This window comes from Henckelia pumila, chromosome 4 (assembly GCF_033568475.1).
Source record: "Henckelia pumila isolate YLH828 chromosome 4, ASM3356847v2, whole genome shotgun sequence".
NCBI classification, from domain to species: Eukaryota; Viridiplantae; Streptophyta; class Magnoliopsida; order Lamiales; family Gesneriaceae; genus Henckelia; species Henckelia pumila.
Genome location: NC_133123.1, coordinates 135,856,722 through 135,928,810, shown reverse-complemented (window position 1 = coordinate 135,928,810; position 72,089 = coordinate 135,856,722). Strand labels below are relative to the sequence as shown.

At 38.1% G+C, this 72,089-nt stretch overlaps 5 protein-coding genes and 1 long non-coding RNA gene across 10 annotated transcripts; 1 reads left to right on the top strand and 5 right to left on the bottom strand.

The window, feature by feature from the left end:
* Positions 1 to 5,172: 5,172 nt before the first annotated feature.
* LOC140865868 (uncharacterized) lies at positions 5,173 to 10,945 on the bottom strand. Of its 5 annotated transcripts, XR_012144737.1 has the most exons (9): positions 9,622 to 9,717; positions 8,907 to 8,980; positions 8,427 to 8,787; positions 7,968 to 8,055; positions 7,309 to 7,424; positions 7,096 to 7,176; positions 6,667 to 6,734; positions 5,640 to 5,721; positions 5,173 to 5,423 (listed from the first exon to the last, which is right to left on the bottom strand). It is a non-coding gene; the product is annotated as an uncharacterized lncRNA (long non-coding RNA). The 5 variants fall into 5 exon arrangements; XR_012144736.1 differs by lacking the exon at positions 9,622 to 9,717 and adding an exon at positions 10,751 to 10,945 and having other exon boundaries at positions 5,640 to 6,734; XR_012144735.1 differs by having other exon boundaries at positions 5,640 to 6,734.
* Positions 10,946 to 23,374: 12,429 nt separating this feature from the next.
* Positions 23,375 to 27,312, top strand: LOC140861822 (uncharacterized). The gene is made up of 4 exons (XM_073264826.1): positions 23,375 to 23,501; positions 23,574 to 26,443; positions 26,549 to 26,797; positions 27,013 to 27,312. Exons 1-4 carry the CDS (start codon positions 23,375 to 23,377, stop codon positions 27,310 to 27,312), a joined length of 3,546 nt encoding a protein of 1,181 aa, XP_073120927.1.
* A 5,227-nt stretch (positions 27,313 to 32,539) lies between these two features.
* Positions 32,540 to 33,683, bottom strand: LOC140861821 (uncharacterized). The gene is made up of 3 exons (XM_073264825.1): positions 33,608 to 33,683; positions 33,289 to 33,522; positions 32,540 to 33,198 (listed from the first exon to the last, which is right to left on the bottom strand). Exons 1-3 carry the CDS (start codon positions 33,681 to 33,683, stop codon positions 32,540 to 32,542), a joined length of 969 nt encoding a protein of 322 aa, XP_073120926.1.
* Positions 33,684 to 41,902: 8,219 nt separating this feature from the next.
* On the bottom strand, positions 41,903 to 46,024 carry LOC140865620 (pentatricopeptide repeat-containing protein At3g24000, mitochondrial). The gene is made up of 3 exons (XM_073270306.1): positions 45,953 to 46,024; positions 45,074 to 45,259; positions 41,903 to 44,895 (listed from the first exon to the last, which is right to left on the bottom strand). The coding sequence occupies exon 3, from the start codon at positions 44,329 to 44,331 to the stop codon at positions 42,388 to 42,390; it is 1,944 nt and encodes a 647-aa protein (XP_073126407.1). The 5' UTR covers positions 44,332 to 44,895; positions 45,074 to 45,259; positions 45,953 to 46,024; the 3' UTR covers positions 41,903 to 42,387.
* A 1,085-nt stretch (positions 46,025 to 47,109) lies between these two features.
* LOC140867318 (low temperature-induced protein lt101.2) lies at positions 47,110 to 47,563 on the bottom strand. Its single transcript, XM_073272396.1, has 2 exons — positions 47,432 to 47,563; positions 47,110 to 47,268 (listed from the first exon to the last, which is right to left on the bottom strand). The coding sequence occupies exons 1-2, from the start codon at positions 47,510 to 47,512 to the stop codon at positions 47,185 to 47,187; spliced, it is 165 nt and encodes a 54-aa protein (XP_073128497.1). The 5' UTR covers positions 47,513 to 47,563; the 3' UTR covers positions 47,110 to 47,184.
* A 1,858-nt stretch (positions 47,564 to 49,421) lies between these two features.
* On the bottom strand, positions 49,422 to 52,625 carry LOC140863914 (nuclear transcription factor Y subunit B-1-like). The gene is made up of 6 exons (XM_073267705.1): positions 52,504 to 52,625; positions 52,047 to 52,287; positions 50,301 to 50,430; positions 50,032 to 50,037; positions 49,871 to 49,951; positions 49,422 to 49,679 (listed from the first exon to the last, which is right to left on the bottom strand). The coding sequence occupies exons 2-6, from the start codon at positions 52,271 to 52,273 to the stop codon at positions 49,617 to 49,619; spliced, it is 507 nt and encodes a 168-aa protein (XP_073123806.1). The 5' UTR covers positions 52,274 to 52,287; positions 52,504 to 52,625; the 3' UTR covers positions 49,422 to 49,616.
* Between the last annotated feature and the right edge of the window lie 19,464 nt (positions 52,626 to 72,089).

The window sequence follows — 72,089 nt, the reverse complement described above, 5'->3', positions numbered from 1 at the left end:
GCTCCTTATAAATCATAAGAAAACAATTTAAAACTTACAGACCGGTAGTAGGATTTCTGAGCTTTACGTGGCAGTAGGACACCCTCCAAGGACCGCTCTCTGATACCAAATGAAACGCCTACTACTAGTAAATGCGGAATTTTTTTTTTAAAATAATCTATAAATAATACTATACATATACGCCCATACATATATGTATAAACATAAAAGAAATAATTTTACTACATAAAAAAATAACTTAATTAATTGCTAAAAATATCCTTATGCAAGAACTAAAAATACTAAGTTTGATAATTCATCATTCCCATAATTAAAATAATAAAAAGAAGAACTTGTTTAAAAACTCAGCATAATAAAATAAATATTTCTTAAACATCAACTAAAATCTGCGACGGTCACGGGGTCCACTGCTCCGTGAGCTCATAAGTCCTCACCACCGGTAGGAGCTACATAAACATCATCATGCTCACCTGCACCATATAAGCGTAGTGAGCCTAGAGGCTCAACATGTCTAATCCTTTATAACAAGGTTAAAAATAATGCATCACATAATTACTAATACATATACATGTACATGAGCATGCATGGAAATATTTTCATCACATAATAAAACTGCTGAATCATAAACTAAATCATAACCATAATCATAAACATATTATTTCTTTATCATATATAACATAATTGAGCAATGCTTTTGAAACCTGAAGATGGTCCTATCCATAAGTGTGACGCTCATGTGTCGACTGATCAGTTTCATAAACCAACGTACGATGGCGGTGATAAATCACCTCCTATGGTAGTAAACTACCGAATCATATGGTGGATAACCACCCTTATGGTAGTAAAACTACCGGATCATATGGTGAAAAACCACCCCTATGTCACACATACTTCAATTTCCACCAAAGATATTTTATTGCTCATCATTTACATTATTATATACATAAAAAATTTCATGAATGCATGCACTGAAAATTTGTCCGTAATATATATTTAATTAATTTTTTCATAATAAATATACTTATACTTAAAATATAAACTTCATGCATAAAAATAATTAAATATATATTCCGGACTTAGTTATTTTTCATGGGTTGGTCCAGACTGCTGGTCTCTCTACTAAACCCCTTAACTGACTTAAAGCCCATTAACTAACTTAAAGCCCATAATTAAATAAATAATTTTAAAAATTATAATTTTTACTAAAATAAAGTACTTAAATGTTATTGGGCTTAAATAAAAATATTTGGGCTCAATAACTAATTAATTCATAAAAATTCCTGGACTGGCCCAATAAAATCACTGACTGGCCTAAAAATTTCTATGGGCTCCCAAGCCCGTAAAAATCATTGGGCTAACTTAAATAAATTATTTAAGGCCCAAATAAAATTATTTGGAAGCCCAAATAATTTTCTAACTATTTAATTGGCCTAAAAACATCATAAATCATTAAATACTTAAAAATAAAAATACCCGAGCCCGGCCCAACTAACCCGAACCCGGACCAACCTGACATGACCCATGACTCGAATAACATCAAACCCGACCCGGGAAGACCCTACCCAAGTACGTGCCCAGCTGCCCGAACCCCCAAACCTAGCTCCTCTCTCATGCAAATTCTGGCAGCCCCCGTTCCTCTCCTTCTTACTCCCTGCTCCGGCCGCCACCGGCCGGAGCGCTGCCACCTGGACCTCCCCAGGGTCCAGGAGGTCAACCCTGACTAGGCCCTGCCCTGAGTCAAGCCCTACATGGCACGTTCATGACAGCTGAATCCAACCAAACCCCCAGCTCGCGAGCCTACTGTAGCAGGTCCCATTCTTTCGATCATCCCGCCTACTCCGGCCACCCTTGGTCGGAGCCACGCCTACCTAACTTGGGCAACATCTGGGCGAATCGAACCTGCCCAGACTCAGCCCAAGCCGTGCCCCACAGGTGCAGAACGACATGTTCTTCCATGAAACCCTAACCTGTGCGCCACAAGCCACTCCAGCTAGCCCAGCTTCGTTTCTGCCTCTTCTTGGTTCGAACCACTCAGCCTACCAAACCCTAGAGACCCTCACACATGCCCCTACATGCCTGACCACCGGCTGGACCCTCCCATGGCAAGAAAAATGTGAATATGTCATGAGCCAAGCCAAGAAACAAGGGCAGTGAAATAAACTCCACAAGTTCTCGCATAAAATCAATCAAAGGCATATAAAAACATGATGATCTGACATAAAATCATGTAAATAGCTTATAAGGTGAGAAAAGAAAAGATTAAACATGCCTTGTATTTAATTTACGAAGACTAATGCGTATTCGGACACCGGGATGATGAGACGGTGAAGAACTCTAATAAATCTTGAATGCACGGCTATGGAGGTTTCTGGAGGATGAAGAAGAATCTGATGGAGGAAGATGTTGAACAGGATGAAAGTGACGGCTTGGTAGTGGGTTGTGGGGTTGGGTAGGTTAGATAATAGGTTAAAAAATATATTATTAAATAATATAACATTATTCTATAAAAATAATATTTAAAAACCCTTAATAAATAATAATAATCTGATGGAAAATGCTAAATCCCGAAATTAAAACTTAAGGGATTTTTAAATATTAATAAAAGTCATTAAAATGACTTATTTTGGCTAAAATTCAACCCTTAAATAAATATATAATTAAATACTAAAATTTTCTTGACAAAATACCTTAAAATATTATTTTAAGGCTCATAAAACTCATAAAATATTTTTGGCTAAGAATTTTGGTATCTCGTCCGTCCACGGTCCCGTCTACGCGATCAAAACCAATAATTTTCTTAAAAATCTAAAAATTCTAAAATAGCGGGTTAAATGTTAAAATAAATTAAATCATGCATATAATTCACATAATAACACATAAATGTTATTTAACCCAAATATAAATTTTAAATAATTTTTTTCCTTAATTATGCATGCAAATTTACGTATTAAAATTTTCGGGTGTTACAATATTCCTGAGATTCCAATGAATTTAGATTTTAAATCTAGACATTTTGGGGATATGGATGTGGTCTTTGTGCGGAACTTGGAGGATAGGCTTGGTGTGTTGAGCAACGAGGGCGGTGATGAGGTCAATCTTGAGAAGTTAAAACTAGCGTGCCTTCTTTTTGTCGCTGGTGTTCTGTTGACCAAGAGAACTTGGCAATCTATGACTGTGGGCACCGAGTGGCTTAGGTTAGTGGAAGACTTTGATGTTTTTAATAGATATCCTAGGGGGTCTTGCGCATATGATGTAGTCCTTGCTAGCTTGCGGTCGATGAATTTAAGTGAAAAATTGAAAGAAAGGCATGAAAAAAAACAGAATTCGCTCACATACACCATTGCAGGTTTCATCAATCCATTACAAGTAAGAAGTCATCTTGATTTGTCATTTTTTGTAATAATATCATTTGAATCATATTTATATATTAAATAGAAATGTTATATAATTGCAGATCCTGTCCTATGAATGCATATCTGGTGTTGTGGACAGTTTTGCAACTCATTTAGATGAGGCTGGTCTACCACTTCCGCGTATGTGTCGTTGGAGCACGAAGGACTGGAGCAGCAAGAATGCTCCTAAGAAGGAAGAAATTAATTCATGCTTCAAATCCCTTGACAATGTAAGTAAAGTAATTGTTTGTCTCTTAGATATATGGTATTCATTCATAAATCAATTACTCGCATTAAATTATGAGTATTACTTGTGGGCTGTCATTGTCGGGATCCTTGCTCCCACTGACGAGGAGCGTATGTCAGCACACTTCAGCACTGGAATATTTGAAGACCCTTCTCCAGATCATGTGATTGATCAAATCGTTGATTTTATGGCCCAGGATAAGAAGGTGTACTGCTCCCAGCGTCCCCCTTCCCATTTTGTTCATACACCGGATGTGAATATTCCTTCGGGGAACCCTTTGTCACACATCCATGATCGGTCACCTGATACCCAAATGAGATGACAAACCCTCTGGTGTCCAATAGCCCCAATAATTCCACGATCCCGCCACCATCTCCAATCAATGCCAGTGGCTTGCAGCCGCCTAAGCCAAATGAAATTCAGATGTTAGGAGACATGATGCGTGCCATGCAGACATCCATTGATTTCATGGGGACGATGATGCAAACTTCAATGAACGAGATGCGAGCCGAGTTTTCTGAGGTGCGAGGTGAGGTCGCTGAGATGCGTGGTGAGTTTGCTGATATGAGACAGAAGATGAAAGAGTTGGAAGATATATTGCAAGCCCATCTTGCTGTCTTTTCTAGTAGCACTCAGCAGCAGCCAAAACCTCACCAGTCACGTATGAATTTGTTTTGTTTGTGTCCAAATACCATATCATTTGTCTGAATCCTAACAACATGCTAAAATGACATGTTTATTTATTTTTCTATACAGAAGAAATGTCTTCCAATGAGGGAAGAGAGAAGGATCCTCAGTCACCACCTCACCATGAACCACGTACGTGTTTGTCATGTTAGAATCCCTTACTTTTTTGTACTCCGAACAACATTCTTAGATCAATTGCATCCACTACAAGAAAAAAAGGATACGACAACGGATTATATCCGTTGTCGTAGGGGTAAAAAAACCGTTGTACTTTTAGGTGTTGTCGAAAGTATAACATACAACAACGGTTTATATCCGTTGTGGATTCCAACATATGATAACGGTTTATAACCGTTGTCTTAAGTTGCCTTTTACGACAGTTATAAACCGTTGTCTATGTTGGCATACGACAACATATTTACAACAGTTTATATCTGTTGTCGTATGTTGACATTTATTCAACCACATTTTATAACCGATGTCTTATGTAGGTGTACGACAACAGTTTTGCAACAGTTTAAATTCGTTGTCTTTTGAGGCTTACGGCAACAGTTTTGCAACAGTTTAAATTCGTTGTTTTTTGAGGCTTACGACAACAGTTTTGCAACAGTTTAAATCCGTTGTCATTTTTTAAATAAAAAAAAAAATAATATACAAATTTTCAATATTATAAATCAATCAAAATTTAAAATTTTTAAAATAAAATTTAATATACAATTTTCCAGTATTACAAAACATTATATCAAGGCAACAAAAAAAAAATTAATATACAAATTTTCAATATTATAAATCAATCAAAACTTAAAATTTTAAAAATAAAATTTAATATACAATTTTTAAGTATTACAAAACATTATATCAAGGCAACAAACTTTACAAGGGAATCCTGAAACTTCGCAGTTCATTTTTTGCTAAACACAAGACACTACACCTTAAAAGCATCGAAAAGATTTCTTAGGAATCTTCTTGGTTGCACGGGTATGCATGTATTAGCCGCCTTTGTTTCCTTGAATATCTAATCTTTACGTGTAGCTTCAACCATGTCTCTCTTCTCTTTTGCCTGCTTGTGTATTAATGCCACCTGTTTTTCACACTTTCTGCATAATATTCATTTTTCTTTAGTTTTTCCTGTAGATTACAATCTACAAGCCTGACTCAACATTTTATATTTATAACTTTCAAACTTTGTTCAGGATTTCATGTAAACCAAAAGTGATGATCATGAATAGTTTTATAGCTAAAATATTTACATTAAAACACACGCAAATTTGAAGATATACGCAAACAAGCAAATCGAAGTTGAATGTTTTTACCTCAAGTTTTCTTAATTGGGCGTCAAAAGATGCCTTCTTGGGGTTCTCCCATGAAGCTATATCTGTTACCTTCTTTTGAGCTCTGTTCCATCACACTAAATTGTGATCACAATCTCAAACAGTTCCAAGTAAATTCATACAAAAAAATTTACATAAATCTTTCTAAGTCAAGAATAAGTACGACCCTAAAATATCTCTTGAATTTATGCCCAATTCCCATTTAAAACATAGTTCATTTGCATACCAATAAAAGGTCTCTGTGAGTGTAGTTTGTATTTCACAATAAATTGAACAGACAAGTTGACATGAATAATTCATGCATGATTGCGCAGAAGTACGGTATCTAATAAAAAGGACAACATTTCATGAGAATAACTGCTAAAACCTGAAAAATCATTGAAAATAAAAGCAACTTCTTAGGGATTCCACATGCAATATAAAAATCAACTTAGAAAATTACATATGCAGTAACCATTGTGTACCTTTGCAGATTGATGATTCTGACCATACAAGATCAGAAGCAGAAACAGAAATCATGAATTGTATAAGCTAAAATTGAACACGAAGTCCTCAAAGAGGACTAAAATGATTTAAATCCCATCCACTTGTAACAGCACAATGATCGAAACTTACCTATTTTTACCAGCTTAGTCACAATTCCATCCTTATCAAGTAGAGAATTCCCTCCAGAAAATAGGGGCTATGTCTACAAGACAACTATTTCTGAAACTGTATTTCTCATAAAGGTGTTGGGAGTATATATTCGGTTTTGTTTCAGAACAAGATATTTTTGTCTGTGAAAGTCTGGTTACATAAGAATGAGCTCGGTTCTGTCACAACATAAATTTATTACTTTATAACGGCATGCAGGTTATTATAATCGCAATGATTATGTTAAAATGCGAAGATGAAATTCATTTCCTGGCAAAAAAAAAACGAGAGAGCAATCTTTGGGTTTATTTGCGGGAATGAAGAAGATGATTGGAAAAGGACACCGTAGATTATTGGCACTATGTCTATGACTTACATATTTTGAGCTTTTGATAAGCTTTCTTTAAAAAAGCACTACCATTCAGTCCCACTGGATACAATAACCTATCAAGTTAATTAAAGCTACATTAGCAAAACTCAGCATATAAAAAAACCAGAAGACAGCTAACACAAATGATAACAAGATGCACTCTGATCATTCTCATGGAAAAAGTGCCTGACCAAAATCATATATAGTTATATAAGAATATAATAAAAGATATCTTCATTACTAATCTGCAATGTAATCCAAAATCAATATAGCTGAAGCCAATCGCACAACACTATCAAAATTAACAAACAAACAAACAAAAAAAAGAAGACAATTATCCTATAAGAATCAATATAATGCATCAAATTATAAGCATGATGATAGATATATAAAAACAACTATGCATCACAAATTCACCAATGCAAGAGAAAAAACCTGTAGATATGAGAATATATCACCAATCGTGACTCTGAACCCATCTTCTTGCCTTCTCAAAATCCAATCATTAACTTTTTCCTGCAACAAAAGAGGAACAAGTAATAGCTTTGATAAGTTATTTACCACCGCAGTGAAGAAGATCAGCAAGAGAACTGTCATTATAAGCTTTATTTTCTCCTAGCCTCTCTGATTAATCTGGGCACCACTAACCAAAATACAGCCTGCAATAGCACCATGAATATTGTGGAAGCTCAATTTTGTTGATGTCTATGATTCCCTCTATTTAAATTGTTGGTGGGGGACAGCTACGTCCCATCCATTTGCACCTTTATACACAAATAGCCTTTAAAAAAAATATAGTTATTATAAATAAAAACAAACGAAGACTTGGTATTTGGTAAGGAAATCATAACCCCAAATCAAAATAGCTTTTCAAATAAATCCATCCTCCACTCATTTTAACATGAAATTTTTCAGATACGTATTCACAAATTAAAATAAAAGACAGAAACACATAAGATTACCCGTAGAAAATGAAAATTTGAAGTAACAAACTCAAGTAATTCCAGGTAACCATGTTATATCCTTTGCTCCCAACTGAAGAAAAGCCATATGCCAAAAATAATAATGATTCTTAGCAAATTTCCTCATTTTAGTAGTGGTTCTAACCAGATTGGAATTTTTAGAATCTTCCATCTTTCAAGATAAATTAATCTGATTTATGCATGACATTCCACATGAATAATAAGTGCTGAAGAAGTATTTTGCCTTGAATAGATTATCTCACATGGAAATGAAAATTAAAGAAATTTCTCTCATTTTTATCCTCCCCACTCATCATGATAATCATTTAAAAAATTTATTCTTACCTCCATGTAATCAGCTCCAACCCCATTGAGGATTAGTAGGGTACATGAAAATTAAATTTGAAGATCTTGCCGACTTCTTCCACATTTGCTGCTCAGTTCACATGTCGACGAGTAAACAAAATTGTAAAATTTCTGATGCGATAAAACATTTACATAAGAGTGTACTTCCATTTCAATGTTTCAAATGCATTATTTCTAGTGTTTTCTTCACCTTGAAAAGGGTGTAGCAACGAGATTAGTTATAAATGACCCTGGTTAAAAAAAATTATTTGTTAGCTATTCAACTTTTCTCTTAATTCGTGATCTATTCATTTGTAAAAAAATGAGTGGTACTATCTTTAAGACAATGTCTAAAAATGAAGTATAAAATCGAATAGGGCATATATCAAAATCCTTGTCAAAGAAAGTTTAAATTCCTGAAGTTACACATCACTGGTGGATGGAGATAAAAGTGAGTACCTGATGAGTGTGAATAAGCAATGCTCTTTCTCTCTTGATAGCAGCTTCGTACTTGTGGAGAAAGCTTTTCCTCTATTTGTTCTTTTGACTGTAGACTGTGATCACATCCTCTTCATTTGTAGAAACATCAATAAGTACGAAGCATAACTATGATTGACACCATTTTTTCACATCATAATCGAATGGCGGCCAAGTTAAATTCTAGAATTCCACATGAACAACCCATGTGGTTTTTGCTGCTCTTGGATGTCCCACTCATTTTTAGACATTGTCTTAAAGATAGTACCACTCATTTTTTGATAGCACCGAATATTTCGCTGCTCTTGGATGTCCCATGCCGAGTTCATTTGAAACCCGTACCCTGAAATAGATAAGATATATAGCAAGGTGATCGCAATGGTTTTCCACTATTAATTACATATGAAGAACACGGAAGCAAAAACAGATTGCAAGAATATTATATGGCTTCTCATCACTTACAAGTGATGCCTTTTGCCATCAACTTGGACACCGGTATTATCAGCTTCTTCTATCACGTCCTTAAAATTTGAACCCTAATTACACTCAAGTCATAATATGGATAACAAACTAAAATATTAAATGGCACGAAAGTCCTAATATGATTAGATTAATTTAAGCAGAAAGATGAAATGAACCAACTTTTAAGATAATAATAGTATATATATTGAGCGCATAACTATCACTTTATTTCAAAATAAGAGAGCATAGAAACCTATAATAACAATTTAAAAATATGAACTTAACTAAAATTTGGACTAATTCGATCGAATAAATGTCGAATACACATTACTGAATGAAGAAGCAATATTTGTCGTATTTATTTCAGCAAATTGCACGTGCATATCCTTTCCAAGAAAGCTTTGACAAATTGAAAGTTAATATATATTTATATATATAAATCTGAGTGAAATGTTTATAGGTATATTTTACCTTATAGCAGCATTAACTCCTATGAAAATCATGGTTTCCCAACCGTCAATATTTGTGCTGGACGAGGAACCAAGAAAGTATACACGTATGTTAACATCTGAAAACAATGTAAAATGAGGCTAAATACTAAGCAATTAAAGATGTTACATGAATGGAACTCACCAGATAGAAAGGGCTCCCACGACAATGACCGCGTTTCCAAGCACAAATATACGATACAAAATAATCAGAGATAGCCAAATACCTGTTACAAATTAGCGGACGTGCAAGCATTGAGCCACTGAAACAATTGCACAAACAGGTGAGGGGCAGAAGTAAGCACCCCTCAAATTGCTCTATCCCTCAACCCTGGAGATGAACTCGTTCTACTCGCACTTGTTCACCACATTAATCCTCCTTCTCAATCTCCTCCTCTCCATGCAGCTGCAAGATTATTTTGTCAGTATATATATATTCATATTCATTTTCAAACACTACTCTATCATATATATATTTTTAATTCATCGGAATTTCTCATGAAGTGGGATACAAGGGTAAAGACGATGATCCCAACAATCTGGTATCAGGATCAACCCGAAAAATCACCGAGCTTGAAGGAAAAAAAATGAATATCGAAAGAGAGATGTGATTGTGCAACTTCAGAAACTATATGAATTAGACAAGCAGGTTATTAACTAACTAACTGATCATATATATACATATATAAACAAAAATTATTTTGAAAAATGAAAGGAAAAAACAGCTCAAATTAAATTTCAGGTTAAAGTGAGTGTAGAGGTGAAAGCTAGACCATCACGGAAGGTGGCTGCTATACGGGCCATAAAAAAGTTGGGGGCAACATGGATTATTCTCGACGGGTAGCTAGCTAGTGATCATTTAATTAATAATTTTATGTATGTATATCATTGAATCTTATTATATGTATATATATATATATATATATATATATGTATATATATAACATTAATAGGGAGATGAAGAAAGACAAGCAATACTTTATGGATCGGCTGTCTTGTGGGATATCGTGTATGAAAAGTAACAACACTGTTCTAAAACTTAGAGGTCCTATCAATGAACACGTTTCTTATAATGAAATTATACTTTCTTATTTGTGGGAAGACGACATGTCTCCTTCGCCTCAGACTAGTAAGTCATGCATTTGAATGCATTGCTAACCAAACAAGTCATATATATATGTATATATATATATATATATATACCGCATGAAGAATCTGCCCCACTAATTATCCCAAGAAAAGAAATAGCATCTTGTTATCAGAATGAAACTAACAAGATAGAAAGGGCTCCCACAGCAATGGCCGCGTTCTCAAGCACCAATATACGATACAAAATAATCAGAGATAGCCAAATACCTGTTACAAATTAGCGGACGTGCAAGCATTGAGCCACTCAAGCAATTGCACAAACAGGTGAGGGGCAGAAGTAAGCACCCCTAAAATTTCTCTATCTCGCTGGCAGCCCAGCCACTACAACAAGAGGAAATCAACAAAACACCACACCCACAAGCTCCAGACCCACCAGATCAGCCAAAGAAGAGAAAATATCAAATCGCATTTTATTTACTATTTTTACTCATTTTATTTAAAATTATTTTATCATTTTTATTTGTAAAATTAATATTTTATTTAAAACCCTAATATAATTTTATTTTGTTTTTTGAAAAATTAAAATATTTTTATTGTAAAAATCTCGTGAACTTTTTTTAATTTTTTTTAAAGTTCTTATTTTACTTGTTTTCAATATAAATTACTTTGCTCTATTTTTAATACGTTTAAAGTGATTTTAAAATTTGAGATTTTTAAGTTTTTGGTAGTCAATAATTTCATTATTTTTTAAAATCAAGAATAATAAATTTTCGGCTTTTTAACATTAAAATTGGCTTAGGACTTGATTGATAATTTTTCATTTAGTCATGTGACTTTTATATATTAATCTTACATTATTTTTTGTTTTGTATTATAATTAATTTTATTTTTTTATTGACTTCTTGATTGATGATCTTATTTTGCTTGAGTTGCAATATTTTTTCTGAATGAAAATGTACTCATCGACTTACACAAAAAAACAAACTCATATCCACTTATGTCTCCAAAATATCTATATATATATATATATATATATATATATATAATAAAATTTATGCATTGTAATACTTTATGCATACTTATTTGAATTAATGTTTTAGCATGTTATTTTTAGGATCGAATCGTGTTTTAAATACTTTATTATTTTGAAATTGTATATTTTATAATTTCGAGTTGCATGTAAGAAAAAGTTCAGACGCTCCTGTATACATTAGTATCATTTTGTTCAATGAGATTTTAAACAATTTTTGAATCATGTGATTTTTTGACTCGTCGATTGAACATAATTTTATGTGTGATATTTTATACCTACGAACACAACACATCATTTAAAAAATAAAAAAATTATTTCGCATTTCATATTTTCATAAGCATCAATCAAATATACGAGACATCACGATATTTTTTTTTATTTATTGTATTTATTATTGAAATTTATTTATAAACATATAATAATTATTTTTATTATTGTGTATACTGACACGGCCACTCCTAATACAACATCCTGGATCCGCCTTTGTATATATAATATATTTAACAAAAAAAAAAAATCAAAGACAACGGTTTAAGAAAAGTGTTGTCTAAAACAACATAAAAAAATAGAAAACGACAACGGTTAATTAAAACCGTTGTCGTAGACCATAAAAATCCGCACATAGACAACGGCTAATTAAAACTGTTGTCGTAGGCCATAAAAAACATGCTCATAGACAACAGTTTTAAAAAACCGTTGTCTTTAACATATATAAGACAACGGTTTTTTAAAAACCGTTGTTGTTTTTCATTAAAAAATGGCCAACAACAACGGTTTTCGTAAAAACCGTTGTTAAAGGTCAAAAGACAACAGTTTTTGTCTAAAACCGTTGTCTTTTTAGTGTGGTTAATTAGCATATTTGTTGTAGTGATCTTTCGATCTTTAATGTCAAATTCCTTACCCTTTTTGTGATCCTAACAACATACTAAAATCACTTGTGTTAATCTTTGACGATTAGTCGTCACTCCGCCTAATGCGCAGCTTGGATCCCGGACAGATGAAGAAGCGGATGGTGATGCAGATCCGAAGTCACCCCCACATTCTGAGCCATGTATGTATTCCGACGTATTAGAATCTCCAAGTTTTCTGTGATCCTAACAACATCCTAAAATCACTCTTGTAATATTTGATCACTAGTCGTCAGTCAGGCAAAAAATCATGAAGAAGTGGCTGCAGATTCTACACTGCAATTACGACGAACACCACCTACCGGTATGGTTTAAGTCATGAAGTAAATATGGTTTGGGCCATTTATTTCATCTAGTTGACTTATTTATTTATTTCTCTATACAGAAGGAATGTCACCACCTCAGCATGAACCACTTACGTGTTCGTCATGTTAGAATCCCTTACTTTTTTGTACTCTGAACAACATTCTTAGATCAATTGCATCTTTCGATCCTCAAATCTCAAATTCCTTACCCTTTTTGTGATCCTAACAACATACTAAAATAACTTGTTTTAATCTTTGATGATTAGTCGTCACTCCGCCTAATGCGCAGCTTGGAACCCGGACAGATGAAGAAGCGGCTGCATGTAGTACACTGCAATTTCGACGACCACCACCTACCGGTATGGTTCAAGTCCTTAATTAAATATGGTTTGGGCCATTTATTTCATCTAGTTGACTATTTTATTTATTCCAATGTGTTTAAGAATACTGTGTTGAGGATGAGCCGAAGATGATTGTATTCAGTCACCTGACACCCGAGCGCAGGAGGAAGGTGCTGAGATCATCTGCCGTTTCAATCCCCTTTCACGCACCCATGTATGGCGCCAACACTGCACTTCAAGGTCAAGAGTTTGAGAAGCGGTACTTGCTTAGAGTCAGGCGTGATTGGCTCAAGGTTGAGATGGAGATAAGGAAATTTCGGGCCCAACAGAAACATGGGAAATATGATCGAAACTTTTTTCGTATTCTTATGACCCTGGACAGTGGTTAGAATATGATGTGAGTGCCCCATGTCAACATATTTTGATTCAATTGTCATTACATGCATTTGTATTTTGTTTTATATATACCTTTAACATATTTTTATGATCCAGCATATGACAGAGTGTATGCTTGGCCTCCTGAGCTTACAGAAGTTGTACCCCGAAATATTAGCTGAGAACGTTTCTTTGATGAACGTTAATTTTGCACAGTTGTTCCAAACAGAGTACTCAAGCATGGACAAGCCAATTGACGTTGAGCAACTCACAAGATACATTACTGGATGTGTAAAAGATTGGCCCTCGTCCTCTTGGTGGTTTTCGAGTTTGGTTCTAGCTCCTATCCATCTACCCAACCATTGGGTTTCGATGATGGTTTACGTCAAGGAACAACTAATACACCTTTTTGGATTCAGATATAAGTGCGACAACTCGGAGCAACTTCGACAAAGCTGTGACGGGCGTCATTAGCTTGGTCCCGGAAACTCTGAGATCCCTGGATTTTGAAGGTGCTGAAAGGAGTTGGACGTGCATTAGGTTGTGTGCATTTCCCCAGCAAAAAACAAGGTCTTCCATTTACGTTACTTCTCATCAATGTTTTGTACTATAATGTTTAAGTAATATTTGGTCTATAGTAAAAGCTAATTATCTTCTTTAAGTGCAGTGGCGAGTGTGGTGTGTATGCTTTGAGGTCAATTGCTGCTGAGATGAGCAATGACGATCCATATCAACTGAATGATGATGTCATTGCCGATTTCAAAATTTTTTTGACCATAGCGATTTGGCTCAATGACTGGTCCCTTCCAGCTATTGATGAGATTTGATGTAAGCACAATTAATTTGTTCATGCGAACAATATAAAATTGACATTGTACGCTATATTTATTTGTAGTAGAAATCAATTTTGTCAGTATGAATGAGTTTTAATCAATTGATATATGTAATTGTAATCTGGTCGATAGCAAACTCATTAACGACCGATTATTATATGGAGTCGACCGACGTTATTCACACTTGACCAAAGGCATTCTTTATTCATTTACTATGTATAATTATAATTGTAAACTAATACGATGAGTACGAATATTATTAGGAGGACGAGAAATATAAAAACTATTATTTTAATCAATTGATATATGTAATTGTAATCTGGTCGATAGCAAACTCATTAACGACCGATTATTATATGGAGTCGACCGACGTTATTCACACTCGACCGAAGACATTCTTTATTCATTTACTATGTATAATTATAATTGTAAACTAATACGATGAGTACGAATATTATTAGGAGGATGAGGAATATAAAAACTATTATTTTAATCAATTGATATATGTAATTGTAATCTGGTCGATAGCAAACTCATTAACGACCGATAATTATATGGAGTCGACCGACGTTATTCACACTCGACCGAAGACATTCTTTATTCATTTACTATGTATAATTATAATTGTAAACTAATACGATCAGTACGAATATTATTAGGAGGACGAGGAATATAAAAACTATTATTTTAATCAATTGATATATGTAATTGTAATCTGGTCGATAGCAAAATCATCAACGACCGATTATTATATGGAATCGACCGACGTTATTCACACTCGACTGAAGGCATTCTTTATTTATTTACTATGTATAATTATAATTGTAAACTAATACGATGAGTACGAATATTATTAGGAGGACGAGGAATATAAAAACTATTATTTTAATCAATTGATATATGTAATTGTAATCTGGTCGATAGCAAAATTATCAACGATCGATTATTATATGGAGTCGACCAACGTTATTCGCACTCGACCGAAGGCATTCTTTATTCATTTACTATGTATAATTATAATTATAAACTAATACGATGAGTACGAATATTATTAGGAGGACGAGGAATATAAAAAATATTATTTTAATCAATTGATATATGTAATTGTAATCTGGTCGATAACAAAATCATCAACGACCGATTATTATATGGAATCGACCGACGTTATTCACACTCGACCGAAGGCATTCTTTATTTATTTACTATGTATAATTATAATTGTAAACTAATACGACGAGTACGAATATTATTAGGAGGACGAGGAATATAAAAACTATTATTTTAATCAATTGATATATGTAATTGTAATCTGGTCGATAACAAAATCATCAACGACCGATTATTATATGGAATCGACCGACGTTATTCACACTCGACCGAAGGCATTCTTTATTTATTTACTATGTATAATTATAATTGTAAACTAATACGACGAGTACGAATATTATTAGGAGGACAAGGAATATAAAAACTATTATTTTAATCAATTGATATATGTAATTGTAATCTGGTCGATAGCAAAATCATCAACGATCGATTATTATATGGAGTCGACCGATTGGACCTTCGATCGACCGGATTCCTGTTTTATTTAATATGTATAATTATAATTAATTTGTACAACTTTTCAAAAAAAATAATAATAATTACTTTTGTACCCGTTAATTTGGCATTGGAAATGACCTTGAGGATAGCATAATCAATTTTAATTTATTCCTGGATATCCCCAACAGGCAACAACACCTTGAGGATGTTTCAGTTTCTACTGTCATTCCGAGCAAAGTTTTTGGGTACCATGTCTTTCACGAACCATGATCATGCAAAGAGAGTTCTCTATCAGTCTGAGTGAAAGATATAATATAGTTCTCTCTCAATCTCAGTGACAGATAACTCTATTTGCATTACCGATAAACTTTGCTCCGACTGGCAACAAAAAGCTAAAAATTCCGAGGCTTCTGGCATAATCTGCTTCGTGGGTGATCACCTTAAAGAACCATGATCAATTTTGAGGATAGCATAATCAAGTTTAAGGTATTCTTTGATATCCCCAACAGGCAGCAACACCTTGAGAATGTTCCATATTTTTCCTGCCATTCCGAGCAAAGTTTTTGGGTACCATGTCTTTCACGAACCATGATCATGCAAAGAGAGTTCTCTGTCAATCTGAGTGAAAGATAGAATATAGGTCTCTCTCAATCTGAGTGACAGATAACTCTATTTGCATTACCGCTAAACTTTGCTCGGAGTGGCAAGAGAAAGCTGAAAATTCCGAGGCTTCTGGCATAATCTGCTTCGTGGGTGATCACCTTAAAGAACTTGCTCTGTCCATATTTGCTTATATTGTAAACTTAACCTTCGATTTGTTTGTTTCAAAATGATCACAGATGTTGTGCTTTTATAATCAGAAATAAGAAGTCAGGGTAGGTTAAGTGTGAAGAGTTTGGGAACCCGAACAGTCGCGTGACCATTCGATGGATTTGCATAGACATAAAGCACTGTTTATAGACAAACATAGGGGCGGTGAATGTGAATGTTATAGATTAAGATTTTCTTTTTTTTTTCCGTCATAATTCACAATAAAAATCTAACAGAACAAATACAAAAAAATAATTTATATAATAACAATAATAGATTGTTGATATGAGATTTAATAAAAGTAAAATATAAAACGTATTTTAGATCGTAATAAATTATTAAACATTGAATACAAATATAATTAGTAGGTCGATAACTAAATCTGCGACGACCGATTAATATATGGAGTCGACCGACGTTATTTACATTCGACCGAGGGCATTCTTTATTATTTAATTATTCTCCGTTCGGTAGCAAAATCATCGACGACCGCTTATTATGTGAAGTAAACCTTCATTCATAATCGACGACCGTTTATAATTAAATATAATATTTTGAACTAAGACTGTTGACAATTAGGTTGTATTGTTATTATTATCTTCATTACAGTTTCAAGAATTATCAACGCATGTGTAACGAAAAACTCATTAACGAAACGTAATTTTATATAATAAAATGAAATTTTTACAACCTTAATTCTTGAAGTAGTGAATGTTTCCATTCAGCAACCCAAGAGTGCAAGTCAGAGTTAGGGTGATCATAGGCGATTTTCATAAAATTGTAAGAGTAAAAAATTTTCCTAACATGTTTAGACTCTTTCATTAACATTAAACGGCGAACATTTTCATCTTTGAAAATGTCCATGGAATTCGAAATGCGGAGCTTCCTCTTAAATTTTTCCTCTATGCGATCAAGTCTTCTGGCGTCTGACATTCGCCGAGGAGGTATTGGCGCTTGTCTGTACATCCTCAGCTCCTCAATCTTCGACCACGTAGACATTGTCTTCTCATAGACAAAGTCTTCGTACATCCTCTTCACATGTTGTATGTAGTGGTTGACGTTGGAACCTTCGCCTGCCATTGAAAAGTGAATGCGAGAGAGGAGAAGAAAATAAAAAGAAGAGTGCAATAGTTTGAGCAGAACGTAATATTACGTAAACACGTAAATGCACTATTTATAGACAAACATTGAAAGTTGCAAATGTGTATTCATCCTTATCGTGAGTAGCCGATGCGATGGGACAATTTGAATGCATGTTCTTAATTAATACGCTATTATTGGTTGGCATCTCTTCGGTGAACTAATCGTAAACGTAATTTCGTAAGTACTGTTTACACGCGATTATTATTATTATTATCATTATTATTATCTTTATGAAAACAAATGAATTAAACCCTACTGATAGAAGCCCAGTTACACACAGGTAAGGTCCGTAAGGACTCTTCTTGTATTACCAACATAAACAACATAGTGGCAAATAGATACTATTTAACATTACAATGCAAGAAAAACAAAACAAATTACTAATGGAAACACGAAATAATATGATATCAGAATGAGAAAAAAATTCTATCAGTACTGATGGAACCCATAATACGTATTTTGAAAATCGATACTATTCTGGGGAGATGTCAAGGAATAAAGACAGACGATGAGAGTTCAGAGCCTCTCAGAGTGCGTGTACCGGCTTTTTTAACGAATTTCGCCTATAAACATTATATATGTATAATAATATCATAATAACATTAAGATAATAAAGGGAACCTAGTAACCAGCAGACAAAAGAAAAAAATAAAAAATGAACAACGGGACAAAAATAAATATAATTGCGGTTTGTAAATGCCTCGATTTGCGTGTCATCTTCGGGTTGCACAAACAGCATATGCATGCGCATGCGTGCTGAGCCCTCGGTATGCGTATCTTCTTTGGAGTAATATTATTTGGCTGTCGACTGTTAAAAACTTGATATTTGACGTGATCGATTGATATTTATGAGAAGGCCACGTGACAATCCTGTGAATATTTGTACTTTACTTTGCTATATAACCTCGAATACCGCAAAAGTAAAATAGCGATAAAGAATCGAATCCAGATTCAGTAGCATGTCTTTTTGGGGATGCGCGCTTGAAATTGTCGGGTATCTCCGGACCCGCAATAAGAAACCCTAAACCCCAAATAATGCTAAACCCTAAATTCCATGATTATGAAATTTGTTCCATGGATATTGTATCATATTATTTCAAAGGTCATGATTGTGATTATTCGAATTTATAAACATGATTACCTTCCTATCATAATGTAAGATTTTGATTAGTGCGACATTTGGTAGAGAAGAAAGTATCGTTCTCACCATTGGATTAAGACTGGAATAATCATGTGCGACCAGAACCTATTCAATATAATGTGATACAACATGATTTGACCAATAATAAACACAGAGGATGGCCATGCTATCGTATCGACCGCTGTCCGACTGAATATAATGATCGATTGACCGAATATATTTCTTTGTCGACCGATTTACGTTGAATTTGAAAAGGCTCTGTTTTGACTTCTATTTCCCCAACATTTGTATAGGCTTAACCATAGTCCTCTGACCTCTCATAAGTCATAACTAACAAGCATCATCGGCCTCAAAAATAAAATATCATATACAATTTAATCTGAGATTACGATAAAATTCAATAATCAGAGATATGCTAAAATTTTTCTAAAAATTTGACAGAAAGTATATATATATTTATTTGTCCTGCTTGAGAGAAAGCATATATGTTTTTCCTTTTTTTAATTTTTATGGAAAACCATCATATAAAAACAAATTTTGTTATTCAACTAAACCAATCGGGTAATGATTATGAATAACGTTATTGCTTACGATTTTAATATTACAGTATTATGTAATATGTATATGTTATTAACCAGTCGACATCTATGTAATAGGCGACTGATCATTATTTGGCTGTCGACTGTTAAAAACTTGATATTTGACGTGATCGATTGATATTTATGAGAAGGCCACTGACAATCTTGTGAATATTTGTACTTTACTTTGCTATATAACCTCGAATACCGCGAAAGTAAAATAGCGATAAAGAATCGAATCCAGATTCAGTAGCGTGTCTTTTTGGGGATGCGCTCTTGAAATTGTCGGGTTTCTCCGGACCCGCAATAAGAAATCCTAAACCCCAAATAATGCTAAACCCTAAACCCTAAACCCTAAATTTAAAACCCTAAACCCTAAGTTGCCGTTCTTCGCCCTATTGGTTGGCCTACCAATCTCAATCAAAATGGTCCGGGTTCGATATTCTTTTAAGCCTATCAACTGGTTTGATCAGTTTTAATCCTTTCATTTTACATTCATTGAATTTGATATTTTTTGTAAAATTTTCTCTCTAGCTTTTTTTCTCCCAAAATTGCCCCCATTATTTCCTAAAATAGCAGCTGCCGTCGCCGCCATGTCGCCGCCGGTTCCCGGCCGGCCCGACCCACCACCAGACTCGCCTCGTCGAGAGGAAGCCACGGTCCAAATTTTAGGCCAATCGGACGTCATTTAACCGGTCAAATTGTCGCCTGAAGTTTTGCCCCCGTCATCTTCTCCGACCAGTTTCTCGGCTGGTCGTTTCTCCGGCACTTCCACCCATGCATTTGAATCGCCTCTTCCTCCTGAATCTTTTCCTACCCTCCCCGTTCCTTCTTATTCACTATGCTCGTCAGAATCGGCACCTGAATGCCCGATAACCCTGTTCACGTCGAGCTCGTCTGGTTTTTCTTCATTTCCGGCGAGCTCGGGCTGTTATAACTTGAACCAACGCCCGATCTGGAATCCTCACCTCATTCCGTTCCAGATTCCCCAAGGCCCGTTCCTCGTTGCTAACTCCTCCAATCTCCATCTCAGATCTGCAAATTGGGCTCCTGAAACCCTAGCCCCGACCACCTTCTTCTCTAATTACTCCGCCGTGGCTCCGTCTTTTTTTCAATTCCTCTCAGCCGAAGATTGCCTTGTCCCTTACGCACCTTTCCATGCCTTCAATTTTTGGTTCCTCGCCGTCGATCCAAAACGCCCAATTTCAAGTTTTTCCGGCGAGTCAAGCATCGAGTCAAGCATTTTTCACCCATCTGCCGCCCGAGTCTGCACACATGGACCCCAAATTTGTGTTCTCCACCACCTCGCCGGCCCTCGGTGGTATTCCGACCGGTGACTCGCAAGTCAACTCAGGCGAGTCACACGGCGGCAATCACTGTGCCAACTCAGCTGGTCAACTCGTGGTCAACACAGTCAAAATTGTTGACTCAACGGTCAAAATTGGTGTTGAATCTAGTCATTCTGTTGACTATGACATTCCGGTCAAAATTGTTGACCCCTCGGTCAACGCAGTCAAAATTGTTCACCATGTGGTCAATCCGGTCAAAACTGTTGACTCTGATGTCAAAATTGGTGATATTGACCTTCAAATGGTTGACTTGGACCCTCAAGTCCAAATTGGTGATGTACAAGTCAAAATTGTTGACCATCCAGTCAACTCCAGCTCCAAAATTGCTGATTCTGTCTCTGTTTCATTTCGGGATGCTTTAGCGCCTCCATCTCCTCGAGCTTCGAGGAAGAGCTTTGCTGATGTGATCAATTCGATGGAGGATCTTTCGGAGCCGACTTTTTGGGATGGAAAACCGGGTATTCGATTCCCGGATGAGGTAATTTCCTCCCTAATTGAGCCTTAAGTTTGCTTTAGTGGGTAAAATTACGGGAAATCGGTCCACTGCCCCCAATAGTCTGATTTCAAATGCTTTTTCTCAAATGAGTTTTAAGACTTCTTTTACTCTGAAATTCCTCCCTCGGGGATATTTGTTCATCAATCTTTTTTTTTTTTTTTTTTTATAAAAAAAAACACCGCCGGAAGCGGGGGGTTAGGCAGACCCCTACCTGTATATAAACATAAAAAAGCGATAGAAATAAAACCTAACGGAGGAGGGGGACTAGGCAAAGACCTCCCCAAAAGGCTATACAAAGGTAATAAGAACATCAAAACAGCTAGGGTATCGAAAAATATACAACCAAAGCATCCCTAGGAAATAAGTATAAACAAATAACATCAAAGATAGCTAACTAAGTCAATGACAGCAGTCATCCTGGGCAGCAAAAGCTAGAAGAGAACCACAGCTCGGCCTAGCAAAATAAAAAACGGACACTGAGGCGCGAAGAGTGGCTGGTATCAACCTGTGCAGTAAAACCTAGAGGAGATCCACAACTCCAGGCCAGCAAAATCAAATCCGACACTAAAGCGCGAAAAGAGGCTGGCACCATCCATAGCTGAACAACAGATCAAAGCTATGCAAGAAATATGTCCAAAAGTCATGATCAGCTGGGAAGTCACTATACATAGGCCGCGAGGAAAAAGAGGAGCGACCGCAAACCAGCAGGCCCAGAGCAAAAAAGCAGGAAAATGGCGAAGAAAACTCAAGCCATAACCTAACTCCCAAGAAGCTGGAAATCCAAAAAGCGAGGGGCATGAGAGACCGCCCACAAAACATCCAAACAACAGCAAGAACCAGGCAAGGAGAAGCACAGTGAACGCCTGGTGATCCATCACCCTGAAGAAGCAAAGCAAGCGACAGGGGATGTTGTTAAGGACATTGCTTCTGGGTGCAGTGATACTGCGATGGGAGGAGATGCTGGTGCTCCTGAACCGCAGTCTGTTGTCGCTCCCCAAGAGGGACCTGACCCCTGCTTGGCCCTTTCTTGGGCTCGTCAGGTGGAGGAAGAGGTTGGTGCCTCTTCAGGGGTTGGTGAGATGGATTTTGGTTTTTCGCAGGCCGCTACTGTGCCTGCCTTAGAGGCTACTGATACTTGTACTCTGAATCACAGTAGCCACTCCGTCCCCTCGCTTCCTGGGACTCCTATGGAGTCCTTCGCCCCGACCTTTGAGGGGCTTGTCGCTTAGCAGGGTCCTATTTGTCAGGACCTCGATCCGATCACTGAGTTTGTCAGCGAGGACGACTCAAGTTCCTTCTGTGGGACTGAATCGTGTGATGGGAGAGATTTTGGGAGATATGATGAGGATTTTGATTTCTCTGTCTCACCCTCCAAGAGAACGCTTCGTTCTGACACGAAGCGACAACAGACTCGCCAGGAGTTTAGAAAGAAGACGGGGCCTTACTCCGCCCGTTCCAAATGCAGTGCCTAATTTGGAACATCAGGGGACTCAGGAGCTCTGAGTCCCAGGAGAGGCTTCATGCCTTGGTGAAAGAGAAGTGTGTCAAGATCTTGGCTATCTTGGAGCCGATGATTGCACTTGACCAGCGCTTCATGACCCGTCGTCTTGGTTTCCAGAGAGTTCTTTCGAATGTTTCTGGTCATATTTGGGTTTTTTTTGCAGATGATGTGAAGGCGGAGTGTGTCTTTGATCACACCCAGTTCCTCCATCTTTGCGTGTCGGCTCCCTTTTTGCCGACCCATTTTTTTGTTCTTTCGTGTATGCCAAGTGTGACTATATTTTACGGCGCGACTTGTGGGCTTCTTTGCTGCAGGTCAAGCCTGTTGGTGGTCCTTGGCTTGTCGGGGGGGATTTTAATGTCGTGAGGGATGACTCCGAGTGTCTTGGCTCTTCTGGTGGGAGGCAGCTCCCCATGGACGAGTTTAATCATTTTATTTTGGAGTCTGCGCTGGTCGACGCTGGTTTTGAGGGCTCTTCGTTCACCTGAACGAGTAAGTCCATTTGGAAGCGTCTTGACAGAGTTTTTGTCTCTATGGATTGGGGTGACCATTTCAACTCTGTCAGGGTTGAACACCTCAGTCGCACGGTTTCGGACCATTGTCCTCTTTTGGTGTCTGCTCCTGTCTTTGCTCGGGGGCCGAGCTCGTTTCGGTTCCAGAGTATGTGGACTCGTCACCCGGGGTTCCTTCAAACCTTCAGGCTGAACTGGAACATGCCCTGATCTTTGCAAGGCATGCCCAGGCTCTTTGCCAAGCTGAAACGGTTGAAAGGCCACCTCAAGTGGTGGAACCGAGATATTTTTGGGAACCTTTTTGATAAGATCGCTGAGGCGGAGAGGTCGGTTAGACTGGCTGAGGCTGCCTGTGAAGCGGATCCCTCTGAGCATAGTTGTACCCTCTTGTCCAGGTGCAATGAGGAGCTGTCTAGAGTCACCGCTATGGAAGCGGATTTTTGGAAGCAGAAAGCTGCTTGTAATTGGCTTGAGGACGGGGAGAGGAATACGAAGCTTTTCCACAACATGGTGAAGAAGAAGAATGTGGTTAATAAGATCTTTCGTATTTGGGAGGATGGTAATTGCCTCACCTCTCCTGGTCTCATCAAGCAGTCTGGGGCTGCCTATTTTGAGCGCCTCCTCACTGGAGATCCATTTGTCCTGGATCTTCCGGATTTTTCTGGCTTCTCCTCGGAGATTTCGAAGGAGGAGAACCATAGCTTTGCTGCCGCACCTTCCTTGGAGGAGGTCCGCGCTGTCGTCTTTTCCATCCCTCGGGATAGTGTGGCGGGCCCCGATGGGTATTCTTCGGTTTTCTTTCAGAGCTGCTGGGATTTTGTGCAGCATGATGTCATGGATGTCGTCCTTGATTTCTTTCGGGGTTCTCTTATGCCCCAGGGCTTCACTGCTACCAAGATCACTTTGATCCCCAAAGTCGAGGGTGCGCAAGCTTGGACGTACTTCCGTCCCATCAGCTTGTGTAATGTTTCCAACAAGATCATCTCGAAGCTTTTATACTCTCGTCTGAGGTCGATGGTAGGGAGACTCGTTTCTCAAAGTCAGAGTGGCTTTGTGCCGGGGTGGATGATTGCTGACAATATCCTTCTCGCGCAAGAGCTCACTCATAGTCTTAATCTCCCTGCCCGTGGTGGCAATGTCATTCTGAAATTGGACATGGCTAAGGCCTATGATAGAGTCCAATGGTCTTTTATTCTGGATGTCCTCCGAAGGTTTGGTTTTTCGGAGCAGGTTGTGAGGTTGGTGAGGGCTTGCATTTCGTTTTGCAAGTTCTCGGTTAATGTCAACGGCACCCATGCTGGTTTCTTTGCCTCCGCGAGGGGCCTGAGACAGGGTGACCCGTTATCTCCCCTCCTCTTTGTTCTTGGAGCGGAGTATCTGTCCCGTGGCTTGGACCGGTTTTTCCTCCAGCATTCCGCTATGAGGTACCGGTCTGGCTGTGATTTGCCTATTTCCCATTTGGCCTATGCTGACGATGTCATTATCTTTGCCAATGGGGGATCCCGCGGTCTTCAGCGTCTCAAAGATTTTTTGGCTCACTATGAGAATTGCTCGGGCCAGCTCGTTAATGTGGCCAAGAGCGTTATGATCTTCCCTCCGGGCTGGACCGCTCTTCGCCGCTCCCGTTTGCTGTGCATCACAGGGTTTGCGGAGGGGCAGCTGCCCTTGAAATACCTTGGAGCTTCGCTTTTCCGTGGGAACCGCAAGTGCTCTCTCTTTGAGCCTCTTCTGCAGTCGGTCCGGAAAAAGCTGGAGGGCTGGGAGTCCCATTCCCTTGCTCCTGGGAGTAGGATGACGCTGATTCGCAGTGTGCTCCTTTCAATCCCGATCTATCTCTGCCAGGTAATCCAGCCTCCTTTGGCTGTTTTGGAGAAATTGGAGCTTATCTTTAATGCTTTTCTTTGGGGCTCCAGACCCTTAGAGAAGAAGTGGCACTGGGCCCACTGGTCTCGCGCCTGCCTCCATGTGAAAGAAGGTGGCCTGGGTTTTTGCAGGCTCAAGGACATTGTTGACAGCTTTTCCATGAAGCTGTGGTTCAGATTCCGACAGGGTTCCTCTCTCTGGGCGAGATTCCTTTCGAGGAAGTATTGCCGGACTGTCAGCCCTATTTGTGCTCCTTCTCATGGAGCCATTTCCCCCACTTGGAGGCGCTTGCTCCAGATTAGACCTCGTGCGGAGTTTGGTATCCGGTGGAGGATTGGTCTTGGAGATGTCTCTTTTTGGGATGATACTTGGTTGGGTGATGCCCCTCTGTCGAGCAGGTGTGATGTCAGAGGGGATCGGTGTGTGCGTGCTTCCAGCTTCCTTTTGGAGGGAGACTGGGATTTTGATCTCCTATGCGCTGTCGTCGCTCCCTCGGTGGCGGAGGAGATCGTTCAGATTCCTGTTTTGGTGGATGAGCCGGATGCGACTATCTGGATCCATAGCACTGATGGTGCTTTTTCTGTGAGATCTGCTTGGGAGCAAGTCAGACCGAGAGGTTCGGTCTCTGATTTCTTTACTCCCTGTTGGGGGCGCTGGATGAGGCCCACCATGTCCTTCTTTCTGTGGAGGTTTTGGCATCGGTGGTTGCTTGTGGATGAGGTGCTCCAGCAGCGGGGTTTCTCCCTTGTGTCCAAGTGCCAGTGCTGTAAGATTTCGGAGACATTCACGCACATTTTCATCGACGGTCCCATCGCCCACTCTGTGTGGCATTTCTTTGGGGCTATCTTTAGAGTTCGCATCCCTCTCACTGAGAACTTCAGACTGTTTCTCAATGCTTGGAAAAGGGGTCGCGAGTGGTCTCCGGGGGGTAATGTGAGGGAATTCATTCCTTTTGTCGTGCTTTGGTTCCTTTGGACTGCACGCAATGATGCTAAGCACCGTCACTTACCCTCCTTTGCGGAGACGGTTAAGTTCCAAATTTTGTCTTATTTGAGACTTGCTCATTCCGCAACTGTTATCAAGCCCAGTCTTTGGCTGGGGGCTTTGCAGGCTGCGAGGAAGATGGGCATTTCGGTCGGCCTCCAATGGATTCACAAGACTGCCATCGTCCGTTGGTTGAGGCCTCCACTGGGTCCTTCAAGCTCAATGTGGATGGGAGCTCGAGAGGTAACCCGGGTGAGTCGTCTGTGGGAGGGGTTGTCCGGGATTCTTCTGGTAGGGTCTTGGCGTTTTTTAGTGAGTTCATTGGTTTGGGGTCCAATGTTCGTGCAGAACTTTGGGCGATTTGGAGGGGTATTCTTCTCTGTTCTGACCTTAGCCTTTTTCCCCTTTGGATTGAGACCGATTCCCAGATTTCCATTCAGATTCTTAGATCTCGGAGGTGCCATTGGGATTTGGACCATATTGTTTCGAGGACGCGTGTTTTGGTGCGGAATAGGCCGGTTCATTTCTCGCATATCTATCGGGAAGGGAATTCGGTTGCGGATGCGTTGGCGCGGCAGGCTCATGATCATAGGCAGTGTTTGTTGGAGATTGGTGTTCCTTTAACCACTCCCATCGCTGCGTTGGCCCATTCTGACTCTTCCGGGCTTCCTTACCTTAGATCTAGGTTTTCTTAGAGCCTCACGCTCGCTTATAGCCGTTTCTCTTGGGCTTTCTTTTTCTTTGTTTGCTCTCTTTTTTGGTCTAGGTCATCCTAGATTTAGATATATGTAGATATTTATTTTTCTTTGCAGGTACAGCTCTCCGGCCTCTTCCCGGAGTTTTTTTGGCATTTCTTTGCCTCCCGGCCGTTTGCTTTGCTTCTTCAGGGAGATGGATTTTCCAGGCGTTCACTGTGGTTTCCCCTTGCCTGGTTCTTGCTGTTGGATGGCTGTTTCGTGGGCGACCTCTTGCGCCCTCCCCTTCCTGGTTTTTCTTGGGTACTTGGATCTATGGGTATGGCTCGAGTTCCCTTTGCCATACTCCTGTTATTTTTGCTCCGGATCTGCTGGTTTGCGGTCGCTCCCCTTTTCCTGGCGGCCTCTGCTGTATAGTTACTCCCCAGCTGATCGTAACTTCTGGACATATTTCTAGCGTAGATCTGATCTTTAGTCCAGTCCTAGATGACGCTAGCCATTCTTTCACGCCTCAGTGTATTTCTAGCATAGATCTAATCTTTAGTCCAGTCCTGGATGACGCCAGCCACTCTTTCACGCCTCAGTGTCGGATTTGGATTTTGCTGAGCTCGGGCTGTGGATATCTGCTGGATTTTTGCTGCTCAGGATGACTGTTGTAGATGACTTAGTTAGTTGTCTAGGTTTTTTGTTTGTATTTACTTCTTTCCTAGGGTTGTTTTGGTTGTATTTTTGCCGATACCCTAGCTGCTCTGATGTTACTATTACCTCTGTATAGCCTTTTGGGGAGGTCTTGGCCTAGTCCCCCTCCCCCGTTAGGTTTTATTTGTCTCGCTCTTTTATGTTTTTATATACTGGTAGGGGTCTGCCTAACCACCCCCCCCTGCTTCCGGCGGTGTTTCCTTCCAAAAAAAAAAAAAAAACCCTAAACCCTAAATTGAAAACCCTAAACCCTAAATTCCATGATTATGAAATTTGTTCCATGGATATTGTATCATATTATTTCAAAGGTCATGATTGTGATTATTCGAATTTATAAACATGATTACCTTCCTATCATAATGTAAGATTTTGATTAGTGCGACATTTGGTAGAGAAGAAAGTATCGTTCTCACCATTGGATTAAGACTGGAATAATCATGTGCGACCAGAACCTATTCAATATAATGTGATACAACATGATTTGACCAATAATAAACACAGAGGATGCCCATGCTATCGTATCGACCGCTGTCCGACCGAATATAATGATCGATCGACCGAATATATTTCTTTGTCGACCGATTTACGTTGAGCTTGAAAAGGCTCTGTTTTGACTTCTATTTCCCCAACATTTGTATAGGCTTAACCATAGTCCTCTGACCTCTCATAAGTCATAACTAACAAGCATCATCGGCCTCAAAAATAAAATATCATATACAATTTAATCTGAGATTACGATACAATTCAATAATCAGATATATGCTAAAATTTTTCTAAAAACTTGACATAAAGTATATATATATTTATTTGTCCTGCTTGAGAGAAAGCATATATGTTTTTCCTTTTTTTAATTTTAATGGAAAACCATCATATAAAAACAAATTTTGTTATTCAACTAAACCAATCAGGTAATGATTATGAATAATGTTATTGCTTACGATTATGATTAAGATTACAGTATTATGTAATATGTATATGTTATTAACCAGTCGGCATCTATGTAATAGGCGACTGATCATTATTTGGCTGTCGACTGTTAAAAACTTGATATTTGACGTGATTGATTGATATTTATGAGAAGGCCACGTGACAATCCTGTGAATATTTGTACTTTACTTTGCTATATAACCTCGAATACCGCGAAAGTAAAATAGCGATAAAGAATCGAATCGAGATTCAGTAGCATGTATTTTTGGGGATGCGCGCTTGAAATTGTCGGGTTTCTCCGGACCCGCAATAAGAAACCCTAAACCCCAAATAATGCTAAACCCTAAACCCTAAATTGAAAACCCTAAACCCTAAATTCCATGATTATGAAATTTGTTCCATGGATATTGTATCATATTATTTCAAAGGTCATGATTATGATTATTCGAATTTATAAACATGATTACCTTCCTATCATAATGTAAGATTTTGATTAGTGCGACATTTGGTAGAGAAGAAAGTATCGTTCTCACCATTGGATTAAGACTGGAATAATCATGTGCGACCAGAACCTATTCAATATAATGTGATATAACATGATTTGACCAATAATAAACACAGAGGATGCCCATGCTATCGTATCGACATCTGTCCGACCGAATATAATGATTGATCGACCGAATATATTTCTTTGTCGACCGATTTACGTTGAGCTATAAATTTAATTTTTCGGGCTATATATTTATTTCATAATTCGACCCATTTCTAAATACTTCAAATTTTTCTTATCATTTTATAAATTTTCAAACCTTCCCAAATCATACATTATCTTCCATGGATCGCGATGTCCTCAGTTTCTCAAGGGGGAATGATATTCTGTCAATGTGGGCTACGAGCAAATTTGAGGGTTTCTTGGACCAGTGATAATCCAGGTCGGAGGTTCCATGGATGCAAAAATTGGAGGGTGAAAGTCCTGTTTTAATTTTTTTCACTTTTACGGGATTATCTTTATTTCTTATAATTTATTTCTCATTATATTGTTCTAATCTTTTTTGGTCCTATACCCTCCCTTACCGTGGCAGAGTGGTGGATGTAATTTCTTCGCATAGGAAGATCCGCCGATGTGTCGTAGGGCGATGACTATAATTCCCGAGTTGAAATGAAAACTGGCCGTGCTCGAAGATTACAAGAAAAAAGCTGAAAAAGATAACCGAAAGTTGAAGTCCTTGCTTGCTGGTTCATGGTTGATTTTCATTTTGTTTACTTTGTGTTATTGGATTGGAATGTTATATTGAATGCTTGATTATCTCGAAGCTGAATAAAAATGTTATTTTTATAATAATTACAATTTAATTGTAAGGATAAGTACATTGTCAAACATCGATATGCTATTGTCTATTTACTAAATACAATTAATCGAAAACATAGATTACATGACAAGGGAAAATAATAATTCAAAATATATATATGGAAAATGAAACACAAAATTGAAGAACTCCATAAGTCTAAATCACCTTTCAAATCACCTTCTCGTTCACTCCCCCGGAGAGAAGGGTGCTTTCCAAAAATATTGAGGAGAACAACCAATCACTTTCTCGTTGTAATATGTTGAACCAATCACTTTCTCGTTGTAAAATGTTGGATTCATATTAGGACACCTCTTGTATTATTCTCATAATAATGGTCACTAACAACTACCAATAAATACATTTATTTCGGAATTTTATTCGACTAATAATTAATAATAATTATCGGACGCAACTTCATGGCTATTTATATAGCAAAAAAAAAAATATATGGGATTGGGACCCCAAAAGACTTGACTGTTCGACCATGCTACTCTCAAGACTAATTTCACGGGAATCGGAATCTATCTGTCTTCTTCGGATACACATTCCAAGAAAAAAGAATTTGATTCATTCTCACCCGTGACCCGATATGTGGGAATAATTCAATGCATTCGGCGATTATAAGGGGCTATAATTATCATTTATTACAAGCATAACGCATGTATATAAAATAATAATAATAATAATAATAATATAATAATAATAATAATTTTATTATTATTATTATATTATTATTATTATTATTATTATTATTATTATTATTATTATTATTTGAGAAATATATGATAATAACATATGTAGACTATTTCAAAATTAATTATTTATAATTTTAATGTGTAGGGACAATTTTGGAACAAAAACTAAAGTGCTCAACAGTATGAATTATGATTATTCACTCACCCCCCAATCTTCTTCTTCTATAAATAAAGATAAAAGGCGTTTAATTTTTCATATTCATATTCACCATTATTAAAAAAATTTCCATCTCTTCATCTCCTTCTTCGTCTTCTACCTACTCTTCTACGCTTCTCCTCTCTCGAATACAAAATTACAATAATTAATATTTTATCACTATGATTGTTGTTGATCAACTTATTATGTTAGACATTCCACACCCCGTATGGATTTCTGCCGATGATACCCAACCTGGGTTACAAGTTCCATCCAACTACAATAATATGAGTGGAGTCCTAATTGCAGTCCTACGTATCCTCTGTATTACCTAATAATACAAGAGGAGTCCTAACGCTGCCTGCTACCGCCATGTTCACTTCAAGATGGCAGCAGCGTTAGGTTTTTATTCCAAATCGCTTATCTCATCCTGCATGATTTCATGATTTCATGAATCAATGTAAGGCTTTCGAAGACTTAGGCATCAATGGTTTATTTTTTATCGTCGAATAAACCGTTTGAAGGCCGAGATAGGTGGTGAAGAAGAAGTACTGGAATTCGAGTTAAGAAGAATTGTTGCTGCTCCTTGGTAATATCTTTTATTTAGGCAATCAGTTTTTTTACACCTAAACCCTAAACCCTAACGTTTGAAAACAACAAAACAGATTTCCGTAATAATTTTCATTTATGTTTATGTGGAATTTTAGCTAGAAATATTTTTTATTAACAAACTTGTACCATTTTAAATTTTTTTTTATACCAATCGACTCTCCTGGATGAATTAGGCTTCGTTAAAACTCTACACTCAAAGCGGTCGAGTTGTTTATATTAACAGTCGACACCATATATTAATCGGTCGACACGTATTTCGCGCACACACTACAAAAGTTAAATACGAATAAAATGCAAATAATAATAAATACGAAAAACCCTAACGTTTGAAAACAACAAAACAGATTTCCGTAATAATTTTCATTTATGTTTGTGGAATTTTAGCTAGCAATAATTTTTATTAACAAACTTGTACCATTTTATATTTTTTTATTACCAACCGACTCTCCTGGATGAATTAGGCTTCGTTAAAACTCTACACTCAAAGCGATCGAGTTGTTTATATTAACAGTCGACACCATACATTAATCGGTCGACACGTATTTCGCGCACACACTACAAAAGTTAAATACGAATAAAATGCAAATAATAATAAATACAAAAAACCCTAACATTTGAAAACAACAAAAACAGATTTCCGTAATAATTATGTTTGTGGAATTTTAGCTAGCAATAATTTTTATTAACAAACTTGTATCATTTTATATTTTTTTATTACCAACCGACTCTCCTGAATGAATTAGGCTTCGTTAAAACTCTGCACTCAAAGCAGTCGAGTTGTTTATATTAACAATCGACACCATACATTAACGGTCGACACGTATTTCGCGCACAAACTACAAAAGTTAAATACTAATAAAATGCAAATAATAATAAATACGAAAAACCCTAACGTTTGAAAACAACAAAACATATTTCCGTAATAATTTTCATTTATGTTTATGTGGAATTTTAGCTAGCAATATTTTTTATTAACAAACTTGTACCATTCTATATTTTTTTTATATCAACCGACTCTCCTGTATGAATTAGGCTTCGTTAGTAACGAATAACGATCGATTGAAAAGAGAAATAAAACTCTACACAAACCGGTCGAGTTGGTAATATTAACAGTCGACATCATACATTAATCGGTCGTTGCATGCTGAATGAGTGACAACTAAAAATCAACGTCTTCTGCCATACTCCCCGACTGAAGGTATTCTTTTTACTTTTTTCCGTCCACGTTGGGGAATGACTAGAGGCGGCAGCACCAATATTTCCTCCTGCACTGTCCATTCACCTGGTACTGGATAGACAGGGTCCGTATATGCTTCTAACCAATAACGTGTGGTGTAATAATCTGTACAAAATTCATAAACAGAAATATTTGCTTTGTAGGCAGCAACAATGGCATGTGAACATGGAATCCTGTCAATGTCGAATTTACGGCATGTGCAAGATTTACTCTGTAAATCAAATAACTCGTTGCTTGTGCTACCATACACGCAATACTTCCCCTCAGTTGCTTCAATTACTTCATATTTTCTAGAAACGATGAAATTCTCACGAACGATCGACTCTATCGCTGGTGTGAGATGTGTAGTTGATGCAACCGCTTCTTGACGATATTTACTTCTCCAGGTTGATGTGATTCTTTGTAGTGCTTCCAATAATGCAATTATTGGAAGCTCCCTCTCCTCACGCAACCTACCATTTATTGATTCCACTCCATTCGTGGTCATGATGGAGTAACGGTTCCCGGTTTGTTTCGCTCTAGACCACCTTTCGGGAGAAGTGTTATCCTCCAAATATTTAGCAACCTCTGGAAATCTCTCTCTCAATTCTGTATACAAGGAATCAAAATCACTTTTCTTTTATGCTTTTGCCACCCGAATGAATAGCTCGGCAGCTCCCTTTTTTTTGTTGCTCTTGCCTTTGATGTTTTGTGACATGTGCCACATACAAAACACATGATGTGCACGATTGTATAAAGATGCAACTGCATTTATGATGCCCTGGTGTCTATCTGATATTATCACCAATTCGTCGTCGTCCACTACTATGATTTTCAATCTGCTTAGAAACCAAGACCATGACTCAGAGCTTTCCTTGTCGACAACACCCCATGCAATGAGAAATTGGTGGTGATTTCCGTCCTGTGCGGTTGCTACAAGTAGCACACCGTCATACTTTCCTTTCAAGAATGTACCATCAATGCAGACAACTTTTTGTTAGGTGAAGTCAAAGAATACATGCGGCAAACTTTCTTTGACTAGGCTGCTTTTGTGGAAATTGCAAGAGCTCAACGTGGCTATTTTTCATCCTCATTTCATTAGCCAAATTTGCCTATAAATAGGCTCCTCATTCGGCAGATTAAAGTATCTCATTCTTCTCTTCTTTTGTATTAACAAAGAGAGAAGAAAATAAAGAGAGAGAAAAAAAAAAAGAGAGTGTTTTTTTTTTGGAGATCTCTTGTGAGTTAGAGAATTATTTCTCGGTAATACTCGGGGTTTGGGTGTGGTGAGATATAGTATTTTGTATACACTTGTAATATTTCTCCGGTTATAAATATTTCAGCAGCTCCGTGGACGTAGCCTATATTGGGTGAACCACGTAAATCTTGGTGTCCTTGTTGATTGTTTTTATTCCGCAATTATTATCGTCATGATCGTTCCGGCTTAATCCATAACAACTGGTATCAGAGTTGTTACGGTGTTCGGGAGCCTTGGTGAAAAATTTCTTAAAATTCTGAGTATGCTCTGTGGTTGCAGCTTTGTCTGATCTTCCACATCAGAAAAGATTTTTTGAAATTTTATTAAGGCAGGTGAAGCGATGGCCGGAAATGACGGATCGGGACCGGGAATCAATAAGTTCGATGGTACAGATTTCACGTTCTGGCGCTTACAGATTAAAGATTATCTGTATAGCAAGAAGCTACATCAACCTCTATCCGGGGTGAAGCCAGAAAATATGGAGGACGATGAGTGGGAGCTTCTTGACCGACAAGTGTTAGGGGTAATACGATTGACCCTAACAAAGAACGTGGCACACAACGTGGCGGAGGCAAATACCACGAAGGAGATGATGTCCATTTTGTTGGACATGTACGAGAAGCCATCAGCAAATAATAAAGTGTTCCTCATGAAAAAATTATTCAACTTGAAGATGGAGGAAGGTGCTTCGATGGCAGCACACATCAATGAATTCAACACGATTGTTTCCCAGCTAACATCGGTTGAAATTAAATTTGATGATGAAATTCGAGCACTTATTCTTTTGGCGTCTTTGCCAAATGCTTGGGAGCCGATGCGGGCAGCGGTTAGCAATTCTGCTGGAAAGGAAAAGTTACAATTCAATGATGTCAGAGATTGAATCCTTGGTGAAGAAGTTCGCAGGATGGATTCGGGTGAAGGGACATCATCATCTGCCCTAAATCTCGAGAACAGGGGCAGAGGCAGGAGTGTAGAAAAGAGATCTAACCGATGGCATGGCAGATCCAAATCAAGAACTGGAAAAGACAAAAATACCTTTGAAAAGAAATTGAAGTGCTGGAGCTGTGGTGAAACTGGCCACATGAAAAAGGACTGCAGAGCACCCAAGAATAATGCAAATGTTGTTACTGAGGATGTACATGATGTCTTAGTACTATCCATGGAAAGCCCGGTTGATTCATGGGTTATGGATTCGGGAGCTTCATTTCATACCACCGGTGATCGTGAGGTATTTAGTAATTACACTGCTGGTAATTACGGAAAAGTTTTACTGGCTGATGGAAAACCGTTGGAAATAGCTGGTATTGGTGATATCAGTTTGAAAATGTCAAACGGATCCATCTGGAAGCTCAACAAAGTGAGGCATGTACCAAAGTTGACCCGGAATCTCATCTCAGTGGGACAGCTCGATGACTAAGGCCATAAAGTGACCTTTGGTGATGGCTCTTGGAAAGTGAGCAAAGGAGCCATGATTATTGCTCGAGGAACAAAAACTGGAACCCTGTACATGACTTCTAGTTGCAGAGATATGTTAGCAGCTGTTGATGCTGGAGCTAACTCAAGTCTATGACACTGTAGACTTGGACATATGAGTGAGAAGAGAATGAAGATGCTGATGTCAAAAGGGAAGCTACCGGAGTTAAAAACTGTCGAACACAAACTGTGTGAAAGTTGTGTTTTTGGAAAACAGAAAAGGGTGAGCTTTTCGAAAGGCGGTAGAGAACCGAAAGCAGCAAAGTTGGAGCTGGTTCATACTGACGTGTGGGGGTCATCTTCTGTGACATCCCTTGGAGGCTCACGATATTATGTCACATTTATCGATGATTCGAGCAGGAAGGTTTGGGTTTATTTTCTGAAAAATAAATCTGATGTTTACAAGACCTTTAAGAGGTGGAAAGTCATGGTGGAGAATGAGACCAACTTGAAGGTGAAGTGTTTACGGTCTGATAACGGAGGAAAATATGAAGATTTTGAGTTCAAGAAGTATTGTGCACAGAACGGGATCAAGATGGAGAAAACCATTCCTGGTACACCTCAACAAAATGGTGTAGCTGAGAGGATGAACATGACCCTGAATGAGCGAGCCAGGAGCATGAGATTGCACGCTGGACTGCCGAAATCATTTTGGGCTGATGCAGTTAACACTGCAGCGTATCTGATCAACAGAGGACCTTCAGTACCACTTGATTGCAGAATACCAGAGGAGGTTTGGAGCGGCAAAGGAGTAAACCTTTCGTTCTTGAAAGTGTTTGGTTGTCTCTCAGCCAACAGAACGAAACTTGATCCGAAATCAAAGAAGTGTTTCTTTATTGGTTATGGAGATAATGAGTTTGGTTATCGGTTCTGGGATGACCAAAATCGAAAGATCGTTCGGAGCAGAGACGTCATTTTCAATGAGCAATTTTTGTACAAGGACAACTCAGACATTCCAACTGGAGATAAATGTCCTGAAGTCCAGAAGTCAAATGAAGTACCATTGATTGATATTCCTGTGAATGAGTCGGAGGATAGTAACCAGGAAGAAGAAACTGCACAAGAACCTGACCCACAAACTCCGGTAATTGAACTCAAGAGATCGTCAAGAACAATCAGACCACCTCAGAAATACTCCCCTGCACTTCACTATATTTTGCTGACTGATAAAGGTGAACCTGAGACCTTTGAAGAAGCGATGCAAAATGATGTTTCAACCAAGTGGGAGTTAGCCATGGAAGATGAGATGGATTTACTGTCATCCAATCAGACGTGGAAGTTGACGGAACTTTCTGAAGGCAAAAAGGTATTACACAACAAATGGGTGTACCGGATCAAAGAAGAAGTTGATGGTAGCAAGCGGTACAAGGCGAGACTTGTTGTGAAAGGTTTTCAACAACGGGAAGGCATTGATTACACCGAGATTTTCTCTCCAGTGGTTAAGTTGACCACTATCAGAACAGTACTTGGACTAGTGGCTAAGGAAGACTTACATCTGGAACAGTTGGATGTAAAGACGGCGTTTCTTCATGGTGACTTGGATGAAGAAATTTATATGAAGCAGCCACAGGGATTTGAAGTACGAGAGAAAGAGAAAATGGTTTGCAAACTTCAGAAGAGCTTGTACGGTCTCAAACAAGCTCCAAGACAGTGGTACAAGAAGTTTGACGGATTCATGAATAACAACGGTTTCCTGAGGTGCCAGGCGGATCACTGTTGTTATGTGAAGAAGATTGATGGTTCCTATATCATTCTACTGCTATATGTAGATGACATGTTGATAGCAGGATCTTGTCTGGAGGAGATTGATAAACTCAAGAGAGAGTTATCAAAGGAATTTGCAATGAAGGATTTGGGAGCTGCAAAACAAATTCTTGGTATGAGGATCTTGAGAGATAGGGTGAACGGAGTCTTGAATTTATCTCAGACAGAGTACGTGAAAAAGGTGCTTAGCAAATTCAACATGGATGAAGCTAAATCGGTTAGTACTCCTTTGGCTAGTCATTTCAAACTAACCAAAGCTCAATCACCATCGACGGAGCAGGAGCATGCTTATATGAATAAGGTTCCTTATGCATCTGCTGTCGGAAGCCTCATGTATGCAATGGTGTGCACCAGACCAGACATAGCACATGCAGTGGGAGTTGTGAGCAGGTTTATGAGAAATCCAGGAAAACAACACTGGGAAGCAGTGAAGTGGATTCTCAGATATTTGAAAGGTACTATTAGTTCATCTCTGTGCTTCAGAAATTCAGATTCAGGCTTACAAGGTTTTGTAGATGCCGACATGGGTGGTGACCTAGACGGCAGAAAGAGTACTACTGGATATGTGTTCACATTAGGTGGTACGACAGTAAGCTGGGTGTCCAAGTTGCAAAAGATTGTTGCACTTTCGACTACTGAAGCTGAGTATGTTGCAGTGACAGAAGCTAGCAAGGAGATGATATGGTTGAGATCATTCCTTGAGGAGTTGGGTCAGAAGCTTGAAGATAGCACGTTACACTGTGACAGTCAAAGTGCTATTCATTTGGCAAAGAATCCTATTTATCATGCAAGGACAAATCATATACAAGTTCGGTACCATTTCATCAGATCAGTTTTGGAGGATGAAATCTTGATGCTTGAGAAGATTCCTGGAAGCAGAAATCCAGCTGATATGTTCACAAAGGTTGTGACCACTGACAAACTGAAGTTATGTTCGACTTCAGTTAGACTGCAAGTATAAGAAAGGAAGCATGAGCTGTTGTATTGACTGTGTGAAGACATGATTGAAATCAAATCTTCAAGTGGGAGAAATGTTAGGTGAAGTCAAAAAATACATGCAGCAAACTTTCTTTGACTAGGCTGCTTTTGTGGAAATTGCAAGAGCTCAACGTGGCTATTTTTCATCCTCATTTCATTAGCCAAATTTGCCTATAAATAGGCTCCTCATTCGGCAGATTAAAGTATCTCATTCTTCTCTTTTTTTGTATTAACAAAGAGAGAAGAAAATAAAGAGAGAGTGTTTTTTTTTTTGGAGATCTCTTGTGAGTTAGAGAATTATTTCTCGGTAATACTCGGGGTTTGGGTGTGGTGAGATATAGTGTTTTGTATACACTTGTAATATTTCTCCGGTTATAAATATTTCAGCAGCTCCGTGGACATAGCCTATATTGGGTGAACCACGTAAATCTTGGTGTCCTTGTTGATTTTTTTTATTCCGCAATTATTATCGTCATGATCGTTCCGGCTTAATCCATAACACTTTTCTCATGAAATTGTATCTCGTAATACATGCACCATATGCCAAGAACATGTATTTAAATCTTTTTTCTTCATCGACTTCTAAATCCGTGAAATTACCAACATTTACTTTCTCAACCATTTTCAAAAATGATGGCAACTTCCTAAAATTCTCAACAGAATCGCCCATCATGGTGTTAAGGGCCAGTTCTTTACCTCTACGTGCCTTGAAGTATGATACTTGAACTTCCTGATTACGCATCATTGTGATTATTGATTTCGGCACAGGTGTAGTCCTTTGACCACCGAAATTTTCTAGCAACACAGCTGACACTAACGCAGAAGTAGCCTGTCGATTTTTTATAGTCATGCGCATCAAGTCACAGGTGTGAATGTTACAATATGTTCAAACGTTAAAACATGTTGAGTGTGGATCTTTCTTTGCACCTCGAATCCTCCAAGTACAACTATCAGCAGCACATCGAACATCATACACGGACTTGTTAGATTTCACTATTTTGAACTCAAAAGATGACTTTATTGCAAGTCGGGACAATTCAATTTGAAATTCTTCCTTATTGGAAAATACCTGCCCAATTGAAATGTTGGATCCATCACGGAATGAGTAGGTACCATTGCCACATGACTCAGCTCTATCTACCAACGAAATTCTCTTACGGATCCGATGTCCATTTAGATACCCTTCGGCTCGGACTCAGACCGTCTTAATTGCTGCTGGTGTAATGAAGGTTCTCCTAAAATTAAAGGATCTTCAAGTTGTTCGAATGGACAAGACACGTTGAAATTCTCAGTTGTTTCCTTATCATTCTCGTTAGGAATGACAAAAAATCCATCAAAGTATTCGTCATTATGATTCAACCCCCCCACAGGACAAGACACGTTGACATTCTCAGTTGTTTCCTTATCATTCTCGTTAGGAATGACAAAATCTTCACCAAAGTATTCATCATTATGATTCAACCCCGCCACAGGATAAGACATGTTGACATTTTCAGTTGTTTCCTTATCATTCTCGTTAGGAATGACAAAATCTCCATCGAAGTATTCGTCATTACGATTCAACCCCCCAACATTTACATCCAACGATCTGTCACGATCCTCGTCTTCACCATCAAGACCCCGCATTTCATTGCATGATCTACCACAATCAGCGACTTTACAATTGCCACATGTATCATCTCCATCTAACAACAAATTCCTCCCAGTACGATTGATCCCCCCAACAGTTTCATCCATCGATCTGTCACAAACATCAAATGATTGTTCAAAATTAGCGATGTTATTAAATTTCATGCTATCATTACTGAGGTGCTGAGTGCTTTCAAATGCATGCACCTCGTTGTCCAGTCCAACGTTCACTTCCTCTTCTTCCACCATAACATTCAGCACAGGTCTCTTGTCTGGGGCACCAAAGTAAAGGTACGCACGCAGAGTTCTATCATCCTTAATATAAAAGGGAGGAGGATGGCAATTAGGAACAATCGGCAAATAGCTGAATTTGGTTCTGTTAATATCACATGCCAAATCCAGAATGTTAACAACCTCATTCTTAAAGGATTCGAAATTGCATGTCTCATCGTCCACTGTGATTAAATCCCATTTACAACTTTCATGTGAAGACCATTTGAAAACATCGTGCTCATCCCGTATCCACTTTCCATTACATTGAAGGACAACATTACTGATTGTCATAACCTATAAAAATAATTAGATTAAGCAACTTTCAAAAAGAAAAAATAAATACACATGTGTTTTAAGAAATTTTATTTGAATTACGAAGACGACATTGTCATGTCCAAAAGGTCGCCATGCTTTACATATCAACCGAGATTTCATAACAATGGTCGAAATAATATTATGCCAACGGTGGAAACTACTTAAAGTCTTGTAGTGCAGTCTATACGCTTGAAAAAGCAGTCGAAGTGATTCAAAAATCAGTCGATATTGGAGGGTATAAATCGTACTAATTATATGCAAACGGTCAGGTTGACTAAACCATTGCATTCTACACCAGCCGGCACTACAACAAGTCGGTCGATCATTACAATAAGTCGGTAGAGATTCATGAAATAGCAATCGAGATTACGGTCGGTATGACTTTACAAAATGCATTCTTCCTCGGTCGACGTTACAAAGAGACAGTCGAGCAATAGCCTATGTCGGTCGACCAAATGTAAACCACTCAAATTTCTTCCTCGATCCAACAACAATATAGTTACTACTAGAGTCGATACAAATATTTATTAAACAATTAGCATTAAAGACATCATTGTAAAACATATACACGGAAAAGTAAAAGATAAATGTCATTTAACATAACAGAAATAAAAAAAAGGGGGCAGATTTGGAGCATTAATGATATTGCTTACTTTTTGTTCCCTCTTGGAAAATAGGAGGGACAAAACAAGGGAAAGAGTTTGTTTGGTACAAGTGTGGGACTTTAAAGCAGAGTGGTCCGTTTGGAAGGAAGTTTCTGAGAATATTTTGGTCGGAGAAAGGGGGGTCCCGGTAGAAAAGGAGCTGCATTTGCACAGCAGGGGAATACGCACAAAAAAACAAAAAAAAAACAGGCCCCACGAGTATATGGTCGAAATAAAGGATTACCTAACCATTAACTAATCTGAGCTGACACCACTTAAGAAATTAAGACGTATATTTAAGGGCCAACTAAGACAGTACATTAAATGAGTCCCTTTGACTTAAAAAAAAACACGCGAGTCCCTTTGACTTAAAAAAAAACAAGACCGAGCCTATATATTTAAATGCCCCCATTTTCCCCTCGCATGCGTCATCAGCTTTGGATCTTTTAAATTGGACTCGAGATCAAGTTTGTAATATTTCAATAAAAATAAAAATAAAAATAAAATCTAATCTAATTTGTAAATTAATTTTTTTTTTTTTTTAGGTTCAAATTTGTTATTTGGCTGAATGTTGCCATCCTAGTTGCATGTTTATTTTACATACTACTACATGAAATCAAAGTCTTATACATCTGGTACAGATTATAATTATCATTATATTGTGAAAAATGAAGATTAAAATTAAATCATGCTTTGAGTGTTTCCATGAAAAATAGAAAATAAATTTATGCACCTTTGGTTTTCTTTTCATTTTTCATCTATGTATGTATCCTATCTCTTGTTAATAAAAGTTTCTACTTTTTACCAAAAAATTAGTTGACAAAATGGTCGCACGATTGTGAAACGAACAAACCAATAATATTAAATTAGTCGTGCAAGCAAGCAAATTTCTGATCCATCACCACGCCTTGTAGATCAAATCATATCTACGTATTAAACAAGTTAAAATTTACAGGCAAAAAGTCCAGTGGCTCAAGCAAATGCCGTTCAATTTATTCTACCTCCGTCACTGCCCCAAACCCATACACGAAGGCATGTTAAGTTTTATAAACCTTCCATTGCATATACCAGCCAATAAGCAACTTTAAAGATGAAGCAGGTATTGAGTAGCTTGGCATCCTATTGACAAGGCATTTCTGATTATGGAGACATAATTTTTGGATTAATTTACTGAATTTGACTCGCAGGGTTTGGATCATCCTTCTTGCACTTCAAGAGAGCTCTCTTGCTTCAGCACGTTGTTCCAACGTGCTCCACAGCTGCTATCAAAGCAGATAAGTGCAACGAGAGGAGAAATACATGAATAAGGCTCAATAGATGCAAACTTACATGGAAGACAGCATTTTCACATGGCATTACTTGGAGATAAACAATGTCACCAAGTTATCAAACACGTTGTCATATCTTGAGATACTCTGTACCTTCATCAATAAGTCCCAAAAATAATGGGCTTCAACTCTACCACTACCAGTAATCTCGGCAAGAGCAGGAACCATCGTTAAAATGATGGAACCTGTTCGTGTCTCTCAAGATGATTTCTCTGTGTACCACCTTAGATACAAACTTGAATGCAGTGTGACAATCACCGCAGACTCGAATGTTCTTCTTTATCCTGATAGGGGATCCAGGTGCAGTGTTTAGAAGAGCAAACGCCAGAGCAAGCTTCTCACTGTGATATTGCAACCTCTTTTCTCGCTCTTGCTGGTCTACAAACCAAAATACATGGTCAATATCCGGGACATATCCAATTTTCTTGATTTCATTAGTGATCTTCTCCCACATTAAACGAATATCATCTCTTTGAGGGTGGGTATCATCATCGACAACAAACAAATGGACAACATTCTCAATCTCCACCCAACTACAAGCAGGGTCCTTCTTCACTCCTCTGTCGTTCATCATCTTTCTCACTCTCGCAGCATCACTCAATCTACCAGCAGAAGCATATATGTTAGCCAACAACATGGGTGGACCAGAATCTTGGGGATCAAGTTTAATAGCATTCTCGGCCGCATACACCCCTAACTCCATGTTCTTGTGCATTCTACAGGCTCCAAGCAATGCTTTCCAAACAGCTGCAGTAGGTTCAATCTTCATTTCTCTTATGAACCTCACTGCACGATCAAGTTGACCTGCTCGACCCATTAAATCAAGAGTTGCCACATAATGAGTAACATCTGGCTCTACCTTATACATCTTCATCAATTCAAAATAACACAATCCTTGGTCCAAAAGCCCAGAGTGGCTGCAAGCATTAAGCACACAAAGGAAAGTAACTTCATTTGGATGAAACCTCGTCATGCGCATTTCTTCAAAAAGATCTATAGTTTCCTTCCCAAGCCCATGCTGTGCATAAGCAGTAAGCATCGAGTTCCAAGAAACTACGTCCTTCTTTAGTAGTCGATCAAACACCTTCTTTGCATCGTCAATGCTTCCTGCTTTACCATACATATCAATAAGAGTATTACCAACAAAAGCAACAAGCTTCTGTCCCAACTTCACCATTTCGGCATGCACCCATTTTCCCTGTTCTAAAGCTCCAGTACTCGCACAAGCTGAAAAAACACTAGCGCACGTGAAATGGGTTGGTTCAAACCCTTGCCGTTTCATATACAAGAATATCTTCACAGCATTATGTCCCTCACCTTTCCTTGCATATGCTGCGATCAAAGCATTCCAGGACACCTCATTCCTACTCTTCAACCCATCGAACACGACTTTCGCCTCCCCCATCCTTCCACACCGGGTATACATATCAACCAACGCGCTCCCAACATAAACATCATCCCCCAGTCCACACTTGATGCAAGCCGTATGAATACCTCTCCCAATTCCATCACTCTGTGAACCTCCAGCAGCCTTCAGAGAACTTCCAAATGTAAACTCATTCGGCTTTATTCCAGTCTGTATCATCATCAGAAACAACCGCAACGCCTCCTTTGGCTCACAATTTTGCGAATACCCGGAGATCAACACGGTGTAAGACACCAAGTCCCGTTCGAGCATTTCATCGAACGCTTTTCGCGCCATCGGCATATCACCGCATTTCGCATACATGTTGACGATCGTGTTCTGCAAAACAGTGAAACTCTTATATTCTGTGTTAACGACTTGCTTGTGAACCATTTTCCCTTCTCTGAGCTTTCCCAAATCCGTAAATTTCTTGAGGAGATGAATATACAATCTAACGTCCAACAAAGAAGCATCACGATCAGTGAGGTCCAGAACTGGGAGAGTCTCATTGCGGATAACACCAGAAAATCGGTGGAGATAATTGTTCTTTTCCTTAGACTCAAACAGGGCTAATGTGGAGAACTTGATGTCGGAGGAGATTGGAAAAAGGGATCTGCTGAACTTTCGTAGAAATGGTATATAATTGAGTGGTTCATGTATGCTGTGTTTCACCATTCTTGTTGGACCAAAGTTTCAAACCCCATCATAGAAGCAATCGTCCCCAGCTCAGGCTACTCCTTTTTATTTTGAACATTTCCGGGGCCGAATTCAAATCCGACCCATTGAAATGTTTATTCCTTAAAATTTCTTAAATTATTAGTCGAAAAAAACTAGAAAGATTTAGAGCAAATCAACAATATCGACATTGCACATCTGAAATAATATTATACCCACTGAGCAAGAATCAGCTAAAAAGCACCAATGTATATCGTAGCAATTTAGTTGCCCGATCAACGAGAATCAACTCATATTTGTTAGCTAAATAGGAACAATAGCACATTACAACCAAATTAAAAGACACAGCTAAGAACTTGATTAGTTGCATGTGTTGTTGTCTAGTTTATTTGTTATGTTCATGAAAACGAGAGGTACAAGTACAACTTATCCCATCACGAGGGGCAAACTTTCTCGAACTTTTCTTGCTCTTTGCGACAAAATTGAAGCTCGTTTCCGCGGTAATGCAAGCAGTCAGCATAAGAATTGAACTCACTAGTGCATCTCAGTTGAATATCCATCATTCTGCAAGGAAGAACTTTGGGTTTAGTCGAAGTTTAATCGTGTTCACAAACCACTTATGAATCATCTAACAATCGATGAATTAAATTGGATTGATAAGATATTATTGTCACAATTTTACCAAGGAAAAGCTGAGAAGTGCTTACCTGTATATATTAGTATTAATTAACAAATAACTTACAGATAAAGCAGGCATTGCATGGCTTGGTGTTCTCTGTCGAGGCATTTCTCAGGGTCAGGATTTTCCTCCTTGCACTTCTCGAAAGCTACAAGGTCGCTACGGCATCGTGCTCTGATGTGATTCATAGCTGCGATCCAAGGAGACAAATCACGTTTCGGATATCTTCCAGCATCCTTGCTAGGCATCCTTTAAAAACATATTAACAAAGTGTCATGCTAGTAGCTAGGAACAAATCAAGACGGATGCCAAGATTCTAATTTGCTGAGTTGACTCGATTCATATAGGGGCTGATACTCGCATTAACTCAAATGAATTTTGAATTGATTTTTTTTTTCTTATTTGAGTTAACATTCCACTTAAATTGATCTTGGTTCAAGCGGACAAAATTAACGGCAAGAGCAAAACAAATTTAGGTGCATTGTATCTTCATTGAGAAGTATGAAATTTAATGAAAGAATCTCACACGTTTCTAACTAGCTCCAAAACATTAATAAACACCAATTCTCCGAAAATCAATAAACTGTTTATTAATGAAATAACATATCATGCATGTTTCAACTTGGGGGGTCGAGAGAGATGATCAATGGCAGCGCGATTCTTGTTAACGAGATGTTCAATAATTTTTCTATGGAACTCTGTAAAATTAGAAAGTTTTTGACAAAAAACTATGATTATTGTATATATCACAATGCAATTTTTTTTCCTAACACCACGTCGTATCAACAACATACAATCAATGCAGTGCGAAGTCTGCAACAAATAGAAACTTAAATGGAAAAAACAATTAAACGACGAAGAACTGAAACAGAGAAATGAAATCGTTGGTTTTCGAGAAGAATTTGACCTGCCCAACTACAAAACTGAAGCTCAAAAACGTACCTCCGCCCTTGGAGATGATTTACCTTCTCTACTGGGAGTGGAGAAGAAATGCTAAATGTACCTCTTTACCGGTCTAATGGGTCTTATCAACCCAAATGAGATGGGTTGCTTTTACAATTATATTTTGGGTTTAATTTAATATATCTCATGTACAATATATTACCCCAAATATATATCTAATTATTATCATTATCATTATCAGTATTTATTCATAACGTCAACCTCCCAATTTATCATGCCTTAGTAAAATTTCATATAAATATATTTTCAAATTTCAATATATAAAGAAAATTATAAACTTATTTATCAAAAAAAGTAGCCATTCTTTGTATTATAGTATATTGTACAATAAATAGCATACATTTGACACTCTTTCACATGACAGTTTAGTAATTTTCACATTGAACCATAATTAAAGTCCGAGTGCCGAGATTTATTTTTGGTTAGTATTACAGGTATTATAAGAAGAACAAAATCGGAGAACGCTTTGATCATTCGTATATAATTAGTTGACAAATTATAAGTTTCTTATGTCAAAATTAAAAAAAAGGAGGTTATTAACTTATTATGTCATAATTAAGACCACCGTAGTTCGAACACACGATTCCTTTTCTGACAAAATGGAGAATATAATTCTAAAATATAGAATTTTCCCAAAAAAAAAAATTCCATGCATGCATCCAAGTTGGCTAGAATATACAATATACTGTACATTGACAAAATTCTAACATCCAAGGAAGAAATCAAGACTTGAAAGGAACTACACTCACTCGAGTACTATTTGAGAGAGTTTCAGAAGCATTTATCATCTTTTTTTAAGGAAATTTTTTTTTGACAAAATTTTACAAAAAAATCCACAAAATTTTGAGACATAAATCATTACGAGTTTAGAGTATCCTACACTAAGAATAATTATCAAATCATGAGTCCAATAGTTCATATGTCTACACAACGTAATTTATGATATATTTAAGAACATACACAGTATGATAAGTTGAATTCTACCTCATAAATCATATTATCAGTAACAATTTCAAGGTCATAATTGTCGATCTCTTTTATAAAAGAGACCACGCAACTCACATGCGCAAACAGATATATAAATAAAATGTAAGCTCACTAAGCAATTTCACATAATTAATTAATCATTCCTCGAAACTCCGTAATATAAACATGGCTTAAATATCAAATGCCTGCCAATATTACATACACCCCAGAACAACATTAATCAGTCATCCAACTAATACGTAAATTGCGTAGATGATCCCCGGTATGTATCCCAGTAGCGTCAGCAACAAATCGATCCAAAATTCCACCTGATAATTCCAAGTAACACAATAAAAATTATCAGAAACTCCATACATAAATTAATGTGCATACTATATATTATGCAAACAATATAATGTAGTGCATAATTCAAGCACCTGGAGGAAATAATTGAAAGAAAAAAGAGAAATAAAAGAAAGAAAGAAGGATTACTCCGCATCCGTATCTGAGGAAAACTCCAACAGGTGGTAAGAGAATTGCCAAAATTACTTCAAGAAAGGTTTCGGAACCCATCACTGAATCAACTTCAACTTTTGGTTGGAAAATATATACGTGCAAATCTTGGAAAAGAGAGGGCTCAACAATATGATGATAAAAACAATTTAGATGCAATTTGTAGTAGGTGTAGGCTCTTGAGCATTTAAAGCGTCAAAATATTAACACGTAGCACATAACGTGTCCTTTTGACTCGGATCTCAACATTTTAATACATAAATTCATAAATAGAAAACGTGGCACGCTCGCATGATTTGAACTTGGCAATTTGGGACTTTAGGGATGATTGGTTCACGAGAAATTTCATGCTATTTTTAGTGATTTTAATTTTTAGGGGGTATTTTTAAAATCGAATATTTAGTAATAGACGTGGGATTTTTTGAAAAATTAACGAACTCGAGCCTATAAATATCGATAAATATCACCGTTAGATTATTATTGATTTTGAGTATTTTACTTTTCTCTTTGGTTTTTGTTGTAATACCAAATGGGCCTCTTAGGGCCATCTCCAACCATCTCCGTTTTGGAGGATTTATCCAAAATAAAGGATGGTTTGGCCTCCAACCGTATTCTATTTGCATCCTTCATTGTGGAGGGGTGATTCTATGCTACACCAAATAAAACACTCCTTAATTTTTTTGAGATGTTCGCGCGAACATCTCCCTAAATAACAAAAAATATCATGCTAAATGACAAAAAAAGTACAGGCGGGGTCCACATGATTTTTTTTAGCAAGATGTTCGCGCGAACATATTCTATGCTACACCGGGTGAGATACACTCCTTTTATGTTTTTTAGCAAGATGTTCGCGCGAACATCTTAATAAAAAAACACAAAAAGAGTGTATCTCATCCGGTGTAGCATAGAATCACTCATTTTGGATGATGCTACAGTGATCCTCCATATTTGGAGGATCACTGTCCAAATGGAGTATGGTTTTGGTGGATGACATATTTACGAAAATGTCATCCTCCAACATTATTATTTAGACATTTTTAATGATTAATTTATTTTTTGTTCATGTTTCAAATTATTTTATATTATTTTCAGTTTTTATATTAAATATTAGTGGGTTAATTGGTCCAATTTTTATTAATTTGAGTGTGCTCCCATTTTTAATTTGATCCATTTTATTTTTAATTTTTTTAAAATTAATTTCAGTGTTTCATTTTTTTTAGTTTATTTAAAATTTATTTTATTTATTTTAATTTTTTAATAAATTAATTGTAATTTTATTATTATTAAATAACATTAAATGGAAATAATGAACAAGGTTATTAAAAAAAACGAGTCGTGTAAATTTTCATTTTTAATATGTTTAACATTATAATACATAATTATTAATATATTACACGATTTTTATTTTAATCATATCAAATTAATACAGTTGAAAAATATATTATGTAATTATTTTATTACATATATATATGTTTTAAAAGAAAAAAAATAAAAAATAGAGTATTTGGTAATATTTAGAGGATATGAGTTGGAAAAGTTTTTTGAAAATAGAGATCACGTATCTCTATTTTAAAGAATAGATGATAAAATTTAGAGAATATGGGTTGAAGATAGCCTTGATCGTTAGTCTACATTGTGCATGATATTTGACTATCATTTTGAGGGGAAAAAATTTAACGAATGACAATACACGGTGTCTAAATAATTACTCATGAAAATAAATGATTAATTTGAACGCCTTAGAATGGGTGACATAGTTAAATGAAATGCAAAAGTTTAGTTGGATTTGATTATAAAAATATAGAACTCACATTTCTTTACTTCGATATATTGTTGAAATTTTAATAATCTCAACATATTAAACATATCAAAAATAATAGTGAAAGAATAAAATTGGCACTTTCCGTACTAAAACAAGTGTGCATTTGTTCGAGAACTCCATTTTTTTTAAAAAAAAAAATAGCCTTCTTCTCCATAGATATAACTTATAAGAGATCCAAACGAAGAGCAAAAGGTAACATAAAAGTGTAGAATTTACAAAGCACGACTGTTGCAGACGAAGAAAGCATGGTGTATTTGTTTGAGATGTAAATGTTGAAATATCACAACATAAATCAAATAGTTAAATCAGAAATTGGCGTTTGAGTAGCTGATGAGGCCCTACTCAAAATTTGACCTGGGAACTTGAGTAGCTGAAGCCTTGTGGAAAAGTAGCTTGATGAACGAACTGCCAAAAATTAACACAGTAACAAGAAATACGTTTCAATCTCCAAGCCATTGAAACAAAAGCCTAAAGAGATTTGATTATATGAAAAATTGAAAAGTTAGGATAGGTGATTGCACCTGTCGACCACCCCTCTCTCCGTCGTTGCTGACATTTAGAAAGCTAACAAAGCATGAAGAAAGAAATGAGCTAACCTGTGACTCGGGAGGCTGCTGAGCTCCGATTTCTTTCCTAGAAGGTCCATCTCCAACTCTAGCGGATCCCTTAGCATCACCCTGACAATTGTCAACAAATTATCACTATAGAGCAACTAAAGGAACTCGAGAAAAGTAGAAGAAAAAGCTGGCTTGCATACCTCTAACTGAAATATAGAAGTCATTCCACCAAATGCACCGAGACAAAAGGTTAAGCGAATCAGATTCTCAGTAATCAACTTTAAATTCAGGTGAAAAAAGCCAAGAAAATTTTAAAAGACATGAATGCAGAAAATGAAGAAACAACCTACAACCGTCTTCTTAAATTTGCCGTATCCTGACCATGAACTTAGTAGGAAGGTAATAACTTCCCAAAACACTTTTTAGGGGGAAAAAGGTTACCAGATAACTACAGGAAACAAGATAGTACCTCTCGGTACCTAGCCAAATACGCCTTCAGCGGGTTAATATATTCCTCAAAACCTAATGTTGCCATTGCCCACAACAAATCATCCCCATTTATTGTCTTTCTTTTCTCTTTTTGGCACTTGTCACTAGCTCTATTCAACAAACACGAGGTAAAGTAAAAACCATATTCATAAAACTAAAGAATTTAATAACACAACCATGTACTGCATTCGATAAAGAAACATGCATGCATATTCAGTTATTCACATCGCATCGCATAACATTTTAGTTTAACACCCAAAAGGCAAATAAAATCTACTTTTGAGATGACACAAATAAGGTACGGCATCAAATGAATACAACAAACAGATTTAGGCTAAACAAAAAGTAACCAATCAAATATCCAAGAGCAGGATGAAAATACATGATGTATTCAAAGCTAAGGTATTTTTAACCAAATGAAAATTTGTGTAGATGCGTTCGAATTGCTATTCCTGCTGAGAGATTACCCTGGATGCTACTTTCTTGTTCAGGTGTCACCACCTACTCTCCTGAGCAAGTATAAATATAAAATTGAACTGAAAATGTCATTGAAAAGTATAACAACTACTCAACTGAATGGTGATTTGAACATGATTATGGCTGTAAGTATGGATGAGAAGAGCAATTTATTCATGTGTCCTCTTAAATAGTCGAGTAAACTACCCTTTTCAGCTTTTAAGAAGGACAATTCTATTCACATGTCCTCTTAAATAGTCGAGTGAACTCCCGTTTTCAGTACTGTTTCATTCTAGAACCAATGGGCCTTAGGCCAGCTTACTAAGGTGCACTAACTCATTCAAGGGCCGTGTGGGAAAATTGAATATGCATCATGCATGCACTTTACTTGGAGGTGGGGAAGCCAAATTTCCATTTCTAATCCAGGGTAAAACTATGAAAATTTAGAAGATACATGGGAATTTGTTCCCCGCCATATTTTCGCAGGTCGGCACTAGTAGATCGATGAAAGGATTAAATAACTTTACCAACATGCTAATAACATCAATAATTAGGCATTGGAACCAACAACAAAAGGATGTTCTTTACTTTATATTTCTAGGCAGGTCTGTCTTTTTTGAACTAACAACAAAAGATCATGTAACTCAGAGGACGCAATTTAAGAGTCGCGTGCATCAAACAAACAAGGGAAGTAATTGAGGTCAAAGAACATGTGCAAATGACAATCAATAGTGAGACACTGACTTCCAGAAAAAAAGAATCAATGCAACAGTTAAAGTTGATTCCAAATAAATACATAAATACAGAAAATGTTTCGCTAACCACACGAACCAAATAATTGTTATCTAATCAAAGATAAAACTGACTCAGTTATTACCAATTTTTAAAAATAAAAACTTTTAATTAGTTTGAAAGCATAAATAATCCATAGAACAACAAAATCACACCACCAATCATTCTTTCACTCAAATGATCCATACCACACAACACAAAACATTACAACAAGGTACAAATACCAGCATCCATCCTCACAAATAGGACATAAACTTCTTTCCCAATAACCAAGATGGAAATAGCATAAAAAATAAGAAACATTCGCTACAACAATTGGATGCATTCGCCTAACATATATCAGGACGAATATACTGCCACAGGCATTCACAGACAGAAAAAAGAGTGATAAGCTCAGACAAATTCCTTCTACAATAGAAACACAAGAATTTCACGTTGAGTAAAAATACAAGATACGAAAACAACGCAATGAACGTACTCGCTTGTGACGAAGCTGATGAACTCAGAGACGCATTCCTGAACCGTGTCCTTGGCATCCTTCGCTATCTTCCCATTCGCCGGCAACGCTTTCTTCATGATACGGCCAATATTTGCAATTGGAAGGAAGCGATCCTGCTCTTTCACGCTAGACTGCGGACTGTGATCCCCACCGCCGCTATCGTGGCTGCCACCTCCACCGGCAAATCCACCAGGACTCTCAGCCATTCCCAATCCAAACCCTAGCACAGTAAAAAAAATCCCGAAAAAGAAAAACAACAAAAAGAAACAATAGAAAACACCAAAATTTTGCTCAGATTAACAAGAAACAACGCTATAAAAAATCAAAAAGCATGAAACTTTCAGACGGGTGCGATTGATTCCACCTCATACAAGCATAATTATCAGAAATTAGAACGCGTGGGTACATATTACAGTGTGGCGGTGGGGGGGAGTACCTGGGTGTTGGATTTGTATTTGGCGCGCTTGGGGAAGAAGAGAGGGGATTGGTTGATTGATTGGAGAAATCTGAAAATAGGGAGAAGGGACGATCGGACGACGGAGAGATGAGGGGGGTGACTTCTTTATTACTACTCAATTATTTATAAATAATAAATTTTTTTATTTTTACTTTTATGTTTTTTTTAACGTTATTTATTTAATATTTCCTCTTATATTTTTGTTTGCTTTGGACTTTCTAATTTAAATTTTATATCTTAAGTATGAGAAAAAAATAGGTGTCATAATATAATTTTTATATCCCCATATTACAATTTTCTTTATTAATTCTTCTGAAAATAATCCTTTTCTTGGTCAAGTAAAAAAATATCTACACACAGTTTCCATATTTTTCTCTTATATGATATATTTTTTCGCGTTTTATTTATATCATAGGATTCAATTCAATAGCTAAATTTAATCGATTAATTTTGAGATATATCATATATATTAAATTTACTTTATTTAAGATAAATTAACTTTTTTTCTTACTTATGCGTGTCCACTTTAGAACTTACTATTAAAATTTATTTTCCCAACACAGCAATTAAGTTGACAAAGGCATCCAACCAAACTCTACTATTATCTTTTTGTATAGGCTATAGCTTGCATTTATTATTTTATTATTATACGGTATTTTCAGCATGCACAAGGCTTGTGGAGTACTGTTAATTTTTAAGCAATTCGGATATTATTTTATTTATTTAGTATTATTGAACACACTTTTTACTAAAATTCAAAATATTTTATTCGATGATTCGAAAATTACGATAATTATAATTATAAAGCACATGATATCAAAACTTTATTGCTAACACACACAAACACACACACACTGTAACGCCCCGTTTTTATCTTAAATGAGTTTATTTGAGTTAATCGGAGATTACAGAGTTCAAGAGCCGACTTGATTTTGATCAGGGTCCTTTTTATAAATTTTGAAAATTTCAGGGACTAAAACGCAATTTTGGAGTATAATATATTATCTACACTTGAGACTAGTCTTCTTTTCTCCTCATCTTCTCCCTTGGGCATGAACCTCCATTGTAGACGCCTCTTTGAGCTTTTGAGCTTTGGGATTTCAGTCCGAGCTCGATCCGGCCGTTGGAAATTATTTCTGAAGGCAGATTAGCGATCACTGCAGCGAGAGCTCCGTTATATCGTAAGTTCTTCTACGATCAGCTACATTCTAGTTTTTGGATGTTGTTAGAATCGTTCGAGATTCGAGTATGTTGTTCTTGACAAAGTTCTGATCGTTTATTATCTGTCGGTTTTGAATTAGAGCGACGTTCGGATTTGTTATGATTTTTGGAAGCCTTTTTCAAAAATGTGAATTTTTGGATTGATGGGTTTGCTTTGTTATTGTTGTTTTGGGCATTGATATGAAGTTATATCGGTATTGAACTGCTGTCTGCGTTTCCGATTTGTTCAGTTTATAGCCGTTATGCCGTCGGTTTGAGTTTTGGAGATTTCGAACCATTTTCGTATTGATTGAAGCTTTGGCTTGTGAGTGATCATTGTTGTTGATCAACTCTTGTATTCGTACAGATTCGTTGGAGTTTGTCGAGCCCTGTGTTAGCAGCATTGTTCGTCGAGAGTTGGACGAAGAACGGTAAAGAGATTTCCTTGAACCGTTGTTTGTTGTTTATGTAGTATAGTTGTTGATGAAAAGTGGGTGCCCGGTTAGCCAACTTGTGGCTAAGGGCTTTTATGACTCTATGTAAAACAATCTTTTGTTTAATATAATTTACACTTTTATAATGGCATTGACTTTATCTTTCTTCATATTGTTATATTATGATATACTATTGTTGTTTTGATAAAGACCTTAAATATACTATAGTGTATGTAAGATGTGGTAGCACATGGGGATGGCTATCATGAAACACATCTTATAGTCACTGTATATTCTAAACAGTTCCTAGTCAATTGAGCCGTCCGCAAATAAGGATAAGGATCGCTCGAGATTGAGACTAGCATTTGCGATGCCGAGTACCACGTTTCATTGGTATGGAACATAGAGATGTTCAAAGCATGCAAATGGATATTCATATGATGAATGATCGAACTACCTTATTCGGACTTTTCAAGTGGTTATCACTTATCGAGTGGATAAAGTCCGCGGTTTTGGTTGTACATCATTAGTCCTTATTACTTGAAACATCATTGAGACTCTATATGCTAGTACTGTACTTTGACTCGTTTACCGACTCTATTGGGGTCATCAGGTGTCGGGATTGGGTACAGTTACGACACATATAGGAGTCGATGCTTTGTTGTCAAGGATTCACCACATACTTGCGAGTGTGGATATCCTATGCGATCTGAGGAGATATTAGTGTGACGAATCTCTGGCCAGAGTACATGATGTGTTTTAGGTTACTTGGTGTTCCTAGTAACACATCGATGTCACTAATAGATCTCCAAGATGTTATGCATAGTTATCGAATCTCGAACGACTCTCGATATACCAATGGTTGTTGATTCGATCGGGATATATGGTTGAAGGGACCGTACTGTACGCTAACCAAAATCTACTGGTTCTTGCAGGCACTATCAGTAATACCTAGGGAATCATGGGGCGATGTTGCTAGGCGCTCTTACCATGATTCGATGGGTAAGTCGGAAATTGTTGTTCCGAGTCACAAGGAGTTGTGAGCCCACGGCTAGCTGTATTCCTGAACCATTGAGGGTTACACAAGTAATGGATTACTAAAATCCCGTAGAGATAGTTAAATTTAAAGAGTTAAATTTAATGAAAGAGAAGTTGGACTTCTTAACTAAAGGGAGTGGGATTTTCTAAAATGACATAGGGATGAGCATTTTTGAAAATCACTGAATTCGGATTCAGAAAAATTATCTTGACTCTAAAAGATGCAGAAATGGTTTCTGTGCACATTGGTGAAATCAGTTTATCAATCGGAGTCACGATGAATTTTATATTAATTTCTATAACAACAGGCTTGGCTTGTTGGGCTTAAGTTATGGATTGTGGGCTTTAAGGAGTTAGAGTCCTGATACAATTATAACTAGAAATTATCTATAAATAGAGGTGTTGGGTTCGAAAATTACACACATTGAATACTGCAATTTTCGAATTCACTCTATACTATTCAAGAGGATTTTTCGAAAATTCCTCTGTCCCTTTTGAGAAAATTCGGACTGTGATTTTTGCGAAAAATTACAAATCGAATTAACAGATCATATCTGTTTATTCTCTACGTAAAACTTCTGATTGATTTCTAGTGCAGTCAATCAGAGATCTTTTTTTCATTCGTGGACCTAATTCCGGAGTTAGATCGTGACTGTCATCGGTTCCCGGGATTTACAAGAAGAGAAGATTAAATTCTGTTGGAGTCCACGATCAAGCCTTTGCTTGACGAGGTAAAAATTTAACTGTGTTTTATTTTTACTTGAACAAATTTAATCGTAAAAATTTTGATACCCATATATGGAATCGTTCCATATAATAAAATAAAATTTTAAACTTCCGCTGCACCAGGTATCAATTCTTAATTGATCTGAACACCGTTTTCCAACAGTTGATACAATCTTTTGTTGTAGCTTGTCCGGAGTTGGATCTACGACATCGAAAGGTAAAAGCAGTCATCGTAGCGGGATAGCATACTCGGGAGAGTTGGTTCTCGAGTTTTCCTTTCAAATCACATATTGCATCTACACTTGTTCTAGCATGAGGAACTTGTGTCTTGTTGATTGATTTTGCTTTTGACTATGTGGCTTATGTTTTATGTTTCTGCTATGCATTCATCTTGAGCCTACGTTGATTTCAGCGGGCAGAACCGCATTTTTTGTTTGGAAGTTTGGGAACTATGATTGAGTGACCTAGGTCGTAGTCGTATCGCCTAGTGCTCGCATACTCATTATGGTTGCTCAAAGTCTAGAGGAGTGATATATGTGGCACCACCTCGATTGGGAGAGTCGGTGAGTCGTCACATGATCTCATCCTCGGGATCCCAAAAGCACAGCAGCAATCCTTCGTTTATCAGATTTGATATCCTGGTTTAAAGACATGCATTTCATTACGTTGTTATTGATTGTGTTGTTGTCTTGAAAGCATGTTTATTATTGTATTACTTGATATATTGCTTTTACTGGGATTATCATTCTCACCGGTTTATCCGGCTGTTCTTTGTTTTGTATGTGTACTTGGCAACAAGAAGGGCAGGATCAAGTCAGCATAGACCTGGTTAGCGTCAAGAGCAAGAGATAGAAGTGAGACTCGTTTAGAAGTCGAATCAGCATGTCAATCTAGTTATGTTTTGCGAACATGTTTAGTCATTCGAACTTCTCGTATTTGTTTTGTAAGCAAGAATCGATGTAGGTACTATCGAATTGAATGTTTCTCTTCCCTAAACCTTTTTGGTATTGTTATTGGCTTGTCAAATACTTTTAATGCAAGTGTTTAGGTTTTGTTGAGTTTATTTCGGTGCCTCATTATTTCTGGGCGAGAGGACGGCGCGGGCGCGCGGCCTCTTTGCGAGGAAAGGATGCGGGCGCGCTGGTTTTAGCGAAGTCTCGGCGCGGGCGTGCTGACATCAGCGCGGGCGCGCGAGCCTTCTTTAAAAAAAATCATTGGTTTATTCTAATCTTGGTTCCTCGTTTACTTATCGGTTGTTTTGTCCGAGATTAGTTGATTAGAAATGAGGTCTCACATAAAGTGGTATCAGAGCGATAAGATTCTTGGTTGAACTAGAGTGAGCGGGGTAGATCAAGTCTGTATGTATTGGCTCCTCGCATGTGTTTGAATTATTTTAGCTGTATAATTAATTCCATGTGAGCATGCTTTATTGTTGAGAATTATTTGAATTACATGGTTATGTGATTTACTTTTATAAAGCATGATCTACTTGAGATATAACTGCTTATGTTATCGACTGGTATCCGGTTTTCTGAGCGGTTGTAAAGGGCACCGGTTGTAGCGATTGAGATATCTCGTTCCGCCGTTATTGATGGGTTCAGAAAATCCAGTTGACTGCGAGAGTTGGTTGGATGATATCGATCAGTTGTTCGATTCCATTACTACACCGATGACCGCCGAATCAGGTTAGTCATTCATCAGCTCCGTGGGGTTGCTAAAAGCTGGTGGATCACGACGAAGAAAGCAATGGAGAGTAGAGATACGGAAGTTACTTGGTCTCTTTTTAAATCTGAGTTTTATAAACGGTTTTTCCCTATCTCGTATCGCAAAGATAAGGGAGCAGAGTTTGCCAATCTGAGGCAAGGGAATCTGAACATTGAAGAGTACGTGGCTAAGTTTGATAGTCTGTTGCGTTTTGCACCGCTAATTGTCGGAGATGAAGAAGCTAAGGCAGATCAGTTCATCAATGATTTGAATCCCGATGTCTTCACGTTGGTAAACACCAACAGGCCTAACAACTTTGCAGATGTCATGAATCACGCAAAGGGAGCAGAAGCAGGCTTGTGGAGGCAAAGAGGTAACCAGGTAGCACCTCAGCAACAGAGGCAGTATCATAATCAACCATCTCAGTATCAGAATCCGCCACCTCAGCATCAGAACCAGCAGCAAAGGTATGAAGGTGGAAACAGTGGGGGAAACAGAAAGGATCAGTACAAAGCAAGAGGTAAACAGTTCAAGAGGCAGGGGAACAGTTCTTCTAGTTCCAGTGGTTCCAAGCAATTTGGTTCAGGACAGAGTTCTGGATCTTCAGCCATGTACTGCAGCAAGTGTGGGGGAAGACACTCACCGGATCAGTGTGTGGGAGTCTTTGGTAATTCTAACACCTGTCAGCAACCGGGACACTTCTCTAAGGTGTGCCCTCAGCGTAACAGAGATAGAGCTCAGAGCAGAAGTTCATCTCGACCTGCAGCTCAACCCGAGAGGCAGTCTTCTGCAGTGCACTCTTTCCAGCCTCAGAAGCAGAACAAACAGAGAGGTAACTCTAGTGCGAACCAGCCTCCGAGACAGCAGGCACGAGTCTTTGCTTTGACAGAGGATCATGCTCAGGCAGCACCTGACGATGTTATAGCAGGTAACTGTTCGATTTTTTGTTATTCTGATCATGTTTTGATAGATACAGGTGCTTCCCATTCCTTTATCTCTGAGAAATTTATGTTATTGCATGTCTTGCCTACTGAGTTGTTGCCTATTATAGTAGCTGTTACTTCACCGTTGGGTGGAGGAATTGTTTCTATCAGACTAGTCAGGAACTGTGAACTTTGTTTTGAGGGGAATTTGTTAGAATTCAAATGTATTGTGCTTGGACTGTCAGATTTTGATTGTATTGTCGGTATAGATGCTTTGACCAAGTACAGGGCAACAGTTGATTGTTTTCTGAAGGTTGTCAGGTTCAGACCTGAAATGGCAGACGAGTGGAAACTCTTTGGTAAGGGTTCTCGATCTAGAATTCCTTTGATTTCAGTGTTATCTATGACTCGTTTGTTACAGAGAGGTGCAGAAGGATTTTTGGTTTATGCGGTTGATGTACTGAAATCTAGCCCAGCTTTGGTAGATTTACCAGTGGTTAGAGATTTTGCTGATGTGTTTTCGGAAGATGTTCCTGGATTGCCACCTATTCGAGAGATCAAATTCAGCATCGATTTGGTGCCAGGTACTCAACCTATTTCCAAAACTCCTTATCGTATGGCACCTATTGAACTGGGAGATTTGAAGGAGCAACTTGAAGATTTGATTGCCAAGGGATACATCAGACCTAGTGTATCGCCTTGGGGTGCTCCTGTTCTGTTTGTTCGGAAGAAGGATGGTTCTATGCGGCTTTGTATCGACTACCGTCAGTTGAATCAGGCTACAATTAAGAACAGGTATCCTTTACCCCGAATAGATGACCTTTTTGATCAGCTGCAGGGTTCTTCTGTCTATTCGAAGATTGATCTGAGGTCAGGCTATCATCAGCTGAGAGTGCGAGAGGAAGATGTTCCTAAGACCGCATTCAGAACGAGGTATGGTCATTTTGAGTTTATAGTCATGCCGTTCGGTTTGACTAATGCTCCCGCGGTTTTTATGGGTTTGATGAACCGTATCTTTCAGCTTTATTTAGATGAGTTTGTCATTATCTTTATCGATGATATTCTTATCTACTCGAAGAACCGTACTGACCATGCAGAGCACTTGAGGACCGTACTGCAGATTTTGCGCGTTGAGCAGTTGTTTGCCAAGTTGTCTAAGTGTGAATTCTGGTTGGATCGAGTTGTCTTTCTCGGTAACATCATTTCTGGAGATGGGATTTCTGTCGATCCCAGCAAGATTGAAGCGGTTATGAATTGGCCTAGACCGACATCAGTACCTGAGATACGAAGCTTCATGGGTTTAGCTGGTTATTATCGCCGATTCATCGAGGGTTTCTCGTCTATTGCCAAGCCTATTACCCAGCTGACTCAGAAGAATGCGCCTTTTGTCTGGACTGCAGATTGTGAGGTTAGATTTGTTGATCTGAAGAGGAGACTGACCAGTGCTCCGATTCTTTCTATTCCGAAGGGTACTGGAGGTTTCACAGTCTATTGTGATGCTTCTAACCGAGGCTTGGGTTGTGTTCTTACGCAACATAAGCATGTGGTGGAGTATGCATCGAGGCAGCTGAAACCGCACGAGACTCGTTATCCGGTTCATGATCTTGAACTAGCTGCGATCGTCTTTGCTCTGAAGATCTGGCGTCACTATCTGTATGGTGAGTCTTTCGAGATCTTTTCTGACCATAAAAGCCTTAAGTACTTGTTTTCATAGGCAAAGCTGAATATGAGATAGAGAAGATGGTTAGACCTGTTGAAGTATTTCGACTGTGAAATCAAGTATTATCCGGGAAAGTCGAATGCAGTTGCAGATGCCTTGAGCCGAAAGCTTTGTTCTTTATCTCTTTCTACTATTGGTGTTTCTCAGTTGATCGATGATTGTTGCACTTCTGGTTTAGTGTTTGAAACAGATAGGGAGACTATCAGAGTGTTTGCTATTCAAGCCAAACCGGAGTTGTTTGTTGCAATCAGAGAAGCACAGAAGTCTGAGCCGAGCATTCAGGTTTCAGTAGAGAAAGTCAGATCTGGGCATCAGTCTAAATTTCAGGTTAGAGATGACGTTTTGTTTGTGAATAACCGTATTGTTGTACCTGATATTTCGGATTTGAGACAGCGTATTCTCCGAGAGGCTCATTGCAGTCGGTTTAGTATTCATCCTGGAGGTCGTAAGATGTACAACGACCTGAAGAACCAGTTCTGGTGGAAGAGAATGAAGAGCGATGTTGCGAGGTTTGTATCTCGGTGTTTGAACTGTCAGCAAGTAAAAGCAGAACGGAAGCAACCAGGAGGTCTGTTGCACAGTCTATCTGTTCCTGAATGGAAGTGGGATCATATTTCCATGGATTTCGTCACGAAGCTACCACGATCCGTTCGAGGATGCGATGCCATTTGGGTAGTGATCGACCGATTGACGAAGTCTGCGTGTTTTATTCCGTATAGGATGACGTATCGTCATGATCAGATGGCTGAGTTGTATGTTAGCAATGTTGTGAGATTGCATGGTGTGCCGAAGTCGATCGTTTCAGACAGAGATCCTAGATTCACTTCTCACTTCTGGCACAGTCTTCAGGGGGCACTTGGTACTTGATTGCATCTGAGTACAACTTATCATCCTCAGACCGATGGACAGTCAGAGCGGACTATCCAGACGTTAGAGGATATGCTGCGAGCGGTAGTGCTAGACTTTGGCACTAGTTGGCAGGATTCTTTGCCTCTTGTCAAGTTTTCTTACAACAACACCTTCCAAGCGAGTATCGGTATGGCGCCTTTTGAGGCTTTGTATGATAAGAAGTTCCGATCTCCGTTGTTTTGGGATGATTTGTCCGAGTTACCAGATTTGGGACCGGAGATGCTTAGAGATATGGCAGAGCAGTTTAAGGTCATTCAGTTTAGAATGAAGTCAGCTCAGGATAGACAGGCGAAATATGCGAATGTCAGGCGTAGACCTCTGAGTTTTGATCAGGGAGACCGAGTCTTTCTGAAGATTTCACCTTTCAGAGGCACTGTCAGATTCGGTAAGAGAGGAAAGTTATCTCCGAGATTCATCGGGTCATACGAGATTCTCGAGAAGATAGGCGATCTTGCCTACAGACTTGCACTTCCTCCGTCTTTATCTGGTATTCACGACGTTTTTCACATCTCTTTGCTGTGAAAGTATCATCCAGATCCTTCTCATATTCTTCAGCCTGACGAAGCCGAGTTAGACGAGACTCTGAGCTACTTTGAGCGACCGATTCAGATCCTTGATCGGAAGGAGAAACAACTCAGAACCAATTTGATTCCGTTGGTGAAAGTGCAGTGGAGCCGTCACGGAGTTGAGGAAGCGACTTGGAAGTCAGAATCTGACATGAGACAGCGATTTCCGGAGTTATTCGGATGACGTGAGTTCTTCTTACTGTCTTTAGTTCTTTATTCTATCTTATGAGTTGTGGTTCTTGTTGATTTCGAGGACGAAATCTCTTCTTAGTGGGGGAGAATTGTAACGCTCCGTTTTTATCTTAAATGAGTTTATTTGAGTTAATCGGAGATTACAGAGTTTAAGAGCCGACTTGATTTTGATCATGGTTCTTTTTGCAAATTTTGGAAATTTCTAGGACTAAAACGCAATTTTGGAGTTTAATATATTATCTACACTTGAGACTAGTCTTCTTTTCTCCTCATCTTCTCCCTTGGGCGTGAACCTCCATTGTAGACGCCTCTTTGAGCTTTTGAGCTTTGGGATTTCAGTCCGAGCTCGATCCGGCCGTTGGAAATTATTTCTGAAGGTAGATTAGCGATCACTGCAGCGAGAGCTCCGTTATATCGTAAGTTCTTCTACGATCAGCTACATTCTAGTTTTTGGATGTTGTTAGAATTGTTCGAGATTCGAGTATGTTGTTCTTGACAGAGTTCTGATCGTTTATTATCTGTCGGTTTTGAATTAGAGCGACGTTCGGATTTGTTATGATTTTTGGAAGCCTTTTTCGAAAATGTGGATTTTTGGATTGATGGGTTTGCTTTGTTATTGTTGTTTTGGGCATTGATATGAAGTTATATCGGTATTGAATTGCTGTCTGCATTTCCGGTTTGTTCAGTTTATAGTCGTTATGCCGTCGGTTTGAGTTTTGGAGATTTCGAACCATTTTCGTATTGATTGAAGCTTTGGCTTGTGAGTGATCATTTTTGTTGATCAACTCTTGTATTCGTACAGATTCGTTGGAGTTTGTCGAGCCCTGTGTTAGCAGCATTGTTCGTCGAGAGTTGGACGAAGAACGGTAAAGAAATTTCCTTGAATCGTTGTTTGTTGTTTAGGTTGTATAGTTGTTGATACAATCTTTTGTTGTAGCTTGTCCGGAGTTGGATCTACGGCATCGAAAGGTATAAGCAGTCATCGTAGCGGGATAGCATACTCGGGACAGTTGGTTCTCGAGTTTCCCTTTAAAATCACATATTGCATCTACACTTGTTCTAGCATGAGGAACTTGTGTCTTGTTGATTGATTTTTCTTTTGACTATGTGGCTTATGTTTTAAGTTTCTGCTATGCATTCATCTTGAGCCTACGTTGATTTCAGCGGGCAGAACTGCCCTTTTTGTTTGGACGTTTGGGAACTATGATTAAGTGGCCTAGGTCGTAGTCGTATCGCCTAGTGCTAGCATACTCATTTTGGTTGCTCAAAGTCTAGAAGAGTGAGATATGTGGCACCACCTCGATTGAGAGAGTCGGTGAGTCGTCACATGATCTCATCCTCGGGATCCCAAAAGCACAGCAGCAATCCTTCGTTTATCAGATTTGATATCCCGGTTTAAAGACATGCATTTCATTACGTTGTTATTGATTGTGTTGTTGTCTTGAAAGCATGTTTATTGTTGTATTACTTGATATGTTACTTTTACTGGGATTATCATTCTCACCGGTTTATCCGGCTGTTGCTTTGTTTTGTATGTGTATTTGGCAACAGGAAGGGCAGGATCAAGTCAGCATAGACCTGGTTAGCGTCAAGAGCAAGAGATAGAAGTGAGACTCGTTTAGAAGTCGAATCAGCATGTCAATCTAGTTATGTTTTGCGAACATGTTTAGTCATTCGAACTTCTCGTATTTGTTTTGTAAGCAAGAATCGATGTAGGTATTATCGAATTGAATGTTTCTCTTCCCTAAACCTTTCTGGTATTGTTATTGGCTTGTCAAATACTTTTAATGCAAATGTTTAGGTTTTGTTGAGTTTATTTCGGTGCCTCATTATTTCTGGGCGAGAGGACGGCGCGGGCGCGCGGCCTCTTTGCGAGGAAAGGGCGCGGGCGCGTTGGTTTTAGCGAAGTCTCAGCGCGGGCGCGCTGACATCAACGCGGGCGCGCGAGCCTTCTTTAAAAAAAAAAATCATTGGTTGCTTCTAATCTTGGTTCCTCGTTTACTTATCGGTTGTTTTGTCCGAGATTAGTTGATTAAAAACGAGGTCTCACACACACACACACACACATATATATATATATATGTATATATATATATATATATACATATATATATACATAGAAATGCATTTCACAAAATCGTCAATCACACGAGTTACCAATAAGATAAATCATGAAAAAAAAAACCATATTAAGGTAATATTTGAGAGAGCTTTAGAAAATACTTTTTAGTTTTTGTAACGCCCGAAATTATTTAATTTTGATCCGAGAATATTTAATTTGGAAATATTTAGAGTTTTGACTTAAATTCTAATATTCTTAAATTATTTAGGATTGAAAGTGAATGAATTGAGAAGCTGAGGACCAAATTGCAATTTTTGAAGATTTGAGGGGCTAAATTGCAATAATCATTGAAGTTATCAGAATTGTAAAAGCATGGTCAGCATGTATACGTGTATGTGTGTGAAACAATTCAGAATTGGAAAGAAAATAGGAACAGAGGGTCGAGTTCTTCCTTTTCCCTTCTTGTGATTGATTTTCAAATTGCCGTATCATTTGATCCGGTTATCCGATTTCAATTCCGAAAGATGTTCTGGAATCCTTGCAATGAGACCTTCGATTTGATGTAAGTTTTCTCTTAGTTCATTATGATTTGATAATTCGAAATTGACAGAGATCAGATTTGTTGTGAATTGAGGTTGATGAACTTCTATACTTTGTCATATTGAAAGTTGGGTTGAGGAATGATTGTTGTATCAGTTTCTTATGATGTTCCAGTCACTACTCGACCTATATACCTGTTGATATGCTGGTTTTGAATCCTATACAGCTGATATGAATGTTAGAATTGATTTAGTTGAGTTCGGGATCGCCAAATGATACTGATATGCCGTCGAACTTTTGATTTGAAGTGTTTTGCTATCTTTTGCTCGAGCTGCTATTGATCTGAGTATTAGTTGATATTTTCTTGGTTGTTATGCTATGATTTCAGTTCATAAACAGGGCACGTCAACTTGAGAATTCCGACTACGAAACCGATAGAAGAAAGAACAAGGTTGGTAGCATTTTGCCTTGAAGTTTAGTTGAAGTTTGAGCAGATTTTGAGAATAGGTTTATGGTTGATACTTGTACAGATTTTGACAAGCTAGAAGACATCTTAAACATCTCATTTGAAAGGTAAAAGTGAACTATTATTCGATTGGGATTACAACTCGAGATGGTTTGTATCGAGTTCCCTAAATCACATACTTATTTGCTTTTATATGCTCTTCTATGATTTGGTGAATGAGTCTATGATGTTAATGAATGCTTTTATGATGATATATGTTGCATTCATCTTGCAAGACTTATTCCTTGATTTTGAAATGAACGGAAACGTTCGAATAGATGATTTGAGGGATTATATATGTATGGCCTGGGTGGTTGACTTAGCCTAGCGTCTGAAGTGCATATATAGTGGCTTCAAAGTCTAGAGAAGTAGGATAAATAGCCCCACCTCGATCGGAAGAGTCGGTGGTTAGCTATGATATCTTCTTCTCGGGATCCCAACCGACGAAATGAGAGAGTTCTTGAATAAACCTTGTTTTTAAAACATGCATTGTCTTTATTTATATCATGAGCTTGATATATGTTGTATATGCATGTTTAGTTGCTTTTACTGGGAAATGTATTTCTCACCGGAGTTATCCGGCTATTGTTGTGTTGAATGTGTCATACCAATAGGCGGGAGTGGAACTGGACAAAAGCGAACTTGAAGAACAAGGGATGAGAGATTAGAGTGATGATCCGGATTAGAAGTCAAGATGTTGTTAACTTTATGTTAAGAACAAGAGTGGATGTATGAACTGTTGGAGTTGAGTTATTGTCTAGAGTTTCTACTCCTTGGCTATATATTACACTTGAACTTTGTTTAGAGTGTGGTTCTTTGCTTTTGTAATATAGTTTGAACTATTTGAGTAAACTCAAGTTTGAGAAATGTTTATGCTCTTGTTCGTGACTTCATTTACCTTGTCTAATACATTTTGAAATTTGTATGAGATTTCTTAGACTTGGTATAGATGATTGAGAATGTTTTCTAAGCTGAGAAAAGGTTGAGAATTTCTGAATATTTTTCTGCCCAGGACCGAGCCCAAGTTGTAGAAAAGAGCAGCTCGCGCGCAGCCCCGAGCTGCACCTTTGTTTTGAGTAAAACAGGGTGCGCTCGCGTGGCACTTTTTAGCCTCGCGAGCGCAGCTCATTTTAAATTTTTTTTTTATTTTCTTTTCCTTTTCTTTATAGCTTAAAGTTAGATTTAATTCATGATTTTGGATTAATTTTGTGATTTGAGAGATTAAGAACCGGGTCGTCACAACAGGTGGTATCAGAGCGAGAAAATTCTGGACTGAGTTAGATAGCGAGTGGGGTAGATCGAGTCATCTTACTTGCTTCTTTATTTTTATTATGCTATGATGTAATTACATGATTGAATTACATGTTGTAAATGCTAGCATGATTTACTTTCAAATATTTTATTACATGATGTTGTATTTATTTTATTTGAAAGTATGAAGACGCATGCTTACTGGAATAGCTGAAATGATTAGAGGCATGTGTTTTGATGAATTATGATATGCTACCTGATTATCTGAATGGATTGGAAGCATGTCTTGTTGAGTACCTCGATTATTTATTTAAGATTAAATCAGAACCGAGTCTTGATCAGAGGTAAGATGATCAGAGGAGGACTGAGATAGATTTGATGATTGTGGTATTCTAACCCTTTTGATAATCAGATATGTCTCGAAGACCAGGACGACCTCCTCTTAGACCACAAGTTCCTACTTCTATACCAGAGCAGACAGTTCATACTCCTCTACCGGAACAAACAGTGGTAACACCGATAGTTCCTCAAGCTGCAGTCCCAAGCAATGAACAGGGAAGTACCTCTCGAGATATGACAGATATGACTGCCACTCCGATGGAAACATTATTGAAAAGATTTCAATCATACCATCCGCCTACTCTGAACGGTACGAAAATGCAGTTGTATGTGAAGGATGGCTCGATGACATGGAGATGTTGTTTGATTCGCTTGATTATGGTGATGAGCGGAGAGTCAGATTAATTGGACATCAGTTGCATGAGGTTGCGAAGAGCTGGTGGTCCACGACTAAGAAAGCTTTGGAGCGTAGAGGAACTGTACTGACGTGGAATGTCTTCAAAACAGAGTTTTACCAACGCTTTTTTCCAGTATCTTACCGCAAAGATAAAGGTGCAGAATTTGCGAACCTGAAGCAGGGCAACTTAAATATTGAAGATTATGTTGCAAAATTCACTACATTGCTACGTTTTGCTCCACATGTTGCTGATAGTGACGAGGCTATGGCTGATCAGTTCATTAATGGACTGACTCCGGAGGTCTTTACTTTGGTAAACACAAGGCGACCGAATAATTTTGCTGATGCTTTGAACAGTGCCAAAGGAGCGGAAGCTGGTTTGATACAACAGCGAGGAGCTTCGTATATCGCTCAGCCTTCGAGACAGTCACAACCCTCAGCTCCAATCTCACAACAACCTCCTCGACTTGAAAGTGGTGGCAGTAGCAGTGGCAAGAAAGGGTATTTGCAAGCTCGAGGAAAATAGTTTAAGAAGTCAGGAAACAGTTCTTCATGTTCCAATGGCACGAAACCGAAGTCTGGAGTGTTTTGTAACAGTTGTGGTGGAGTTCATCCAACCGATCAGTGCCGAGGTGTATCTGGGAGGTGCCATATATGCCATCAGACTGGCCATTTTGCGAGGGTATGTCCTCAGAGAGGTTCTGGACAGTCAAGAGGTGCAGAGTCATCACGATCAGTGGCTCAACCTGCGAGGCAAGCCTCTTCTGTTCATTCCTTCCAACCACCGCATCCACAGCAACAGCAAAGGCCAGGAGGGAATCAGACAGGTAGTCAGCCACAGAGACAACATGCTCATGTCTTTGCACTGACAGAGGAACAGGCACAGGGAGCACCAGATGATGTGATTGCAGGTAACTATTCTATTTGTGGTTATCCTGCATATGTATTGATAGATACAGGTGCATCCCATACGTTTATCTCTGCATGATTTGCTTCATTACATTCTTTGCCTGTTGAAACATTACCTGTTTTAGTATCTGTTTCTTCTCCTTTGGGGAGAGGTCTTATATCTATTCAGACAGTTAAGAATTGTTTGTTACAGTATGACGGTAATGAGATAGAGATATATTGTTTTGTACTTGGTTTGTCTGATTTTGACTGCATTATTGGGATTGATATGCTAAATAAGTACAGAGCTACCGAAGATTGTTTTATGAAGATTGTGAGATTCAGACCTGAGATGGCTGGAGAATGGAAATTCTATGGTAAGGGTTCTCGTGCTAAGATTCCTCTGATTTTTGTATTATCAATGACCCGACTTTTGCAGAAAGGAGCGGAGGGATTTATTGTATATGCAGTTGATGTTTCGAAAACTAGCCCGAACCTGGCTGATTTGCCAGTGGTTAGTGAATTTGCGGATGTTTTTTCTGATGAGATTCCAGGACTACCTCCGTACCGTGAGATTGATTTCAACATAGAACTTATGCCAGGTACTGCACCGATTTCTAAAGCACCTTATCGAATGGCACCAGTGGAATTGAAAGAGTTGAAAGATCAGTTGGAAGATTTACTGGCCAAGGGATACATTCGACCTAGTGTTTCTCCTTGGGGAGCTCCAGTATTATTTGTCAAAAAGAAAGACGGTTCAATGAGATTGTGTATTGATTACCGGCAACTGAACAAGGCAACGGTAAAGAACAAATACCCTTTGCCTCGCATTGATGATTTATTTGACCAGTTGCAGGGTTCTTCTGTGTATTCTAAGATCGATCTGAGATCTGGATACCATCAGCTGAGAGTTAGGGATTCTGATATTCCGAAAACTACGTTCAGAACCATGTATGGCCACTATGAGTTTATAGTTATGTCGTTTGGTCTGACAAATGCTCCAGCTGTGTTTATGGCTTTGATGAACCGTATTTTTCAAAAATATCTCGATGACTTCGTGATAATTTTTATTGATGATATTTTGATATATTCGAAGAATTTGATTGATCATTCTGAGCATTTGAGAACCGTGTTGAAGACTCTGAGATCTGAGAAACTGTATGCTAAACTGTCGAAATATGAGTTTTGGCTGAAACAGGTTATTTTTCTTGGACATATCATATTCGGAGATGGTATATCTGTTGATCCAAGTAAAGTCAAGGCAGTGATCAATTGGTCTAGACCTACATCTGTTCCTGAAATTCGTAGTTTTATGGGTTTGGCTGGGTATTATTGTCGTTTTATTAAAGATTTTTCCAGTATTGCGAATCCGATTACTCAGTTGACTCAGAAGAATGCTCCATTTATTTGATCTGAAGCCTGTGAATCCAGTTTTATTGAGTTGAAACAACGATTGACCAGTGCACCAGTCTTGACGATTCCTTCAGGTACTGGTGGTTTCACTGTTTATTGTGATGCATCTTATCGAGGTTTGGGATGTGTATAGATGCAGCGAGGGCATGTGATTGCTTATGCCTCGAGACAGCTGAAACCTCACGAGACCAGATACCCGATTCATGATCTTGAATTGGCCGCCATTGTATTTGCTTTGAAGATTTGGCGATATTATCTGTACGGAGAACAGTTTGAGATTTATTCTGATCACAAGAGTCTGAAATATTTGTTTTCACAGTCAGAACTGAATATGAGACAGCGGAGATGGCTTGACTTGCTTAAAGATTTTGATTGTGAAATTAGATACTATCCGGGAAAATCGAATGCAGCAGCTGATGCATTGAGTCGAAAGGTATGTTCTTTATCTCTATCGACGATTGGTGTATCCCATTTGATTGAAGAATGTTGTCTTTCTGGATTAGTATTTGACACGAATTGTCCGCCTCTGCGACTTTATCAAATTCAAGTTGAACCAGAGTTACTTTTGAAAATTAAAGAAGCTCAGAAACTTGATCAGAATGTGCAAAATTCGATTGAGACAGTTCGATCAGGGCATGTATCTGAATACCAGGTTCGAGATGATCTTTTGTATGTAAACAATCGCCTTGTAGTGCCTGATATTTCTGATGTGCGACAACAACTACTGAAAGAAGCGCATTGTAGTCGTTATAGTATTCATTCTGGAGGTAGGAAGATGTACAACGATTTGAAGATTCGATATTGGTGGAAACCAATGAAGTCCGATATCACTGATTTTGTGTCTCGATGTCTGAATTGTCAACAGGTGAAGGCTGAGAGGAAGAAACCGCCTGGTTTGTTACAGAGTTTATCAGTGCCATAATGGAAATGAGATCATATTTTCATGGACTTTGTGACGAAGTTACCTCGATCTTCTAGAGGTTGCGATGCTATCTGGGTGATTATTGAAAGATTGACGAAATCAGCGTGTTTTATTCCTTATCGCATTACATATAGACACGACAGATGGCATAGATTTATGTCCGAGAAGTTGTCAGATTGCATGGAGTACCGAAGTCTATTGTATCAGATCGTGATCCTCGATTTACATCTCACTTTTGGTACAGTTTACAGAGTGCTTTGGGTACTCAGTTACACTTGAGAACAGCCTATCATCCACAGACAGATGGACAGTCTGAGCGTACCATTCAGACATTAGAAGATATGTTGAGAGCTGTCGTTCTTGATTTTGGCACGAGTTGGCAAGATTCATTACCACTTTGTAAATTCTCGTACAACAACAGCTATCAATCGAGTATTGAGATGGCTCCGTTTGAAGCTCTGTATGGTAGAAAGTGTCGATCACCTCTTTACTGGGATGATATTTCAGAGGTACCTGATATTGGACCTGATATGATTCGAGATATGACTGAACAAGTGAAGCTTATTCAGAAGAGAATGAAGACAACACAGGATAGACAAATGAAGTATGCCAATATCCGACGTCGACCTTTGTCTTTTGAACAAGGGGATAGGGTGTTTCTGAATATTTCTCCATTCAGAGGCACTGTACGATTTGGCAAGCGAGGGAAGTTGTCTCCACGATATATCGGTCCGTATGAGATTCTGGAGAGAATAGGCAATCTTGCCTATCAATTAGCTTTGCCTCCATCCTTATCTGGAATACATGATGTCTTTCATGTATCGATGCTTCGAAAATACCTTGCTGATGAATCTCATGTGCTTCGATCTGATGAGGCTGAACTCGATGAAACTTTGAGTTATTTTGAAAAGCCAATTCAGATTCTTGATCGAAAAGAAAAGCAACTTCGAACGAAGACTATTTCGCTTGTGAAAGTCCAGTGGAGTCGTCATGGTATTGAAGAAGTAACTTGAGAGACGGAATCAGATGTGAGGCAACGATTTCCAGAGATGTTTCAATGATGTGAGTCTCCTTTAGTCTTTCTGTTCTTTATGTTATATGATCTGTTGATACTACTTGAGATTTCGAGGACGAAATCGTGTCTTAGTGGGAGAGAATTGTAACGTCCGAAATTATTTAATTTTGATCCGAGAATATTTAATTTGGGAATATTTAGAGTTTTGACTTTAATTCTAATATTCTTAAATTATTTAGGATTGAAAGTGAATGAATTGAGAAGCTGAGGACCAAATTGCAATTTTTGAAGATTTGAGGGGCTAAATTGCAATAATCATTGAAGTTATCAGAATTGTAAAAGCATGGTCAGCATGTATACGTGTATGTGTGTGAAACAATTCAGAATTGGAAAGAAAATAGGATCCTTTTCCCTTCTTGTGATTGATTTTCAAATTGCCGTATCTTTTGATCCGGTTATCCGATTTCGATTCCGAAAGATGTTCTGGAATCCTTGCAACGATACCTTCGATTTGATGTAAGTTTTCTCTTAGTTCATTATGATTTGATAATTCGAAATTGACAGAGATCAGATTTGTTGTGAATTGAGGTTGATGAACTTCTATACTTTGTCATATTGAAAGTTGGGTTGAGGAATGATTGTTGTATCAGTTTCTTATGATGTTCCAGTCACTACTCGATCTATATACCTGTTGATATGCTGGTTTTGAATCCTATACAGCTGATATGAATGTTAGAATTGATTTAGTTGAGTTCGGGATCGCCGAATGATACCGATATGCCGTCGAACTTTTGATTTGAAGTGTTTTGCTATCTTTTGCT

Bases quoted from the DNA above. Each gene is read 5' to 3' on its own strand.
- LOC140861822 (XM_073264826.1), top strand. From the start codon at position 23,375: ATGGATTGGGGTGACCATTTCAACTCTGTCAGGGTTGAACACCTCAGT. The intron at 26,444-26,548 runs GTAACCCGGGTG...ATGTTCGTGCAG, and splicing joins TGTGGATGGGAGCTCGAGAG to AACTTTGGGCGATTTGGAGG. The intron at 26,798-27,012 runs GTTTGTTGGAGA...TTTTCTTTGCAG, and splicing joins GGCTCATGATCATAGGCAGT to GTACAGCTCTCCGGCCTCTT.
- LOC140861821 (XM_073264825.1), bottom strand. From the start codon at position 33,683: ATGAGGATGAAAAATAGCCACGTTGAGCTCTTGCAATTTCCACAAAAG. The intron at 33,523-33,607 runs GTATTCTTTGAC...TGCTACTTGTAG, and splicing joins TCAAAGAAAGTTTGCCGCAT to CAACCGCACAGGACGGAAAT. The intron at 33,199-33,288 runs GCAAGAGCAACA...CCTTGTATACAG, and splicing joins CATGTCACAAAACATCAAAG to AATTGAGAGAGAGATTTCCA.
- LOC140865620 (XM_073270306.1), bottom strand. From the start codon at position 44,331: ATGGTGAAACACAGCATACATGAACCACTCAATTATATACCATTTCTA.
- LOC140867318 (XM_073272396.1), bottom strand. From the start codon at position 47,512: ATGGGTTCCGAAACCTTTCTTGAAGTAATTTTGGCAATTCTCTTACCA. The intron at 47,269-47,431 runs GTAATCCTTCTT...TGGAATTATCAG, and splicing joins TCCTCAGATACGGATGCGGA to GTGGAATTTTGGATCGATTT.
- LOC140863914 (XM_073267705.1), bottom strand. From the start codon at position 52,273: ATGGCTGAGAGTCCTGGTGGATTTGCCGGTGGAGGTGGCAGCCACGAT. The intron at 50,431-52,046 runs GTACGTTCATTG...TTTGTTGAATAG, and splicing joins ATCAGCTTCGTCACAAGCGA to AGCTAGTGACAAGTGCCAAA. The intron at 49,680-49,870 runs GTTAGCTCATTT...AATTTTTGGCAG, and splicing joins AGCAGCCTCCCGAGTCACAG to TTCGTTCATCAAGCTACTTT.